Source organism: Anarhichas minor, unplaced genomic scaffold, assembly GCF_050575085.1.
Source record: "Anarhichas minor isolate MPS153535 unplaced genomic scaffold, ASM5057508v1 ptg000136l, whole genome shotgun sequence".
In the NCBI taxonomy this organism is placed as follows: Eukaryota; Metazoa; Chordata; class Actinopteri; order Perciformes; family Anarhichadidae; genus Anarhichas; species Anarhichas minor.
In genome coordinates this window covers 17,609,155-17,681,243 of record NW_027466582.1, presented here as the reverse complement: position 1 = coordinate 17,681,243, position 72,089 = coordinate 17,609,155, and the positions used below count along the sequence as shown (strand labels likewise).

The following is a 72,089-nucleotide window of genomic DNA, read 5'->3' as shown; positions in this document are numbered from 1 at the left end:
TCATTCTATAAGGAACAACTGTGGTTGATTCAGGGACCGTTTTCTTTTATCTATTTATTGTTGGTTTGTTGAGCCAGAAATAACTGCATCTTTTCCATGAAATTGTTTGACATGTTGGTGCATGCTTATTCGCTTTCTTGCCTAGTTAGATAAGAAGATTGATACTCCCGTGTTCCTGTGTGTTAAGTATGATGCTGGAGAGAGGGGGCAATTAGCTTATATTAGCATAAAGTCTGAAAACCGGGGGAAACGGCAAGCCGTGTCAAAAGCTAACAAATAATATATTATAATATAACAATATACAAAATGTAAAGCTCACAAATCAACACGTATCTTGATTTTTTTTAATACATTCCTAAAAGTAAAGTTTTATGGAGAGTTGCCTGCTGCAACTAGTAGCTAACCATTTTTCCTTGCTACCAGTTTCTATGCTATGCTAACCACCTGCTGCTTTCAGCTCCGAACTTGGAGCACAATGGAGGTACATGAGAGTGATGACTTTCAACAGACTGCTACGACCTACAATGTAACGGTTTACATGCTAATCTGCTAGCATGCCTACTGCAAACTGGCCACTGTTCATTGTTAATTGTTCTAAAAGTCCGATACTCGGTGGCGTCTTGACGCTCGTTAATTCTCCAGAAAGGGCGGGTCCCCAATTTCCACCCACTTGCGTTTGCAACTTTGCTCCGTCGTAATACAACTGTAATGCCCAAAGTTTAAGTCCGTCTGTCTGTGGACAGATTTTGTTACTGTGATAGCGTCGCAACCATGCAAGATAAAGTCATGAAAGTGTGCTGGTGTGTAGTTGAGATCTACATCAAAGTTCACTCTAAAGATGGACATGGTCCGAGCAAGGGGGGACAGAAGTTGGGGGTTAGTAAGTGGGGGAGGGGCCATTGAAATCTCAATATGTCATTGAGGTAAAAGTGGTAAAAGAATAATGAAAAGCAGCTTTACTTAGTTTTTCCCTTTGCTGGACCGACTCTTACTAGTTTTGCATAGTTAGGATAGTAGGATAGTTGTGTCATGTGCTTCTTCAATGTTATGGTAAGCGTCACCTTCGACAGTGCAAGTAAACAAGCTAGCTAGGCTAGCTACAGAAACGTGGCCTGCATGACCCTTGCTTTGTGGGTAGCAGCGATCAGTTGAGAGTCTGCCACAGATCTTCTCATCTAACTTCTGGCAAGAAAGTGAATGTGTGTTTTCCAAAAACGTCAAAGTATTCCTTTTAGAATGAACATTTACTTAGTTAAACATTTTGCCTTTTGCACACACCTGGGGTCTCATTTATAAAAATGTTCTTTAGATTCATGTTTAATGTTCATGTATGCACAATTCTGGAATGAAGACGAGCAATACAAAAAAAAAATGGACTCCTCTTATTGAAAATTGTGCTCATCCGTCTCGCACACCTTCACTCCATGAATCATAAATTAGTGCCAATTTAAAAGGTGCTCGATCGAACTTTTCAAAATGTCATCCGGCGGGTGGGAGGGAGGAAGTTGGTAAATAGGGATGATTGTCTGCTGACACGCGGGGAAGCTCTCGAGTGTAGAGAGAGTTCAACAGCAGGGTCATCTGCAATCAATAAAATCTACCACAAGACGACACAGAATTTACTCCTACCTCAAATATGGTATTGGACAATGTCAAAGCTACAATAATGCATGGTAGCAAAGTGCAAATGATACCCTCTATTTAATTAAAATTGTTCTAGTCCAGTTCCAAATGTCTGAGCGTAGTTGATAGTTAATATAGTAGATATTTGTCTGATTCTCACAGTCAGTGCAGGTTATTCTAGGATACTTCCGTTGAACACGTTTGCCAATGAACCCCTCTATTATAATACTAAAGCAACAAGCTTGAGAACCAACACCGACATCTTTTAAAAGACAATGACCACAAAATTTGTCTTATTTTCTTGCAATACGAGACTTTTTCTGGTGAAGCGACGCTCCATTTTGCTATCCTAAACTTGCATGCCTCTGTCTTGCCGAGCCTTTTGTAAACCTCTCACATGGAGCCCCTTTTGTTTCCCTCCATGTGTCAGCACTCACCACCGTGCAGACGCCTAAGAGTGTTTGGACATGTCCTAAACACCTGACTGGCCTCTATTATGCCTGCAAGCAGAGTAAGTCAGACACTTTGTGGATTCTCCAGCAACCCTTTAGTGCCACTTATCCCGCAGGTCTAAATTTATCCAACAGGCGTACACGCCGTCTCTTTAGAAGTGACCGATTGTGTTGTACAATTTGCAAAACCCGCAGTCCACATTGACACATACCCAAATTCAATTGAGCTTTGCATCAGATGGCGGCGCTTTTTTTGAAGCGCGATCGCAAGTTAATCGATATTCCATTTTCACGTAGACAGATTTATAGCAATTATACAAAATATGCAGACCTGCTTTAGTTAGTTCTTATTTTTTGAGTTTATATTGCTTCTCAGCATCAATAATTGTTAAAAGGAATATCATTGTATATTCTGTGGTCACCATGGATCATCGATGTGCTTCGGACTGTTTTTTTTTTTTTTATGAAGGAAATTATCAATCTTAAAAACATATTGTCCAAACATGCCACAACCGTTAGCCATGTTAGGAAAGACGTGTCTTTGCTGACTACTGCTGGACTCACTGTCAATTCATGAATCCAAACTAAGGTTTGCCACACTTGGCACTCCATACTAAGCTAGGGGTCAGTCAGTTCTAGGGTGTTGCACATAGAAAACAAGCCATATTTCATGAGTGAAAAGTTAAATTTGGTGTGCCTACACAGACTGACCAATCATAGTCTAAGACAATATGTTCTGTCGATTCAGGATGAACGTATGTGCGGAAGTACGCCGATCAAAAACAGTTACATTACAAACACTTGCACAATGTGATGCAAACCAACGCAGAATAATTTACACAAATGCATTCAAAAAGTAATATTTATTGTAGGGCTATGCTATTGGATTACATTACATTACATTGTACAGGTGTTCATGTTATTTTGGCCAATGGAAATTTCTGTTAAATCAAGCATGTCTCCGGGTAGATCCAGTCCTTAGTCCCCACGTTCTTTGCACATAATCTAATAATATTTCTTGTGTCTTTGGAACCCCTCGTGACTTGCTGCTTGCATCTAAATGCTTTATCAATAATTGGTGATGTGCTAATTTATTGAATATATATATTTTTAAGTATGTTGTTTTCTTTCTTGTGTCTTATTTTGGCGGGTCAAATGTTGTCACGTGATTTGTCTGCAGGGTTGATGTGGGCGTAGAAGCAAAAAGGAAACTGACAGTTAGTTTCCCAGTCAGCGCACTGGACCTTGAATCAGGACTGATACAATACTGACACTAATCTTTATGCATATAGAAAGCACTGTAGCACAGGCTAGGGTGTGTTTGCTCTCAGTTCATACGTCATACATAAAAAAACAAAAACAAACATTAATAATCATAATCATCAAATTTAAGCCTTAAAATTTCACAGCATACATATTTGTAATCCTGAACCGAGGGCGACGTGGCCTGGCCTGTTGTTAGATGATGAAGAAGACGACAATGATGCCCTTGTTTGGCATGAAACGGAATCTCAGGTATTGGTCAGTAGTTTTGGTTTGTTAGTCTGTTGGTAGATGAGTAACGTTTGTGCCAAACAAATGTGCTGCACATAAATACTGTTTTCAGAGTTTATAATGTCAACTACTGTTGTCTTCCCATCTTTACTTAAATACTGTATTAGGCTACATTGTTTCGCCTTTGTACATCACTTCTGTTTGCTTTTTGTCAATCTCTTCACGTAACAATAATCGATGAACGCACTGACATATTAAATAGAATAAACTGTTTCACTTTATTCAAATGTGCCGCTGGATTTGCTGGTTTATATATTATAATGATGTCATTTATTCTCCTCTAGGTTGTTTGTACTTCGATGTTATCTGAGGGTGGTTGAGGTCACTTAAAACTCATACTGGTTATCACCTGAGAATCCCAAAATACTGTTCATTCATATGAATGACCCCTTGGTATATTGTTCGTTTCCGTATACATTCTTCATTAAGAAAAAAAAATAGTCTTTTGTGTTTCTCATGAAAAGACCAAAACCGACAACGACAGTAACAGCATATCAAAGCCTGGTATTTCTTATTCTTCTGTGCCATAGAGCTCTATTGCTGTCCAACAACTAATCATCAGGGAGCCACACTGTAGCTGTGGGTGACATGTTCCTTCATTGCCACGAGTAGTTTATTTTTGAGTCAGTCCTGCTGCCTAAAATACTCACTTGAGCACCAAGCGTATATTCAACCACAGCTGAAAATATTCACTAAAATGTAAAAACTACAGTGCCCAGCTGTTTCAGGAAAATACATTCAAAAATATGTAACTATGTTTTGCGACCTGTTATTAAAGGTGTATGTCATCAGTCGGAACAAATAGCCTGAGGCCTTAGGCAACAGGCAGGGTAGGGAAGTTGGGAAGAATTGAAAGACTTGTTGGCTTTGGTCTCTTTATGGAATGTGTTGACACCAAGAAAAAATAGAATAACGGCAGAAATTTCTAGTGAAAAAGTTAGCTCTTTAGTGTTTGTAGGAAGACAGTCTACTGGGGCAAAGTTTGTTTTATTCACGACAGAAGTTATGGATGAACGCAGACAACCAAAGTGATAAAGTCAAGACAATAAACAATAACAAGCTAATGTTCAAAAGTAGATGGAAAACATCCAGACATGTTTGCCACTTGCACCTCATACTTGGTCCATCTGTAAATATTATGTTGTCTTACTTTTACATTGGAAATATTTCTATGCCGATAGGATTTTTTCGTTTTGTTAGTCTCGCGTATATATTTCAGTGTTATTCCTTTCGGAAATGCATTGACCCTAATCTGTGGACAGTTTAAACTTGTACCACAGTCAGGTGGAAAATCCTTGAACTCTATCATGAATGATCCCCCAATTCATGCAGTATTGGCCAACAAAAGTTTGTGAAAATGTACAGATAATGTGCAAAATCCATGGATCAAGTCCATTGTAATATATGGAATACGACAATAGGAGAACTGTAAACTAGATCATGACTTACAAATAATTCACTGTCGTGCTTGTGATCCTGGGCTCAAGCCAAATAAAATAGATGATTTAAATCCTGGATCTTAAAAGGAATAACAACATTCTACTCCCTTACAGAAAAGGGACAATTAATGATTTATTATTTTTTTTTTTTCTATAGATATCTCCAGGTATGCAATCATTTTGAACATACAATTTGAAATACAACTTTGATAATCCAATATTGAGAATATTTTTCGGTGCCTGCCAAAATTATTCAAATAAGGGTGATATCTCTAGATTAGATAAAGGCCGAATGAGAAACAGAAGACAATCCCAAACATGAGAGAAAAAGCTCTCTCTCTCTATCAAATGAGGACTTGACTGGATGTATGCAAATTTCAGTGGCAATGAGCCAGTTCTCACATGTGGCAGAAGTTTGATGAAGTGTTTCATTCCTTTCTTCATGACACCAAAGTAGAAAGCACATTTTGCTGGAGGGGGAGACAATTGTTGGAGAGAGTGCCGGTTTCAGAAAGCAAATCACTGGCATATATTTTGTGAGTGATACGACCTCTCTGGGCAGAGTTTCACGAAGCAATAAAAAGCATACTTACCCCGGATCTGCAAATATCCGCATATTTGTTTTCTCTCTGGTTTTTATTTTTTTGGCACCAGTTACTTCCTGAATCCATCACGATACAGTCTTCAGAAAACTGTGTTCATTCAATTCTGAGTGGGTCAAATATGTTAGGCCCTTACGGACAGAGTTGTGGAGATATCATTGACTTTCATCCTCTGTTCTCTGAAGATCCCCCTGATGTATTTGTCATTGCGTCATTGCTCTCCTTACCTCTTCCAAAGTGTACAAAGTTCCAGAGAAAATAAAACTACTTTTGTCCAGAAGTATGTTTTATAATTTATATCCAAAACAAACAAAAAGAAAGAAATTGTAACACATAATTGGTAAATATGGTGAAACAACAACAGTAAACCTTTGAGCCAGAAACACAATTTTAAAAGAAATAAACTGAAGATTTTGCAACAATTGACGTAAGCTACTGGTGTCTCTTTGAGGTCTTTCATTAAATTACTCGGCATATTTCACATCTGCTCCCATGAGTGAAGACCCTGTGAATCAATTCTCTCCACTTCATCACTGAAAGAGCGATGATTTAAATTATTCTGGTTTAAGAGCTTAACAACTGACCTACTTTTCATTGTGAAATTATCAGCATGAGTCTTTAGTGTTATCATCTACAGTATCTAGATGTATCTACACGTGCACCTTTCACCAACTGTATGTAAATATGCAACTACTTATGAATTAATAACGTTGATGATAACAATAAAGTGTATTAAATGCAACCAGTCTGTCGGCTATTTTGTTCTATTCTTTCCTGGCAGCTTGGAGTATCCATGAAATGAACCAAAGAAGGACTCGATGTGTTCAAGATGAGAAAAGACCTCAGGTGTTAAGCTTGTTCGTTGTAAGTTAAATGTGGATTTAAAAACCAATGTTTGAAAGACAGCTACTGTTTGTTTCTGGTTAATGTGGTATCATGGGAACTAAATAGCAATACGTTATATGTGGACACCTCCGCCCACGTGTGTTTACTCTTGAGTGCTTTCTGGGGCTATTTTTCATGGTTTGGAGCTCGGCCCCTTGAGGGAAGTCTTAAGTATACAGCACATTATTTTAGTCAACAGAGAACCTTTGTGACAACAGCTGGTCGACGCAGAAAAGGCTTTCCAAATATGGTGATGGAGAACTTGACTGAGCCATTGGACCTCGTTAATGCTCGTGGGGTCAATCTGAGCAGCCAAGGGCCACTTTCACAAGGTCTGTAGAGTTTAAGACCTTATTTTGCTCTCAGAATATTCTAATGCAAGTTGAACAGATTCACAAAAAGACTTCAGTTAAGCCTTAAAAGTTAGCCACCCTACATGCAGGCTAATTCTGAACTAAAAGATATGTTTCCATGGTAACAGTAAGTGACCCCTGACAGCCGCACCAAATACTGCTTGAGTAATTAGTCAGGCAACACCTGGTTAATAGACCTCGAGGCTACTTGAGACTTTATGTTTGAATAACATGAATAGGACTGAATGGCAGGCTGTTTAAATATAATTACCCTCAGCCCCTCATGACACCAATATGTAATGCTGTTTTGAAAATTCCAATTCTGTAAAAGGAAATAGGTCAAGCTTTTAAATGTCCCGCTGTAATCTGATCTGAGGGATGCAGGGAGCATTAAAGGCATGAAATGGCTTCTCTTAAACCAAGAAAACCGAGCAGGACAAGCGAGTTCCTGATTTCCCTTGGGACATGACAGTCTTGGCCCTGAGGCCAATCCGCAGCACGGATCAAAACATCTGGCAATTCTCTAAATATGAGGATTATTTTTATTTTAATTACCAGATTTATAAGGATTACAATCGTTTGATTTGGTAGAATAAACATGACAACACTGAAGCAAAAAATATATATATATATGAGCATGTTTTCTTTCATGAATGTCAAACAAAAGTCAAGGTATAGTACGTCGGGAAAAAAAGTAATAGTATAGAATGTCAAAAATTATTAATAGTATAGTATTTGGAAAATAAGTCATAGTATAGTGTGTCCAAAAGAACCCCCCCAAAATATCATAGTATAGTATGTTGAAAAAAATATTAATATAGTATGTCAAAAAAAGTGTAGATTGTTGAAGAAAACCCATTAAAAGTCAAAGTATAGTATGTGGAAAAAAAATCATAACATAGAATGTTGATTAAAAAGTCATAGTACACTCTACGTCGAAAAAAATTCATAGCATAGTATATAAAAAAAACAAGAAAGCCATAGTTTTGTTTGTTAAAAAAAACATAGAATGGAATGTCGAAAAAAGTAAAAGTAAAGCATGTAAAAAAAAAACTGAAAAAGTCGTAGTATGGCGTGTGGAAAAAAAGCCATAGTAAAATGTCGTAAAAATCATACTAGAGTATGTTGAAAAAATCCTAAAGAAATCATAGTATAGAATGTCGAAAAGAGTCATAGTATAGTGTGTCAAAAAAGTCATTATAGTACATTGAGAAAAGTTCTAGTATAGTACGTTGAAAACCGCCCAAAAAGTCATTGAAAAGTATATTGAAAAAAGAGTGATTATAGTATGTGGTTATAGTATGTGGAAAACATTAAAAAACATTAAAAAGTCAATATATAATAAAAAAGTATAGTATAATAAGTATATTAAGTATAGTAAGTTGGAAAAAAATACATAGTAAACTATATCAAAAAAGGTACAAAAATTCAATGTAGAGTTTGTCTAAATTGTCATAGTATAGTATGTGGAAAAAAGTTATGAAAAAGCCATAGCAACTATGTCGAAAATAATTATTTTATAGAATGTCGTAAAAATAGACAAGTCATAGTATAGTATGTAAAAAAAAGTATAGTATAGTATGTCGAAAAACGTCATAAAAATAATTTCAAAGTATACTCTGTCATAAAAACGTAAAAACTAGTCATAGTATAGTATGTCGAAAAATAGCATAAAAAGTCATAGTATAGAATGTTAAAACGTTTTTAACGTACACAGTATTGTACGGTAAATAAAAGTCATTGTCAAAAAGTTATAGTATGGTATTTCAGAAAAAGATAAAAAAGTAATTGTTTTGTATGTTGAAATAAGAAACACAAAAGTAAGTGTTTTGTCTGTGAGTATGTCTGTGAGTATAGTATGTCAAAATATCACAAAAAAGTCATAGTATAGTAGGTTGAAAAAATGTCATAAAATAGTCAAAAAGATAGTATAGTGTTGAAAAATTCTTAAATAAGTATTATAGTAATATAGTATATCATGTCAGAAAAAGTCATGGGATAGTATCTTGTAACAATCATAAATAATTGTGCAGTGTAGTATATGTTGAATCTCATGTTGGCCTCAAGGAGGTTCTGGCAAACGATCCGACGGCTCAGGAAGGGCAGGCAGGGCTTACCTGAGGCTGTTCTCAGCGGGTGGGGGGGGGGGACTGCTGACCCGGACGGGGGACATCGTCGGGCGGTGGAAAGAGCACTTTGAGGAACTCCTAAACCCGACCAACATGTCCTCTGCAGAGGAGGCAGCGCCTGAAGACCCAGGGGGAGCTCACCCATATCCCTGGCAGAGGCCGCCAGAGATATGGTAGTTAAAGGTAGTTAAAAAGCTCCTTGGTGGCAAGGTGCCGGGGGTGGATGAGATCCGCCCTGAGATGCTGAAGGCGCTGGACACGGTTGGGCTGTCTTGGCTGACACGCCTCTTCAATGTCGCATGGGAGGCGGGATCAGTGCCCATGGACTGGCAGACCGGGGTGGTGGTTCCCATCTTCAAAAAGGGGGACTGGAGAGTGTGCTCGAAATACCGGGGTATCACACTACTCAGCCTCCCGGGGAAGGCTTATGCCATGGTGCTGGAAAGGAGGCTCCGACCGTTTGTCGAACCTCAGCTTCAAGAGGAGCAGTGCGGATTCCGTCCCGGCCGTGGACCAGCTCTTTACCCTCGCAAGACTACTGGAGGGGTTCTGGGAGTTTGCCCAACCAGTCTACATGTGCTTTGTGGACTTGGAGAAGGCTTTCGACCGGGTCCCTCGGGGGTTCTTGTGGGGGGTGCTGCGGGAGTATGGGGTGCCGGACCCGTTACAACGGGCGATCCGGTCTCTGTACGACTGCAGTAGGAGCTGTGTCCGCATTCTCGGCAATAAGTCAGACACGTTCCCGGTGGGTGTTGGCCTCCGCCATGGCTGCCCTTTGTCACCGGTCCTGTTCGTGACTTTCAAGGACAGGATACGTCAAGTTTGGGGGTCTCGGGATCGCCTGTCTGCTGTTTGCAGATGATGTGGTCCTGTTAGCCTCCTCGGATCATGACCTCCAGAAATTCACTGGGGCGGTTTGCAGCCGAGTGTGAAGCGGCGGGGATGAGAGTTAGCACCTCCAAATCTGAGGCCATGGTGCTCTGCCGGAAACCGGTGGATTGCTCCCTCCAGGTGGGGACGGAGTGCCTACCTCAAGCGAAGGAGTTCAAGTATCTCGGGGTCTTGTTCACGAGTGAGGGTAAGATGGAGCAGGAGATCGACAGACGGATCGGTGCGGCTGCAGCAGTAAAGCAGGCGCTGCACCGGACCGTCTTGGTGAAGAGGGAGCTGAGCCGGAAGGCAAAGCTCTCAATTTACTGGTCAGTCTACGTTCCTACACTCACCTATGGTCACGAACTCTGGGTCGTGACCGAAAGGACAAGGTCGCTTCTACAAGCGGCCGAAATGAGCTTCCTCCGTAGGGTGGCCGGGCTTATCCTTAGAGATAGGGTAAGGAGCTCGGTCATCAGGAGGGAGCTTGGAGTCGAGCCGCTACTCCTTCGCGTCGAAAGGAGTCAGCTGAGGTGGTTCGGGCATCTAATTAGGATGCCTCCTGGACGCCTCCCATTGGAGGTTTTCCAGGCACGTCCAACTGGGAAGAGACCCCGGGGAAGACCCAGAACACGCTGGAGGGATTATATCTCCCAGCTGGCCTGGGAACGCCTCGGGATCCCCCAGAATGAGCTGGAACATGTTGCCGGGGAGAGGGAAGTCTGGGTCAGCCTGCTTGGCCTGCTGCCACCGCGACCCGACCTCGGATAAGCGGAGGAAAATGGATGGATGGATTATATGTTGAAATATGTCCTTAAAAAGTCATAGTATGTAGTAGGTCATAGTTAGTAGGCATGGTATGTTGGAATCGTCATAAAAAAGTCATAGTATAGTGTGCCAAAAAAGACACAAAAAGTCACAGTATTATATGTTGAAAAAAGTATAAATAGCAACAGACTACATAAAATTCAGGGAATGAATCAAAAAAATACAAATCTACATCTGAGCGTCACATACAGTAATTAGGTTCAATATTCAAGAGCAAAAAGAGCAAAAAAGACAAAGTAAAATAAATAAATAAATATATATATATATATATATGAATAATAAGAAGGCAGAATCTACATTAAAAAAACAACCCGAGTCCAAATCAGATATACAAGTCTCATATGCAAAAAAATACTTACAAAAATCCAGTAGCAAACAAAAATAATAAAATGTGTTTTACTACTGCAAGAACACAAAAGGAGCCTTCACAGAAAATAATTAAACAAGTCATCAGTTAGGTTTGGACCCTCAAAGACGCAAAGCTTTATACCAACAGAGTCAACTCCACCCCACATCACTGAGTGACTTCTTCATGAGTGGGCTGCGGTGACTGCCAATATGTATACGTACACTGGCCTCTAGTGGCCATCTGCATCAATAACAAAAAACAGCTTTCATAAATGCAGAGGAGTGGACTGACTTGACTTGACTCTTCTATTTCTCTGAAACCAGTTGAGAGTTTCCTTGGCTGTGTGTTTGGGTTCATTGTCTTGCTGAAATGTCCACCCTCGTTTCATCTTCATCATCCTGGTAGATGGCAGCAGATTTTTATCAAGAACATTTTTCCATTCATCCTTCCTTCAATTATATGAAGTTTGCCAGTGCCGTATGCTGACAAACCACACCATGATGTTCCCACCTCCAAACTTCACTGTTGGTATGATGTTTTTGGGGTGATGTGCAGTGCCATTTGACCCAAACATGGTGTGTATTATGGCATCCGAAGAGTTCAATTTTGGTCTCATCTGACCAGACTATATTCTCCCAGTATTTCACAGGCTTGTCTAAATGTTGTGCAGCAAACTTTAAACGAGCTTCACCATGCTTTTTCTTCAGCAGTGGAGTCTTGCGTGGTGAGCGTGCATACAGGCCACGGCGGTTGAGTGCATTACTTATTGTTTTCTTTGAAACTATTGTACCTGCTCATTCCAGGTCTTTCTGAAGCTCTCCACAAGTGGTCCTTGGCTGTTGGACGACTCTTCTGATAATTATTTTCACTCCTCTGTCAGAAATCTTGTGAGGAGAACTTGGTCGTGGCCGGTTTATGGTTAAATGATGTTCTTTCCACTCCCGGATTATGGCCCCAACACTGCTCAACTGGTTTCAGAGAAATAAAATAAAGCTGCTCGAATGGCCCAGATGATCACCTGACTTGAATCCAATAGAAAATCTATGAAAAGAACCAAAGATCAGAGTTCATAGAAGAGGCCCACGAAACCTTGAAGATTTGAAGACTGTTTGTGTGGAAGAATGGGCCAAAATCACACCTGAGCAATGCATGCGACTAGTTTCTCCATACAGGAAGCATCATTACCAACAAAGGCTTTTGTACGAAGTATTAAATACATTTCAGTAAGCGTGTTCAATACTTTTTCCCTGTGTCATTCCATTTTATTACACATAACTTAATTTCTGAACATATTTGTTAGGATTTCTTTGTATGTATGAATTACTTGGGTTGGTACCGACATCTGGTGAAAATTTCATGTCAATAGCACCTTTAGAAATATATTTACTGAGAAAAATGGTGACGTGTTCAATACTTATTTTACCCGCTATATATATATATATATATATATATATTGTTTTATGTTATTTCTATTTATTTATTTTTTATTATTTTTATCTTTTATTATTTTATTTCATAGTTTATTTTTAACTTATCCAACTGTCTCACTCAGCTTTCTGTTATTATTGCCTTGTATTTGCTGCTTTGACTGTCAAAGCACTTTGTGAACTCTGTCTTTAAAGGCACTATATAAATAAAGTTATTATTATTATTTGTATTAGTATATTTTTAGAATTACTTGCATATAATAATCATTAAAATATTAATAATACTGCCATCTGTGACACTTTCTTTCTTTAGGGACTCACAGGCTGTGACGTCGTGTACAGTTTGAGTACCTAATAGAAGTAGAAACAGCAGAGTGCACACTATCCTCCAGGGGGAGCAATGGCTCTTTCTCTGAATTTCCAAAGCTGCTCAGGCTCATAAAATGCAGCTTCAGCACCACGAGCATGAATGATAGCAGAGCTCTGCATTTCATTTTCATGCTTTGAAAAGGGAATCAGTACTTTTTTTCTTCCTTTCCATTAATATCTTTCCATATTCGCTTTCTGTCTGGAAAAGAAAATCCCGGGCCACTGGGACTTCAGAAGATTAGAAGATATAACAGCCATATAATGCTTTTCTTCCCATTGTACCATGCTGTACTGTATCTCCCCAACTCCATTCATCTATTCCTTCCTCTTCAGTTATTATTTCCTTATCTCCTCCCCTCTTTCCTTTTCTGTGATATCTGCACCAAAATAGACACCTTCTCTCCCTCATCTTACATGTTGTTCTTCTTCTTGTCTCCCTGTGTGGGCGGGAGGAAGAAAAGGAGGGTGACTGGAACTGGATCTCTACAAAGAAGCAGTGTGAACTCGTCAGGCAGCAGTGGTGCCCTCGCTGCTGTAGTAGTAGTGAGCAGGGCAGGAAGCTGGCAGGATGATAAGCAGCAGATAAAATCCAAGGCTCCCATGCATATTTCATTTCTGGAGAGTTGCAAGCAGGCAGGAGTGGGTGGGAAGCAGCTTGTAAAAAAATAAAAAATGTGGCAGATTAAGAAGAATCAGCTGCTTTCTCTGTCTTCTCTCTTTCTCAATACACTTTACTGCTTTTGTACCCCTTCCTCCCGTCATGCCAGATTGACTTGTTATCATTACCTGATTGGCTTTTTGTAATTAATATCAATGAGCTTCTCTGTATCTAGAATTAGATGTGGGAATATCATTCCTTTCTCTGCCTGGCCAAAATGCACATGCACAAGGACACTTGGATTAAAATAATCCTGTAAAATGAAGATTATCATTTATTGTGGATATTTTGTAAATTATCTTTCCAGACTACATGCCAGCAAACTTACAGCTTTGTAGCCACAACATCCATACTAAGCCAGCTTGTTTTTAAAATGCTCTTTACATGTGAAAACTACATCTGTTCACGCTGGTGATTTCCGTCATTTGTAAAACCACAAAGTCTGGTTTTAGAAATAATGAGAAATAATTTAGAAAATGAGGGGTCATGGCAGAAAAACAAATTACAATTAAAGCTGCGAGCAGCGATGAACGGGCCCTCTCATCCTCCAGCATGTCGCAGGTGCCGGCGGGACTACGGCCTGCGCGTCCGAGAACGTCCGCAACCGTCGGACAGCGCGTCTGCGAGCGAGACGTTTTTAATCCCGCGTGGACCGCCTGATGCTGGAAATGATGCTTTACATATAGTCCGGTGCTTCCTGTATCCGCTGCCTAGCGCTACAGAACACGTGCATTATGTAGCTCTATATCAAGTGTAAACCACATTGTGTAAAAGTCATGTAAATCGGATGGTGTTTGTCAAAAAATGCAGATTTCCTTTGGCCAGCAGGTGGTGCTGTGAGTATTAGGGAAAATTAGGTTGTAGACATCCTCAGGCATGAGTGTTATCAAGCATGTGAAGTTTGGGACCGTTTGGAACAAGTCCAGCTAAGTTACATCAGACATTTCCTTTAGCCAGTAGACGGCGCTATGAGTTATTGAATTTTTTTGAATTGAAGTATGTTCAGGCTTGAAGTAGCATCATGCATAAGAAGTTTTGTGCAGATAGAATAATGTACCTTGGAGTTATAACAACTTCCTTTTTCATGCTGAATGACGCAAAATGGCCGCCACGCCACATCAAGGATCTTTGACAAAAACTCTCGATTTTGATAGCTTTTAATCACAAAGGTCTTAAGAGCATCCTGACCAAATTTCAAAAAGATCGCATAAATTCTGTAGGAAGAGTTCGTTAAAGTACGAAGGCTGAAAAATGCAAAAAGTGACAAAAAACACAACTTCGTGGGTTTACTGTAGCGCCCCCTAGTGGTCGAATGCAAAACAATTCTCAGGGTTTGTTTCGGGATGTGATGTGCACATATGCTGAAAATCATGGGAATTTAGGACAAATGGTTGAGAAGTTATGTGTATTGATATTATGCCACGCCCCTAAGAAGTTCATTGGTCCGTATCTTGTAAACGATATCTATAAAAGCTTTTGATAACTTTAGATGGTATAGGTCCATTAATGATCCACAGCAAATTATATATAAATCGGACCCAGCGTGTAGTTTGCAAAAATGTGTTTTTCACTAAATTCAACATTGCGGAAAATCTAAGTAGGCGGAGCTTAGGGGCCTGAGAGGCTTTTTTTTTTAGATCTAGCAGATTTGGACATGTGTGTTGAATTTCAAGTAAATCGGACATACTGGCCGAGGGGCGTCGACGGTCCGACTTGTAGGGGGCGCTAGAGAGCCATTTTTTTACACAGAAAGATGCATTTTTTTTCAGATGGCTATTTTCACCAGGCCTGACAAGTCCCCAAAATTTGGTGAGGTTTCATGCATGGCAAGTCCTCCAAACATGCGTACGTTTACCTAAACGAGTACAATTTCAATTGGGCCTTCGCTGGCCCGACGTTATCGGTGGCTCGGGCCCTAATTAGATGAATTCTTGATTGTTTTGTGAAGTCAAAGTGGCTTTTCACTTCACATTGAAGTGATACATCACATTGATGAGAATGGAGCGGACGAACATTATGAAAACAAGATGACAACATGAAGCCTCTGGTGTCGGCTGTCGAGGACTAGAACGGCACAGTGGTTATTGCCCATTTATATTCAGTCTCTGATATGAAGTCAGAGTTATGTAGCTTTGATGAGAGCTCATGATTTGTCACAGATTGGAGTTTTAGTGACACAAATGACACAATGCAAGTTAAAAACACACAATTAATAAGGATAAAAATCAATCCACCAATCCTCAATGAAACAATCAACAACAGCCTCAAATAAAAGACCCAATAAACATTTAGTCAAAAACTAACATTACCATCAGCCATCCAAAAGTGATGAAACACACGTAGATGTTACTTTCAGTTTTTGGTGTTCTGAAACGTTTAAGATTGTTGTTTTTAAGACTGAAATGCAGAAAAGAGAGAAGCGATATCTCAATTGAACCTCAAGGATACAACTGGTAATATCGGCGTGCATATATATTGCGGCATCTTCGGGCAGTAGCAGCCACACTGTCAACATGTCTTGTGAAAGTTTTATTTACTTTTTGTCTTCTTTACTTTCAAGTTCATGTTGTAAACCTTTTAATATCTAGAGTCATTTCACTATTTTCTTATCTTTATATTTGTTTTATGAAGAGAGAAAGAGAAATATTTAGTTATCAAATCACTAAACTTACATTTAGTCTGAGACGTCCACCTTAAAACAGAGATATCCACCTTAACGTCCACCTTAAATCAGAGACGTCCACCTTAAAACAGAGATGTCCACCTTAAAACAGAGACGTCCACCTTAAAACAGAGACTTCCACCTTAAAACAGAGATGTCCACCTTAATTAAAACAGAGACGTCCACCTTAAAACAGAGACGTCCACCTTAAATCCAACGTCTCCTCTGAACAGCAGACTTCAACTGATGGAAAGTGAATAAGAACACAGAATCATCTTGTCTTCATTACATCAAATAGAAACTAGTTCATATATTTTGTATGATTTCATATTAATAAATTGTGTAAATTGTGAACATTTCATGTAATTAAACCTTGATTTTAAAGTTTAGAAAAATTATAATCAGTTCATCCTTGAGTCCAAGTGGATGTTTGTGTCAGAGTTGAAGAAGTTCCCTCCAGACGTTCCTGATACATCACATTGATGAGAATGGAGCGGACGAACATTATGAAAACAAGATGACAACATGAAGCCTCTGGTGTCGGCTGTCGAGGACTAGAACGGCTAAACAAAGCACAACATGAGGAACTAAGTGATATATTTATATATAAAAAGGTAGAGAATAGAAACAAACAGCTGATTGTCAAACTAAATAACAACAAAAACAATAATAAAACAATAACTGAAATAATAAAGATATATTTTGAAGAATGAGACATCAGGAGGACAGGTGCAGCTTTAAGGCTTTAAATAAACATCATGAATATATTTATGATCTTTATCTCTAACTGCTCTGTTCCACTGTCACACAGACCTTCATTGGTAATATATTCAGTTTATCAGCAGTCCAAATGTATGGAAACATCCTCTCAGTGAAAGTGTATGTAAAGGTGTGTATGTGTGTGTTAGTATCAGGATCAGAGAACGACAGCTTTCCTCTGTTCCAGTCCAGATTCACTCTGATCCTCTGGAGCTTCTTCTGCACTTTGAGAACAGAGGATGAAGCTGGTGGTGAACATGCTGAGTATTTATCTTTACAGAACAATATTGTCCATAATCCAGACAGAATGAGTCCCTTCCTCTGGACAGACTCTGCTAACACACCCAGTGACCAGATTGTACTGTCTCCAACCTGGACATCCCAGCTGTGAGTCCCTGAGTTAAATCCCTCAGAGCTCAGAACAGACCAGGATTCATCAAACCTCTCTGGATTATCAGGAAGCTGCTGTCTCTTTCCTCGTCTCACACTGGTCAGATCTTCAGACAGGATGAGGTTTGGATAAGCAGTGTTTGGGTCCAGAATCAGAGGAGTGTAGGAGACCATGTTCTTCATCTTGTTCCAGATGTTGTAGGTCAGGTTGCCCAGGTGTTTGGCCTCGTCTATCATAGCTCCTGACAGCAGCTGTGGATCCTCCAGCAGGGGGCGCTGCTGGACTCTTTCCACTGCAGCCTTGTAGTTGTTCAGGAATGAGACGTCTTCAGCTCTCAGCTCGTCCTCTGTGGCTCTGACTGTGTCTGAAAGAGCTGCTATCTCTCTGCTCAGAGCCTCCATCTTCTCCTTCATCATCTGACTCTTCTGCTCCTCTTCCTCCCTCAGTGCAGCCATCCTGGCCTCCTCTTCCTCCTCTAGAAACTGGTGAAGCTTCTTAAACTGCTCCTTAATCTGCCTCTCTGTGCGTCGGGCCTGGACCTTCATGTGTTCTGCTGTTTGATCAGACTTCACTTTAACTTCTTTAGAAACCTTTAACGTCTTCTTTAAGGTCTCCAGAGTTTCCTGAAGGTTCTTCCTGTGTGGTCGAGCAGCTTCATCGATGGGTCTGAATCTGTGGTCGGTGTGTTTTTCTGAATCTCTGCAGACGACACACACTGGCTGCTGATGGTCCAGACAGAAGAGTTTGAGTTTCTCAGAGTGAAGACTGCAGATAGGCTCTGAAGCTCTCTGATCTCTTTCCAGTAGGAAACTCTCACACAGGTTCTTTAACACCAGGTTAAAAGGTGGATGTTTCCTTGAAGATATTGTTTTACAAATTGGACACTCCTGAGTTTGTTTCTCTCTCCACCAGCTCTTCACACAGTCATTACAGAAGCTGTGGCTACATGACAGAATAACAGGATCTCTGAAGACTTCATGACAGACAGGACAGCAGAGATCCTCCTCTATTCTGGAAGCCATTTTGTCTCCAAGTGAAGCTGAAAACACAGAAAGTACATCAGTCATGGCTCCGCTCCCTCCTCTTTTAACTTCACTGTTTTTAGTCAAACTCACATTCAGTGTGTGGAGCGTCAGCAGGTTGAAGCAGCAGTGTTGTAGTTTTCCTCTTTTCTCTCCTGTAGCTGAACTCACTCAGATGAAGTTGTGAGTTTGTTCCGAAGGTGAATCTGATCGTCTGTTTTCAGTCTGCGTGTCTCTCTTTAGTGAGGGAGGAAGACAAACTGTTTCCTGGTTTATCTCAGGTGAGTCAGGTGAGGGGTGGAGCTTTGTCACTCCTCCTCTGATGGATGTTGTTGCTTCCCATGTAACACTGAGGCGTGTCTCCCAAAGTACTGATTCATTGCTGGATGTAGACTGATAGAGTGCAGCAGGCTGTTATCTTTAGACAGTTATGTTATCTTTGTGTTCAAAGGTAGTCTGAACATCAGTAGAATGTAGTGGAGGAGTTAAATATAATTTTGTAAACTGCTGAGAGTATTCTTTGAATAAGGAACATCAAGGGAAAGGAGTAATGTGGAGTATTGTTGGAGAAGGGTAGTATGTGCAGTAAAGAATGATGTGTAGCACCCCAACACTCTATAGAGAGTAGACCTATGCTGGAATGATGGGGTGTAGTTACCACGAAGGTTTACCTGATTTTGGTGACTTTATATTACCCTCCGAATAACAAAGAAAGTTTCAAACTTAGCAATAATTAAATAACTGACCACAGACAGCTGATTGGGATGAAAAAATAAATACAAGTTTAGTGACAGCTTTTGAAAATGTTCAAATAATAATTACTCTTTCGGGGGACAAGAAAACAAAACAACAATTAAAGCTGCGACTAGCGATGAACGGGCCCTCGCATCCTCCAGCACGTCAGAGAACGTCCGCGACTGTTGGACAGCGCGTCTGCGAGCGAGACGTTTTTAATCCCGCGTGGACCGCCTGATGCTGGAAATGATGCTTTACAAATAGTCCGGTGCTTCCTGTATCCGCTGCCTAGCGCTACAGAACACGTGCATTATGTAGCTCTATATCAAGTGTAAAACACATTGTGTAAAAGTCATGTAAATCGGATGGTGTTTGTCAAAAAACGCAGATTTCCTTTGGCCAGCAGGTGGCGCTGTGAGTATTAGGGAAAATTAGCTTGTAGACATCCTCAGGCCATGAGATTTATGTGCACGCAAAGAACAAAGAACAAGCTGCACTTAAACTCACGTCCACAATGACAAATGTAACTAAATGGCTTGCAGATTCCTGCCTTCACCTGAATGTTAAAAAGACTGTTTGTATGTTCTTCACAAAGAGAGCTTGCAAAGTGTCACTGGAGCCAGATGTTTATGTTGCTGGTGAGAGGCTACAGGTAGTGTCAGATTTGAAATATTTAGAAATTTTTATTGATTTTAATCTCTCTTTTAAAAAACAGGTAAAACATGTGACAAAGGTCTTAAAATTTAATCTCATGAATTTTAGATATACTGTATAAGACACTGTCTAACCATGCAAGCTGCAAAATTGTATTTTAATGCAATGATTATCCCCCATCTGACCTACTGCTTAACCAGCTGGGCACAAGCCAGCAGCACAACATTAAAATCCATTCATATTCTTCATAAACAAGCCCTAAAAACACTTGATAAAAAAAACAAAAAACACAAAATTTGGTGAGTTTTCATGCATGGCAAGTCCTCCAAAAATGCGTACGTTTACCTAAACGAGTACAATTTCAATAGGGCCTTCGCTGGCCCGACGTCGGTTGCTCGGGCAGAATACTGAAAATACTATGATATCCCATATGCTCCACTTAAAGGACCAGTGTGTAGGATCTAGAGGAGAGGTTGCAGATTACAACCAAATGAACTTCATGTATCATCATTTATTTTCATCATGTCTAATCTTTCATTTATTCTTTTTCCGGCAGAAACGGCCTTCCATGCTAAGGATGAATAACTGGAGTTATGGAGGTCTTTACTTGGCAACATTGTTAATAATTATTGTTGGAAGATTTCCTGGCCAAAGTCCCTCTTTTAAAATCGCACATGTACAATGTAATATTAAAGGAAAAGGCATTTCTAGTGTTTAGTACTCAGTTGTGACCCATATTAGAACCATCTTCTCCTTACCCTGCCGGATACTGTGAATACCTTTGACATTGATTCATCCAGGGAAGCTTTGCTGAGTACACACGAGACATTTTAGCATCCTCCAACTTCCCACTTTAATCATTCGACACTCTCATACATGCAAGCTACGAAGTAAAACCTCCATTTTCTTCCATTCGTCAAAGAGCGGCGCCACCAGAGCGGCGAGTTAATTAGCTAAAGAACACTCTGATGGATGTACAGTAATTGGTTGAATGAGGAAGTCATGAGGATGTCAAACTTGATTTCCTGTGATCTTGTCATTAATTAGGTAATGTAAATTGGCTGTGGATCTCTTGTTGACTGCAGTAAAATGTGCTGCGCTGGTCAGTCAGATTGCGTGAGTTGCTGTAAGTCTGAACTCTTACTGCACTGTCAGGTTTACTAGACTTGTTTCTCCCAAAGGCAGCAATCTGGTGATTGCCATGCAGTGGTGTTGAAAATAGGAAATATCGCTGCACACAAAGCCTTCTCAACTGACGCCAGATAGAAGCCTCAAAAGCACCAGAGTGAGAATGACATCATCAAAACTGTCATGCTGACTCGTCGTACAAAAACCCATATTTAATTGGAAACGTAAAGCTGGTGTTGACCATCTAGCCATGTTCAGACCCATATCTATATCTATAACTAAACTAAACAAAAAGGTCGAATCTCAACGTTTGCCGTTCCATAACGTGACATCATCGACCAAGAAGTAGAGCTTGTCAATCATGTTGAAGGTACAGCACCCATGTGCGTTTTTGTTTATTGGAATCAATAAAAAAAAACGTCAGAAACAAGAAAACAACTTTGGTTTTTCGTTTCGTCTTCGCTTGACGAAAGCGGGCGACGGCTCTGGGAGGCAGACTTTCAGTTAGCAGTTAGCTTCGAATTCAGCAAGTAGTGCAAACTCCAGCACCAGGGGGGTCTGATGCCGAGGGACTGCCACCAAAGTGTCTCTCTGCATCTTTACTGCAGAAAGTGCGTCGCACTTAAAGCTTGAGTTGGCTAGAAGTGACAGGACAGAGCTTAGACATACATCTGAAAATAAGAGTGGCTGAGTAAGTGCATTTGACTGTCTACACCTCTTATTTCTATAATGTATTCCCCCCCCCAAAAAAATGTTGCCCACGGTGGCTTTAAGTGGATTGTTAAAAACAATATACTCTACATTTTCTGTAATGAAATAAATACGTTCTGATCAAAAGAGAGGCTGACATCTCAAGACACAGAAATAACTAAATTGTGATCTCAAGGTAACAACCAACTTTCAGCTTCTGAAAAAGACGACTCCACTCTCACTATCTGTCCACAATAACTATTCAACTCGCTTGACATTTAATAGTGAAATTGAAACGAAATTGACAACAACAAAAAAAGTCACTCACGGGTAGACAAAAGCTCTTTTAATGAAAATCATGTATTTTCCTGTCAAGTAAAAAAGATTGATCATATGCATACTATTTATAGCTTTAACATAGCAGGCAGTATAAAAAGAGTTTACATTTAAAATATTCAGAGCATTCAAAAGCATACGTCTTCTAATCGGTTGACACCGAGACATTCCCGTACATCGTCGACTCCCTATGGTTCTGCTTTTGGCTGGTCTGATCGGTGATTGTTCAGCTCCTCGCTACCAGAGAAATGCACACAATGTGCAAGCCTGGCCTCAAATTCACATGTCCAGAGCGCTGGGAATGATGCTGTAATGTGCTGGGCGTGCTCAATCAATCGACGCACGTTAGAAAAAGGATTGGGGATAACAAGTAGACCCAGGTGATTTCAGTCTGACACATCTGTGATGGCTAATCTGGGATGTCCAAGAAGTCTTTTCCGTTGACCATTTTCCACCTAGATGTCTGCATCTATGGAAGACTGCTTGATCATTTTGCTGCTGATTTGCTATTGCCGTTGTTTCACGTTGGCTGTTGTTGATGAAAAGTCCATGAGTGTGCAACTGCAACTGGACAGGTAACACAAAAATACACACAAGCTTACATAATGTATATGCGTCCATCTAACCCTCAGCGGACTTCTGTTACAGGGCATGTCAGCGTATCGACATGTTGGTGTAGCAGGTTTATCATGCACACAGTATGCAATGTGACACTAAGGAGCCGGAGATGATTCTATGTCACAGTAAATATCACTCGATTTGAAACACAAAGGATAAGAAATGTGTATCAGAAGTTCACTTTTCTATTTCAATTAGTTGACAGAAGATTCTTTGTGCTATTCATTTATTGTGAAGATTTGGAAGTTATCTTTCCAGACTACATGCCAGCAAACTTATAGCTTTGTTGCCACAACATCCATACTAAGCCAGCTTGTTTTTAAAATGCTCTTTACATGTGAAAACTACATCAGTTCACACTGGTGATTTCCATCCTTTGTAAAAGCACTAAGTCTGGTTTTAGAAATAAAGAGAAAATTAAGGGTGATGTGGAAGAAAAGAAATATGACAATCTGTATGTAGAGATTGTCAGCAGAATACTATGATATCCCATATGCTCTGCTTAAAGGACCAGTGTGTAGGATTTAGTGGCATCTAGAGGAGAGGTGTAAAAGCACAGAAGGCCCTCTCTGGGGCCTAGACTGAACATAAGAAGATAACAGAATCACTTTCATGTCAACCATTTGTTTTTTTTGCATCCAGAAGTGACACAAATGGTTGGATCTCAGCACAACCTGACACTGAATAACATTTTTAGGTGACCGAAGTGGTTACAATTTACTTTCATGACCTAAGAACACACTGTGAAAGGGTTAAATATCTAAGAAGAAAAAAACAGACAACTCCCATACACCGTGGGAGCGACCTGCCAATCACAAGGTAGCCCCGCCCTAAGGCACACCCTGCGTTATGGTCTATTTGACTCTAAATGGAGCATCATTTACTAAATGAACATCATGCTGTATTGAAGAAGACTTGAAACTAGAGATTGAGACCATAAACTCATGTTTATAATGTTTACTGAGGTAATAAATCAAGAGAGAAGTAGAGTCATTTTCTCATAGACTTCTATACAATCAGACTTCTTTTTGCAATCAGAGGAGTCGCCCCCTGCTGGCCATTAGATAGAATGCAAGTTCAAGACACTGTCGCATTGGCTTCACTTTTTAGATAGAAGTTTGCTGCCTCCTCTAGAGCCAGTGTTTGGTTTGTCCATTCTGGGCTACTGTAGAAATAGGGCGGAGCAACATGGCAGACTCCGTGGAAGAGGACCCGCTCCCTATATAGAAATGAAGAGCTCATTCTCAATGAACAAAAACAAAACAATTCTTATTTTCAGATAACTACACAATAGTGAAAACATAGTTATGAATACTGTATTCTATTGTTGCCAATAAATCCCCCTAAATCCTACACACTGGTCCTTTAATAGACTGAAAACAATCGTGTCAGCGTGTAAGCCACTGTACAATTTCTCTATGATTGATTTTTGGATTTTCCTGCCATGAAAGCTTGATTGGGTACAGTCAGAGAGGACTACGCTATATGTTTTAGTCTTTCACACTTCTAAGTTGTAGAAGGTCCTTTTTACAAATAGATATTTTGTATGAAGGGTTTGTTTTGTACATGAAGAACAAAACGCTACAATATAAAGGTTCAACAGACTGACAACTGAAAAGAGCATAAGATCCCTATGAGCAACAGTTGAATAAGAATAGATGAACTCACCAGTCAATGGTGAAAAGTTGTGTTGCTTTAGCATAGCTTTTAGCATAGCTTTTCTTACAACCTCACAATAGAAATAGTAGGTTAGGGTTAGCACTTTTGAAATGTCAGCTAAACACAGTTTAAACCTTTTCAATCTAACCACTGACTGGACCGCAGAGGGTTCAAAGAAAAAACGGCTTCCCAACATCTGTGGAGCCCAAATGCACCGCTGTGGTTCAATAATGACTGAGAGTCACTTACACTCTTCTGGACTGGAAAACAAATTCAAAATCAAACAGTATTCTCTCCTGTCATGCAACACTTTGGGGACATTGACTAAATGGAAGTTTAAATCATTACGTTTTTCTTCGTTTGGGGCCAAACTATTTCAAATGCAAGAAATAGATTTTGCGTCTGAATTTTACAGTAAAAAAATGTATCTCTGTAGAAAATAGCCACGATTGAAAGAAAAATAGAAAAATCAATAGTACAGGTGATTCCAAACTTTTCAACGGCAGTGAATACCTTAATACACTCCCCCGGCATGAGTGCATGCATCAATAGGACTTGCACTCTTTTCAATGTAAAGAGAGATAAAGTCCACAGGAAGGAGGACGGGGTGGAACACAGAAGACCAGTATGTGTTTCCTGTGTGAGACCAAAAGTCAATGTATTGGCACTCTCCCATTTTGTTGGCTTTGTGCGGACGTACGACATTCAAAGTGGGTTGGATGCATGCTGTGGTGAGCGAGCTGCGATATTTGTCCATACTCTTTAAGAACTCTGATATAGAATTAGAGTTACCTTTAAAAACCGACTGAGTCTGAACATTACTTCTGAAGAATTCTATTCTTATTCCCATCATTCCTTTGCAACATCGCACAGTGCTCGTCACAAACTGTAAATAACATAACTAATAAAGATCTCACAGCCAGCTCTCCCTCACTGTTCCCCTCCCATTCGGCAAAAGCTGATGGACTTTCAGTCCCTTATGAAATATATATATTCATATACTTTTCAACTCTCTTCATTGCCAAAAGTTGTCAGCATCTCTTTCAGGTGGAGAGAGAGAAAGAGCAAAGGAGAGAATTCTTGGGAAGTAATTATCACGGCGACCCTCGGCAGGGAATTCAGACTACTTCAGTAGGTTGTGAAGGGAAAAGCCATTTAAATGAAGGATGTGGAGTGGAGGGATACATTAAAAGGTAGGTAGTGGTGCTAACGAGATCATTGATTTATTAACATATTTATTTATATATTTGGAGGGTATGGGGAGAACTGCAGATGTATTATACAACCTATTCAATTAATACATGATATATAACTGATTGGTGCGCATTATGATGACATATATATATATATATATACATATACATATATATATATATATATACATATATATATATATATACATATATATATATACATATACATATATATATACATATATATATATATATATATACACATATATATATATATATATATATATATATACACATATATATATATATATACACACACACACACATATATATATATATATATATATATACAAAGCTACTGCTCGTGGTGGTGGTGTTAAAGAAATGCGCGCAGGAAGGGAGGATGGGGAAGGTGAGAGTAGGTGGGGTGAGAGGGGTGAGATAAGAGAGGAGAGAGGAAGCATGAATAATCCATTGGAGAATCACGACAGGATTAAGACAAGGTGGAAGCCAAAAATATTCCCGGTCGAGGCAGCTTGGTGCAATAACGCTGCAACGGAGCACCACACGACAGCAAGCCACTCCTGCTGCCAGTCTCGCCGGCTCAGGAAGCAAAACGTTAGGGGAATTATAAAAAAGCCACTATGATGTCGCCTTGTACAGTAAAACGTCCAGCGTGACGCAGCATAGAGCCTAGACTCTTCTATCCCGACTGCCTGTGAGACACAGAACTTTTGGTAAATATAACATAAAATGTGTCAAACACCGGCCTAGCACTTTCCTCAATTAAACAGATGGTTTTCTGAATCCAAACTTCAACACAAAGCCTCCTGCTGAGGTCCGACAGCAAAACAGAAACAATTTCAAGAAGTCACTTCCTGATCGTTAAAGGGGCACTCCAGCAATGTTCCTCTTCAGTTCAGTGTACTTGTCATGGAGAGTACTACTCACCATGTGAACACAGCTGTGTAATGTATTTTGTGGCTCTGGTAGAACGATAAAAAAACAACAACAGCAAAGTCTTAATGATGTCATCTGGGTTATCTTGTTTGGATATTTTAAAGCCCGCATCATAAACTGGAGGTGTGCAGTGTAAAGCATGTGGATCAGGGGTGCACAATACGTCGATAGGTAGTGCGAGTAGATCGCATGCCATTCAAAAAAAATTAGATGTCCGCATGGCATTTGCCACTTGATTTTCCAACACACGGGTCAACCGCGCGAGCTACTGCAAAACTCCGGCGAGCTAATTAGTTAGCCTTCCAATTTATTTCTACTAAAGAAGCTAAAGCTGCAGCGCCATGATTTGGGAAAACTTCCAAAACCTCGCGTCAGAACTGGAGACTCAACGGAAGGCGTGTGCGTAACTTGACAGTGCGCGCTCCACAGAGCAGATTGACAAGTGTCTGTCAGAGTTTGACAAACGCTTTCGAGACGTTGCTTTACTCGAGCCAGTTGCTACACTTATGTGCTGCACATTTCGGGAAGATATTGAGGTTGATTCACTCGCATCAAAAATTGCAACGCTGTTTCACCTGAACTCGTCTGGAGTGGAGGATGAGATTTTGACACTGCAAGCTGACATTCAGCTGAAGTCCAGGGCTCATGGACAGTTTTCTCACAGAGGAAAAGTACCCAAACATGAGGACATGTGATCCCTTCTTGACTGCATTATTGGGCTCTACTTATTTATGTGAGTCAGCCTTTTCCCACATGAAGAACATTAAGTCCAAACACCGTTCCACCATGACTGATGATCATTTGAAGTCTGCTTGAGGCGGGCTACCAGCAGCTACTGTCCGGACTATGCAACTCTGGCCAATCCCATTCAGTGCAAGTCATCAGAGTAAGGTAATGACCAAAAATGTACAGAATTGTATTGTGCCATAAGGGTTCATGCAGTTATGCAAGGTACGCCAACATATATTGTAAATATAAAGTATACTCAGTATATATATATATATATATATATATATATATATAAATAAATAGATATTCAGCATTTTTAATGTAGGTAGATCATTTTGACTTGGTCATTTTAAAAGTAGCTCGCAAGCCGAAAAAGTGTGGGCACCCCTGATGTGGACATTATCCTGCGTTTTCGGAGCTGGGGAAAGCCGACCACTGCCCGGGGCCCAGGTTGTCCGTGTGGCAGTTACTTTTTGATTAATTGCTTCTCTGGTTGCTAATATGCACCATTGAAACACACGTTAAAGTTGGGTAGAAAACGTTTTTAGTTTATATTAAGAAATAGTTTTTTCACTCACAGAGTCAGCTAATCTGCTTCATAAAGACTGTGTGTGGGGGTGCGGTTTGATCAGACTTGAGTCACAGTGGTCTGGCAATAGAAGTTAACATCCTGACTCAGACGTACAGTAAATACTAAGTGACGTACAGCAAACCTTCAGCAGGGTGATATTCCAGCATAGAAATAGCGCTTAGTGTCTCGGGGGAAAGTGTGTCAGGGGGCTCAACAGGGGCCCACAACTACCTCACAAACAGCCTAGTGGGTGAAGTCGCCCTGCATAGCAGGGTAGTACAATACTAACATGCTGGAGTACCCCTATTCCTTTAAACATGCTATAAAATCTGATGATTCTGAGGTAATTCCATTTTCTTCAACTGAACTTGATCATTGTCTTGACAGTGGTGGAGAAATCTGCCCTTTTTTTTCAAGATTTCCACTGAAACAAGAAAATCTGCGTCGGTATGACGGACGGCGACGTTTCTTCCGGTAAGACTCAAGCAAAGGACTCAACATGTGCATTTCACACCATCACCCTCCATTCCTACGCCATCTCCCTTCACCAGAACACTTTCAATCATCCCTACCGCTGGAGTCTTCTCAAATTCAACTGAGGGCTTACCTCCTGTTTTGCCGGCATCCCTTTTTTGTCTTTATCTCTTCCTCCCTCTAACACCTCTCTTGCCTCACCCTTTCTCTCCCCCCTGTGTTTGTCTGCGTGTGTCACTTCAAGGTTAAATCTTCCCGCTGCTTGGTAAAAGAAGCGCAGACTAGCAAAACAGAGATCAAACTCTTCCAAACACCCAATAAGGTGACCAGAAAAACAAGCAACACTGAGACCGAACTGGTCATTTCCTGTTCGTCTGTGAAGAGTATACCTCGGCAACATGTGTGCACAATACAAAGCTGTGCAGAGCTGTACATTGCTCTTGAGTGACATTAGAATATCCACGGCATTGGGAATCTTAATAGTGACTAGATGTGGTGAGATGGGGGATTAAAATTCATTCTTTAGGAATATCTCGACATGTGAAACACAATTTCTGGGCACAAACATGCATGTTTTGCATGCTTTTGCATGTACGAATGCAGGGACAACATACGTACGAATTCATATGACTGTGAGTGATTTTTGTAAGATGAACAGTTATGAGAAAGGCATTAAGAATTAACAGCATTTAGAAGCCTAAATCCCACAGCATCGTTACAATATCAAATGACAAGTTACCATCCAATTTAATACACTTCCACTCACCTATTCAAACAGCACGCAGACAACCATCGACATTTCGCATCACTGTCATCTCATCACAGTGTTTTTTTTTGTTTTTTTTACTGCGCCTGGCTATAAAGACATTCTCCACATTAACGTCTCAGTCCCAATGTAACCAAAATATTCCACCTTAAAGATGTCAACATCTGCATCGAACATGTTGGAAAACACATGTAAGGGAATGAAGAGCACAGACTTATGAAGGTACCAGGCGCTTACAACCCTTAAAAGAGGAATACCACCTGCTTTAAGAAACCATCCTAGTCAGGTACAGAGAGTCAGATCATTATGATCACGAATCCCTCAAAACCAGAAGTGAAGCGGAAGTTAAAGTAGAACCAGAGACTGACTGTGTTGGCCCATCTGAACTACATTTTAAGATGCAATGTTGATTAACCAGCAGAAATACCATTTACACTTAACTTGGTTAATACACTTGGAGGGGTTCTGCCGTTACAACCTTTTTTTGCTCTGGCCACAAGCTAAATGAGTATAAAGTAAGAGTATAAAGCTGTATAACTGCCGTTAATGTTTAGGTAAAGAAAAAAAAACTTCTCTTACTTGTTAAATTTCATGAGGAAAAAAAGATGCAATTACACATTTCAGTATGCTTTAGTTTAGCTACCACAACGTCCCTTACTCTAGCATGGCAAGTAGCTTCTGGTGGTTCATGCTAGCTAATTAGAGCTAATCACACTGCACTTTGACCCAGGCTAAGTGAGCCGTTAGCCTGGGGCTAACACATCTTTCACCGTGGGCTAACCAAGCTAGGGCTTGCTGGCCATGCTCCAGAGCAGGGTTAGTCTCTAGTTTGTGGGGTTATCCCCTGAAAAACGAATAAACACAAAACTAAGTTTTGTTAGTGTGATGGGCTAAAGCAAACACTGGTGTTGTTGAAAAATGTAACCAATTTAGCCTTAACAGTAGCCATGTGTTACAACTGACATTCAACCCAGGGCTCGTAGAATGGCAGTGTTAATCGTACAGCACTAAGCATATGTTAACAATGTGTGACTGTGTGAAAAGGGGCTAAGTTATCCCAAGGTCAATGCAATATGCAGTGCGAAAAGCTCAATTTTAGCAAACTCAAAATGACTAAATAACAGATATTAGAGTCAGTTTGTCAAATGTATGATCCTTCTGACTTGTCACACAACATGTAGCATTTAAAATGATTCCATAATCATCACTTGAGGACAGCCACTGTTCAGCTAAAGAGAAGCAACCACATCTTGGACCACTCAGTTATGTTTCAGAGAGGTTAAGACAACCTCAAAACCTGTTCAAAGAACATTTTAGTAACCAACACTTTCCCGGATACAATCTTTCTTGCTCTGGCATGACCAGAGGCTTTTGGTGGCCAAATTATAGTTAATTAATGGAAGCAAATTTTCTGTTTAACATGTTTTATCATAACTGAAATTACTGAATCAATTCAATGACTTTTTCCCATTACTGTAATATGTAGACATGGTGGCCGATGTTTAGCAAAAAGTCAAATTAACAATAGCTTTAAAGAGTATTCTAAAAACCACATGTATTATAACATTCAGTTGCTGGTTTCTATGAATAACCTAAGACTGTTAAGTTATAAACAAGTCTTCATTATGCCCATAGGTTGTTGTAATATGATGTAGTTGTGCTACATTACTAATTCTAAGCCTATCAAAAGTTATCGGCCTACCTGTATACAACGGACATCCAGTATCACCTGACTCTTCAGGGATCTGTATTGAAACAGTACTTGGTGGTTTGAGCGATAGCTGACCATGAGGACTGGACTTCCCATACATAGCATATGTAACTCGTTAAAATGAGTGGTATACCCTTTTAAGACACAGTATTTAAGGCTCAGACTTTGGCAAAGTTGAACTGACCAGACTCCTCCAAATACATTGAATAATAAGAGCAAACAACCGTGTGTACTCTTACCAGAGTTATATGGACACATCGTACTCATGTATTGTATCATTATTTCATGTGTTTGGGTCATACAACTCAAGTAGTAATACAAAACCATCGGTTAGACAATGTTGTATGGAACAGAAACATAACAATAGGTTCTTAACAACCACACAACTATAAGTATTGCTACTAAGATAGATAGATAGATAGATAGGTAGATAGATCTTCTGCACAATGTTGAAACTTGATGAAAAATGTTGAATTACTGTAGATGCCATTAAATAACAAGTTTGATGAATGGGGGCCACTGGAGACTATTTATTTTACCTAGTTAGTTGGCATACAAGATAGATGAGTTGCAATAAAACAGCAGTTTGTCCTCTGAGGCTGTGGTTGCAATGTAGATTATTCAACAAGCAAAGCAGTGATTGCATATTTGTATTGCCCTGTATTGTGCAATCTCTTACTGTACATACTGAATATGTGCTGGTGCATGTTCAAAGGACAGTACACCCCATCTACCTGCCCAAACATTTACTTTCAATACACCACAGAAGATTTGAGCGTATTTATTCCTACTTTAATTGTGTTTCTGCTTTTTGATGATAATGCATTTTAGTGAAAAATAGATTCTGAGGATCCCTCGTCTAACACCCCATTTGATGCCATATCAATATTTCAGCTGTAATATCAGAGTATCACATACATTTTAGTTATTATATCCCCATAGAAGACGAGAAGGGGCTACAGCACACCATATAGCAGGAGCTTACAGAGTGGATCCAATGAAACCGATTTGTAACATTAGAAAATGTGCAATATTTGTACGGTCACCATTATCTGTTTCGTTTTCTGAATTAAAGATTTTCGTGGATGAACGTAAGTTTTATACATGGTTATAAAGCAAGTGAATAAAAGTGACTCAAACAACCAAATTTTACTATGAATGTGTAGGATTCAAACTATATTTGTACACAGAAACATAAACTCTGATAAAAATATGAAAAACATACTATCAACAAATCCAATGAAATGACCAAAACCACCAATGTATTGATCCTGTGTGTATCAAAGCCTTATATCTTATTCCTCTGTGCCACATAGCTCTATTATATAATTAATATGCTGCTGAAAATAGTCCTACAAATGCACCCATGTTTGAGTAACCTCTCTTGACTACTACTGTGCAACCAATGGGAACCAAGCCTATCGTCAGTGGATTTGAGACCTACCGATACAGTAGGGTGAGTCAATTAGAACATTTTAAGAGATGGACAGACAAAGTGATGGTTTTGGTCATGAATCATTTTGAATGATGCCAAGCTCATAGTTTAAAGGGACAGTGTGTAGGATTTGGTGGCATCTAGCGGGGTGTGGTTGCAAATTGCAATACCCATCCGCACACACACCCTTTCCACACTGAGATAACGTATGCCCCCGAGTGCAAAACCATGGTAATGCAGGCCATCCTTACCACAATAACACTTTTGTGGGAGCAAGTTAGACAGTGGCTGGCGGTGCCAAGGTTTCACAAGCGTGTCGGAAAATGACGATGGCCTTCAGGTAATGACAAACGTGAAAGACCTTCTTTAGAGCCGGTGTTTGGTTTGTCCATTCTGGCGTACTGTTGAAACATGGCGGTGCAAACTCTGTTAATATATGAAGGGCTCAACCCAAGCTAACGAAAACATAGTTATGAATATTATATTCCATTTCTGCTAATAGATCCCTTGAAATGCTTCACACTGGCCCTTTTAAGCTGTTTTTTTTTTTTTTTTCAAAAGAAAAATACCGAAGACTATAAATACGTGTTTATATATTGGATATCACATGCTGTTTATACAACCGATTGGTAAGACTCAGTGTGTTGCCTTAGAGGAATTTCCTATTAATTTATAATAATGCCATTTAAATACACAGGTGCCTAATCAGACAGCATTCAGCATTGGGAGTGATGCTAATTGTAAGAAAGCCGAAAAGTTGTAAAAGTAGCTAGGTAACAGCAATAGCTTTCGAGGCAGGAATGACTGGTTGCCCAAGTAGACAGGAAGTATATTTAGGAATGATGCACCAGAGTAGTTACCGGTAATGCTAAATACTGAAATCTCTGCAGTGAAGCTTGACCTGCTGTACAGCAAACTGTAATAGTTGTTTTTCAGACAGATTCTGTAAATTTCTAACTTAAGTTTTTGTGAAAAGTGATTTCTACAAACCCTGATAATCTGTTCTGTTGTTTCAAAAAGGGCTGTCGAGTAGTGGGTGACTTCCTTAAACGTTAGGACCAAGTACACAATGTAAAGGAGTCGAGACACACAAACAAACAATAGAATGGTGTCCACAGTTTCCCATATAAAAACGTGAATCATCAACAAACATTGACACTGCAGTGTGTGCAAGGAATACGATCTAGTATACTGGTAACATTCCACTGTTTATTACTGGCCTAATGTGTTCAACTTTTTTCCCTTTTTATAAGAAAATTCTGTCATTAAAAATCTTTCAATAGTATATTTTTTTTTCTTAGAAAATATAGAAAAGAGAAATTTACAGTTATTTTACACATGAAATATCCTCTGGCTTTTGTTTTGGAACAGATGTGACTCATTTTGTCCTTTTGCAGCACATGGTGTTACAGAATATGCATCGAAACAACAAATGTAAGTCACTACAGCGTAGCAAAGAAAACCCCAGAAAAAAACAAAAAAAAACGCAGACTTCATACAGAAAAATTAAATACATGCATACATACAATACAGTGCCATGCAAACACAGTTCATTTTGGGAAGTCAATTGTTTTAAGATTTGCATTTCTTTCCCGTGTTTCAAACATTTCATGCCTTCTTGCTATACATACATGACATGGCTTTTACATAATGTGACGTTCACGGCAGCTGCTGCAAGAAGTAGCTTGCCAAAAACTCCTCCCTTCTAAGTCGGCCGATGTTTGGTCGATGAAAGTTATAAGGTTCCTATTATTGACATTACTTTCTAACTCCAGAGAAGCAGGAAATGTGTTTGTGGTAAAGTATGGCAGGTAAACAATGATTCCTTTCTACCTTCGTGTCTCATTTGCTCACTGATATTCATTTAGTTATTGATTTTGCACTTGAATCTTACTCTCTGGTCCAGTCCCATGTCAAACACATATTTCTCACTCACATTTGGTCCAATATTACCATTCGAATCTCCCCCTACATGCCTGTTTAGCTGTCCTCTGTCAGAGCCGTTCACTTTCTCAGTGGCACCACAAAGAAACAAAGACAGCAGTGTCCCCTCAATGACAGCCCTCGTAAGAACCAGCCAATCACTTAAGAAGATATTGACTGGTCTGCAATCAGCCACATCTGCTCACGTATGGGGCCTCTCTATCACACGCCACCAGCTAAAAATCTGCCTACAAAGAGGTCAGTGTGAGATTGGTATCTGTCAGAGCTGCTGACCTTGAGTGTGTTTGTTTTGGTACTGCAACCAAGATTCTTATCGGGCCTTGGCTCATATAATACACACGCATATATATATATATATATATATATATATATATGTGTATATATGTATATACACATATACATATATATATATATATATATATATACATATATATATACATATATATATATATATATATATATATATATATATATATATATATATATACATATATACACATATATATATAAATAAAACCCTCTAGGTAGCTGGCAGACGTTAGCTCAGTAGAATATCTCATTGAGGGTGTCTTTAATTGGCCTCTCGGAAAAAGTGACATGCTCTGCTGTCTTTTACTACTCCAAGATCAATGGGTGTCTTTTATAGTATTTGCTATTAGCATTCAAACCCTTGATGATTGTAAAACAAAAGTTATACGATTGGTTTGTTAACATAAAAAAAAAAGCTGTTAAAAAATCTGGTTTTCTAGCATGGCCTTGCCCATATTATACATCACTGTAACAATTCTCTTCCTTGGCTGGTGCCAATGCTAGTGCTAGTGCTAGTGCTATGTCATATCTAGTCTTTCAGTTGGTATTAACCCAGAATGGTCTTAGGCTTGGGGAAATGGTGTTCATTAAAGCAGCATTTTTTTGGTCACGTGGGGGCCTTGGAACATGCTGAAAAACACATCTTGACGAATGATCACCTCAAAAAGTAGGCCTGTATTAGAAAGCAATTGATTATTTACACATCTAGCAGATACGGAGCAACATTAGCAACAATTTGGCATTGTGTTTCTGATCGCCTGATCAATGTTCACTCTTCTTCAAGCTCTGTTTTGGTCTCCACCGACTCCTGATGGACATGTGTGGCTCTTTAGCCGGTAAATGCTATGTCCACTCATTTTCTCTGTTTGCTATTTGTTGCTGGGAAGGTAGCAAAGAGAAGGTATATCAAAGCTGTTTCACAGGACAAGCTGCCTACTGCTGGAAACGAGGTTGAGAGTCGTGAGAGTGAGCCATACAGTTAGGCTGCTGGCCACAAAACAATGGGCTGAAAGACGCTACAATGCTCTGCAGGGCTGAGGTGAACAACAGAGGTGGGTAATAATCATCTGTGATCTTGTCACAATGATCAACCCCTTTGTATAAACTTTAAATGGAGTGAACAAAATACAAAGATAATGTTGTAGGGCTGGATTAGTAGTAATTTGTTTTATTACAAATGTCAATGATTTTGAATAACTTCTGGAACACAAACCTGGACGTTCTAGTTTCACTACGGCTCTTTATCAGTTTTTTCACACTATTCAGAGACATTCTATTCAACGAAAGGTGCTTCACTGCTTAATAGCCTGCTTCACAAACCTGAACATCAAATAGCAATCATTCAAATTAGCTTGAATAATTCGTGGTTGGTTTCTGTGAAAGTTCAAACTTACTGAGACTTTTTTTGTTGTTATAGAACTCTGTCAAAACAAAAAATTATGTACACTATTTAGCACCACTGCTAGTTTTGAATCACATTCAGAACTTCCAATTACCAGTGCCATGCCATAAGCTTTTGTACGTGGATCACAGAGACATTCATACTCTCTCGGGAACTTTCCATTGTTATCGACCTGCAAGAAAGTTCCATATTTCCAGCCATGGAAACACCCTTCACTTTTGGTTTTACTGGTCTGGTGTAAAAGCAGTTTCGGATAAGTCATACTCAGGCTTACTGCCTTTTAAAAATACTGCTGCACGACAGTTACTTATCACTTCCTCTTCATAAGCTGCAGCCCACTGCAGTTCCTGTTGCCATTGCCTACGACCTTATTTGCCCTCTGGAATAAAGCAGGAATATTTGACTCCTGCTAACATGATCCTCGACGGTTCAATTTGCACGATGCAATGTGCAAGATAATTCTTCATAGTGGACACAGTGTATGCCATCTGCCCAGTTCAGCTGTTCAGCTATTTTTTAATGTCACAGAAAAGCATGTTGTGTGCTCTACACAGTTTCTCTCCTTCCATGGAATTTGGTTTCGTTTGTTTTTGCCGTTACCACGGTGTGAGGAGTAAGGTGCGCGTGCAGTCATCTCCTGCACAGTTTCGTTTATACACTTTTGTATGATCCCACCAACCACTTTCACCAACTAGTCCTTGGCTTAACAGACTGCTATGTTCCTCACTCACTTCTTTTGAGATAAGGGCAGCAGGAGATGAACATAGAATTGCTAATATTTAAATGGACTCACATACCGATTGTTTGGAATTTACTTACAGACTTAGCAAGCAAGAGTTCTGGGAACTAACTTGTCTAATATACCAAATAGTTGGGAAAGAGCTTTAGAACCGTGGGCATGCTGCAGTTTGTGCAAATGAGATACACTGTCCAGACTGAAGGACTGAATGACTGACCAGTGGGGCTGCGCTCTACTCTGGCCAGCTTAGCTGCTATTGGTTGGGAGTGATCAGTTCCCACTCCTCAGGGGACTTCTCGGACGCCCCTTTACCTCGAGAGGCGGCTCACCATTGGAGGATACCTCTAATCCACCAATAACTGACGGATAACCACTGATACTCATTGCTAAAATTACAAACTACTCAGACGTTTGTCACATGATCAGGATTCTCCCTGACTTCAATGCACTCTATCTCCTCCCTTTCTCTTTCCCTCTCCCGCTCCCTCTCCCGCTCTTTGCGCTTGGCCCGTTTCTTTTTCTTGTGTCTCTTTTTAGACGGCGGGAAGAAGGTCAGGAAGACGGGCAGGATGACAAAGCAGTGCAGCACGGTGCAGCCCGCCGTGAGGAGGGAGCACTTAAACAGTGTGTAGGTCAGATTGGAAGGCACAAACACCAGGGACATGATCCCGATCACGAAGCAGGATGCGTTCTGCAGGATGGCCGCCCCGTGCTCCTCCAGTGCCAACTTGATGCACTGCGTCCTAGTGTGCTCGTTGGCCAGCACAAAAGTGTACAGGTGTGGTACACAGTGATCCATGGCGAAGTTGAGGGTATAAATAAGGCACAGGATTGAGATGCTGTCCATGCCGACGTTCCAGAGGGTCATCAAACCCAAGACGCCCAGCTCCACGGACGTCACCGTGAGAATGAGCCAGAAGTTCCCCAATGGGTTGATGACCAGGAAGAAAGTGAGGATGAGGATTGTGAGTACGCTAAAGCCTGAGGTCAGGATGGGCGAGATGACAGAGGAGCTGTAGCGGTCCATAAACACAAACGTGGGATTGAAGGCAATGAATTTGATGCTGTTGATCAGCATCAACGGACGAAGCTTTTCCAGAAGCTCCACCACCTCCTCTCGCTTCTTCTCTGTCGTCCGTGCCACCAGGTACATCCGAGAGGCGATAATGTCGTACTCGTCAGTATCGCGGTTCATGGAGAAAATGATGTCCTCAGTGAAGTGCTGGTACTCCGGGCTGCGAAGGAAGGAGCCCTTAAGGATTGCGATGAAGTCGCTCTTGGTTGACGCGCTCACATTCACCACGCGCAGGTAGTGGAAAAAGGTGTCCATCCAAGAGATCTTGTTGAAGCCATGACTCAGGGTCTTCAGGTGCTCCTGCACCGTGGAGTTCCAGTACTCGATGGGCTCATAAATGTAGAAGCCAATCACAGGACTGTAGTTACTGAAGTATTTCTGCTGGGTCAGAGCGTAGGAAACACTCGGAGAGTTACTAGCCAGCAGGTTCACTATATTTGATCCATCACTGATCTGTAAACATCCCATGAATGAAAAAGAGGCGTAGATGAGATATAGAATGACCACAAAGGGTTTGACATAGGTGTTGGTAATCCATTCTGTGTAGTGCTCACGCAGGAAGTGCTGGATGAAGTGATTCTGGTAGGGGACGCTGTCGTGGTGTGTGGACAAGTCATGGCCATCACTCATCATGGTTTTGAACCATGTGGGCTGGCGGTCCAGGTACTCCACTGAGGGGATTTTACAACAGAAAACACTGTGGTAGCGGTTCTGCTCCAGCTGTCCGGCAAACACCAGGCAGGAGCCGTAGAAGGAGAAAACGTAGAAGTAGTTGACCAGGATGGCAACGCACATGCTCTGGCAGAAGATTTTCACCGACTCGATGTTGGTGAAAGGGCTAGCTCCCATGCCAAAGGTGATGATGTAGAGGGAGCTGGTCATGGTGTAGCACACCATCACATCGGCAAAAGCGTCCGCCACGCGCTCCTTGAAGGGGAGGTTTTCCCTCGTTCTCCTCCAGCCTGCCAGCAGCTCGAACACCCCTTTGGTTCCATGGCCTAGAATGAAAGAGAGAGAGAACTTGGTAAGAATTCGGTTTGCATTGATGTACTAGCACTGTGTACATCAAACATGACATGGTTTAGAAAATTGTTCTCTTTGCATGATATACTCATTCCTAGTAAGTGAAATGGTCCTTGTCTCAGAGGGATTTTGGTGCCACTGAGTAATAGCATTATCAGAATGCTCCGGATTCCTAAAACTACTTTTTTTTTTTGTGACTGAACTGAACTGCTACACGTGATGTTATTAAGCAGCATCAACAGATATAAAAATTTTTTATCATGGTACAAATGAGCACAACATTTTGAAGAATTTCTTTCAATTTGGATCTTATCTTTGAACTTCTGTGCCACCGTAACAACTACTTTATGACGACATCTTCAGATGCCATGTTTTGTCCAAAAACTAATTAAATTATTCAAATAAAGCAGAGAAGAACTCAGAACACAATCTGAAGCTTAATTTCTGAAATCTTCAGATTTTTATTGATTTTACATGTTTTGTACCCCAAGAATGAATCGATTTGAGGTCCCTACCACTCTGACAGTGCCAGAGGCTAATGGAAAAACACAGGTCCAAAGAAAACAAAGTTGAAGTAATTTTGAACTAGTGGTCATAACATAAACCTGTAGTATTGTTATAGCATCCTGTGTTTCTTTGTTGAGGAACATTGAGAATATTTTTACAACTCTGTGAGATTTATTAAAACCTTGTTGGCATGTACAGTACTCAAGTACTCTGATATAGAATTAATGTCAAATCAGCCAGTATGTTCACACAAATCTCTTGGTAGATACCCTGATTTTTGACATGAAGTTCTGAGGGCTCCATGATCAACTAGCTGGCATCACAGTTTACTGGAGCGTTTTCATAAAAGCAGTAAATATGTCAGGGTATCTGCCAATCTTCGCTGTCCAACGTGGCCCCTAGAGGCCGCCATGTCCAGTACACACTTCAATACACAAGTGCTAAAGAAAGAAGACAATGCACAGATGTTTTGGGGTACATTCACCATGTACCAGCAAAGCTGCTGAACGGTTTTAGTGTGACACGACAGATTAAAAATAAAATTAAAATTGGAACATCCTTGGTTAAACTCCTCGAATAGAGACACGGGCTTTCCTTTTCTGCTCATATCTGAGATATAGTTGCACACAGTCCTCTCTACCATGCACCAGTAAGCAGCATCCAAATCTGTCTGCAGCAGGCCCATTCATGTGAGTCAAATCTGTGGGATTTTCACCAGTCGAAAAATATAGACATGAATACACAACGTTCAAAGGCATGTGCTCCACAGTGCAAAATCTCCCACACAGGAACACCCGCCCGCCCACGCACACTGTTTATTTATTTGTAAAATGCCTGAGCTGCATTTCTGATGAGGGGGAAACTGCTGCGAGGGAATGTGCTATGAATTTCTGAACGCTACAATCAATTTCCTCCATCAAGTAAATATTTCAGTACAAGTGAACACTGGATTGGGCCCATGCATATGCCACTCGGCCAACATTTAAAGCCGTAAAATATTCTTTTCAAACCTAGCAGGTGAGAGGGATTGCAACACTTGACAGCATTGTAAATGTCCCCTCGTCTGATACAGAGAGAACAAAAAGTTAATTAACTATAAAGGATTAGGCCTTTGTAATGAGCTGGCTAGATGGTGTTTCTGTGCTGCAAGTCAATTTGTTAGTGCCAGTTGGTTTAGAGGGTGTGGAGACAAGGGAAATTCATGCCCATGTTTTTTCCAACATTACACCAGGGGCGTCGGCATGCATTTCCCTTCACCAGTTACCAAATAGGATGTTAAGTAGCGTGTCATTTGCTAGTCATGATTGGAAAAGCCCTGGGATTTATTATAGTGATTGATTGTTGGCAGGAGGAGGTGGATACTAACAATGAGCCCATCTGGTGAAGTATCCCTGGTTACTATTGTTTTTTTGTTTTTTTTACCGATGCAATATCTAGAACTTGTGTTATAAAGTCTTTATCTTTGGATACACTCATTCACTTACATCACAACATATTTTGTATCTGTATGTTGAAGGGAATAACAGTTCCTTTAATACTGTATATTTTCAGATACAGTAAAACATTTAAAAAAGGCCCAAAACAGTGATGCATACTGATTGTGCTGCAGCTGTTTATTTTCAATAATATTTAGTATGTTGATTATTTTTGGTAGGGCTATTGTTTTGAGGCTTCGATGTATGGATTTTGGCCGCAACCATATTTGGATGCGATGGTGGAGGGAGGGATATGCATTGACATGAATTATACCCGGCTTTATTATGTATTTTACTGTAAATGGGACCATAATGTACTAAATGAATATCATTCTGTATTGAAGAATATATTTTACTGCGGTAATATATTAAAAAGTTCCAGAAACCAAATTCTACAGAATTTGCAATCACACCCAGTAGAATAAAGCAGTTAATCCCCACATCAAAGAGGCTGGAACAAACACATCTGGTTGATTTATGAAAGAGCTTGTGGATTGATTTTCTGCAAATCAAGTAATTGATTGTGGCTCAGCTCTACATGCGCTCACATTCATTATTTTTGAGACTGAATAGTTTCATTTTTACACACATATATAACCCTTTTACCACTAATGACTATGCCATTATCAATGAATCTGGAGACATATATTCCTCGTATGGTCTACAAAACAAGTCTGCTTTCTAGTAAGAGCAGAAATCATTTCATCAATGACAGCGGGAGATTTCACACCTGGCTTGCCTTCTCTGTGAGAGTAGGTTAGTCTTTGAAAGCTTCATGCTTAAAAGTGAGAAGAATCCCAATTAGAGGGGTTGAGTGAGAGCTGAAAGAGCGCAAGCAAAGATCAAAATCAGCAACAAGCTCGCTGGGGTAATATGTATTCACAACCGTGTCAAACAAAGACAGATGCTCTAGTGGGCAACTCAGCAACGAAAAACGGCAAGGATAGCGCAACACATCTCATATTTAGCCAATTAAAAAATGTGTTGCTCAAAATATGTTGCTTTCGCACATATTTCACTACATCTATCAGGGAATTTGACGTGGTTTTACGCAAGAAAAGGAGTATATTCATTTTTTGTGAGAGAACTAATATTAGGTTGCTGATATATTTCCCATTTAGACGATGAGTAAAATAGCTAATAATAGCAGAAAAGGGACATAGCTGGTCTGAGACAAATGTTGTTAAACAAAAACAAACCCTGGTCAATGTGGACAGTCCAAAGAACTGAATCAATGACAAAGTGAAAGAAGCAGGAGGGAGAGGAGCACATGGCTGGAAGCATGACTGCCGCTCAATGTTAATCACGTTTGGTGCAAACCGACAATTCTCTCAATGTCTGAATGCTGATAGATGCAAAACTGAATGTCCAAATTTGTCATTCGGGCCTCTGTGAAATACGAATAGATGACGTAAGAAGCGGGGGGGGGGGGGGGGGTGAGGCAACACGGCAGCAGAGACTGAGATAGAGATTGCGTTCCCGATTATTGCAGTGATAAAAACTCCATCAGTGCCACCTGGATGTCCCCTAAACAATGGCACACACACACACACACACACACACACACACACACACACACACACACACACACACACACACACACACAGTATGACTACCTTGCTAGAACTTTATAGCCACGACTATGAGTCTGCCGGGGAGACCACACTCTCATTTGCTGTTGCTCTCGCCATCGTCACCCACACTCAGACCCTCTGGAGCAAACACCCACATACAGACAGCAAATGAACTAGTCTGCCTCCTTTCACCTCCCTTTTTCCTCTGTATACGAGACTGCAGGTGGTGTAACACACTCTCTGGCAGCTGCAGTGAAGGCTCACAGCTGAGTGCACTGACTGGGGATTGAGATAGATAATAACAGTCTGTTATCAGCAATGTCAACCTGCAAAAACAATCAAAATCTGCTTTCCAGGCGGCATTGATTTTGCCTGTTTCCCCAAGTGTAGCTACCATTGAGGACAATGAGATCATGTCCCCAGTATTTTGTCTGGAAATGGAAGGGTTTAACATCTTTTGAGGGGGTTTACGTTCCAGAACTAGAAATTATAATCAACACTCTCAATTTAAATCAAGCTCCGGGCAGTCTTTAACAAAGTGGACAATGTTGTTTCAATCAACCCTCTCAAAAGCTGTGTCGGCATCAGCTATGTGGCTCTAGATCGGATTGTTTCATGCCACACCTCTGTTTTGGTTGGTGATGACCCCTCAAATATTTATCTCTCTTGTAAGGTCCCTCAGGGGTCAATCCTGGGTTCCCTGTAATTCTCTATCTACATGGTGCCACTCTTCAGACTGTCACTAGCCTTGCGTGGCACTATAGGCTACACACGGCTGCAACCCCTCAGTAAACAGAGTAGAAGAAGTAGAGGTTGCAAACCAGAAAAAAAAGAAGTTGCCTTGGCATTTTAACACATGTACATGTACAATAGAAAAATGGAGAGAGGTCTTCAGGAATTTCTTTTATTGTACTTTCATGTCTCATGCTGTTCGGCCAAGGGTCATGTGTATTTCCCAATGAAGCCAAGTGCTATGGATGCGTCTCTTACATTGCTGATATTGAGTGCTGAATAAATCAAATCCATATAGTCCCCCCTGGTCCAAGTGCCTGCATCGTTACAGTCTAGTGTGGGTGCGCTATCTAAATGAGAAGCTTGTGATCTTGGTGTCACTTTTTGACTCCGAGCTGTAATGTGATGCTCAAGTCACCAAAGTACTGCAGTGTTGTTTCATTCAAGGCATATAACCAAAATCCGTCATGCATGCTTTTATCTCCCGCTGGCTAAAAGTCTGGCTACGACCGTGGCTGTTTTTTTTGTCAGTATGGGCATTTCATTCTGGTAATTATCTGACCATTGTTACTGATTAGCCGGTGATAGCCTTTGCACCGAGAGAGCAGCTGCAAAGCATCCGTACACCCCTCTGCAACCTTTTACTGAGTCACCTATTCCCCTTCCCTCTAATGGGGGACAGGCTGTGTGTCTGCCAGCCGCTACAGCAGCGTGTCTGGAAGCAGAGATGGGGAAGCTGTAGCTCAGAATGGAAGGATGAAGAGGCAAGAGGGGCAGGTACATCCCTGAATGGATGGTAAGAGGGCAGTTTGTCACCAGCTGTCTTGCAGACTATTTTCTACTGTGAGGAGAGGGGGGGGGGGAATAAATAAAAGCCTGACTACGTTGCTCCCATAATGGAGGCTCGGCCTGCATTCGCTGCCCACCTCTCCTCCCCTGGCCCGCAAAAAGCCACCGAGTCATTAAACTACATTACTGCTCTAAAACCTCTGCGGCACGCGGCCCCTCGCAGCACATCCATCACGTGGCGAGAGAGCGTGGCGGCGCTCCCGCCCACCACGGGGTTCTTCCAATCAGGGCGACCGTTAACCACGCCGGCTTGTCACACAGGTGGAGATGACGGAGGAGCCAATATCGCACAGAGGAGGTCCCGCCGCAGAAGAGTGATGCAAATTCAATAAAAAAAAAAACACATGAGGGGAGTGAAAGTGAGGACGAGCACAGGGGAGCCCAAAAAGCAATCTTCACATACAAATCAATATGTGGACGATAACACTGCTTATAAACTCCAATCTTTTGGGGGCTTTTCTCGCAACCAAGAAGGAAATTTTATCCAATTTAACTCCGCGGTGCTGCATACAGTTGTCCTGGATAATTTCAGCTAATACACTATTTTAGCTGGAGGTGAGTTTGACTCTGCTGAAACAATAAAAAACTTACCTGCGGTGCTATTTCTCTATCTAGATTAGTTTTTTTGTGACTCGGCTGGTTTTGGGGATACAGCACGTAGAGATGTCTGCCTTCTCTCAAATATAGACTCATATAGCAAAACAATCTAGATTGATAAATAGTACTGCAGGAAAAAGGAAAATATATATATGTTGGGGTAAACTCCCTTTAAATTTGATTCTAGAATATTTAGTCAGAAGTATTTTGTGTTATAGAGAAATACATCTGTAAGCCAGTTTGCAGAGGCTTTAAATTGGACTTCCCTTGGCAAACATTTCGATTGCACCTGATACTAGCTCACTACGGTTAATAATACTAGCTTCACCGTAGACAACATTGAAAGTACGTGTCAAAAATTCAACACTTGCGTGGCCATAAACGCAAGAGTCACTTCACTGCAGACAGAATGATTGAAAACCATATCAAATGCAATTTTGCACCAAAAAAACCCACACATTTTGCACCGCTCTGCTTTTAATAACTGCACGATTGCCTTTCCTGTATCTTTATGATATGGGACTCACTCACCCACACTCACTCACACTCACACTCCGTAGGTCGGCAGCAACGCTATCCTGGATTTTGAGTAGGAGTCTGGCTGGGTTTGCCCCCGGGGTGTGAAACAGCACACTTGATCATTTGCATGTTTAAGCTCTCCCACTTCTGAGAGAAAAAGTGTGTTGCTTCTGCTTTTCTGCAGCAAAACATGGAATCTATGTGCTGTCTTATTTGTGTCTTTCCAGAGGCAGGTTTTGCAGTAAAAATGAAATGAAGCCCACAAGGTGTAAGTGTAGTTTATTGAAGTATAGCTTCTCTGTACGTTGGATCCATTGCAGTGTTGACACCGAGCTGAGTGATTCTTTTTTTATCTTTAGTTGAGTGAGTTGCCTGGATACGTGTACGCATGTCTCCATTTATTTATAGGCTTTTGTTTGTATCCATCTGCTGATGCCACTTCCATAGGTTGCCATTTTCAAACTCACAGACAATAAAGCTGTGTCAAAAAGTGCCTCCAGCTTTGATGAGATCTCTGTCATGTGTTTCCCCCTGACTCTGGCAGAAAGGTCTCCTCTTCCATCAGATCCTGGGAAGTAATTAATTCCCTGGAGATGCTGATCTTTAATGATACATCGCAGTGAGTGTCAGATTTTGCTGCAGGGTTATCCGTAAAAACAATCGCAAAAGGTGATTTATGAGTTTTTTTTTCCAAAGTTAATTTTGAATCCGTTTCCCTCTCCCTACAAAAACACTACACGAATAGCCAATACGTCGTAGGCTCCGACGTAGCCTTGTCCGTAATAACTGCTGTGGCTGTAATATGGTGAATAAACTGATTGGAGGGTCACAACCAGGCGGCAACCTCCAGTTCTGCTGAGTGAAGCCAACGCAGAAGTGTCATAAACCTGCATTCTCTCTACTGACCAGCAGGGGGCGACTCCTCTGGTTGTATAGAAGTCTATGCGAAAATGACTCTACTTCTCTCTTGATTTATTACCTCAGTAAACATTGTAAACATGAGTTTATGGTCTCAATCTCTAGTTTCAAGTCTTCTTCAACACAGCATGATGTGATCGACTAGTTGATGACTACGTCCGCTTCTTAGATACAGTCTATGGTCACAGTATCATTGTCATTATTATAATATATAGTGATGACTATCAACATGAATCAATATTGAAAAAAAACATATTGTGATAAAATTGTCGGCAATACTGTCCAGCCCTATGTTGCTGTGTAGATTTTTGCTCAGCTGTTTCGGCTTTTGACTGAATTCAGAAAAAAATAATACTGAGAGTAAAAGGTCTCCAGGATGCTGAAATGGAAGAGTCATTTATTCGCTGCATTTTTTTCCCCTTTAGAGTGCCACTCTTCACAAGACAACATGGAGCACTTACAGATACACCCAGCCATCCAACCAATCACACGCCTTCTTGTGTTTCTACATTTTTTTCCCCAACTGAGTGATATTCAATACAACTGTCAAGTGTAACCCAAATGTATGAACACGAGTCTGAAATAACCGGAGAGAAAAACATTGCTGTCACTCTCTCGCCTTTGATGTGAAATGAGTTCACAAGCAATCAGTGGCATGCTGTGAACATAAATACCACGCACCAAAATACACAGACGCAGGAAGTATGATGCACAGTTGAGCCATTAAATATGCAAGAGCTCACCACTCTTTGATGCTATATTTAGCGATGTCAAAGAGGGGTCCTTCCGAGACCCCACTTCCTGCTGAACGTTAAAAATGGATGAGCCCCCAACACGCCTGCTCATTGACTATGATCTGTAAAAGTGGCTCTCATCCCCTTTCAATATTCACACATTCACGAATGGCAAATCAGTTTGCCAGATTGGGACAAATTGGGCTACTTTTTCTTTGATTTTTATCGTTAGGGCAGTAAAGTTAGGCTACACGATGATTAACTGTGATTGAGATTAAAAGGGTACTAGTAAGCTCAACGCTCAATCACTGAACTGATGGCCAACAAAACCAAAGTACATCTAAAGTCATCACAACTAGGTCGTTTACATTTTCTTTTCAGATTATTATTTGGTCACAGCTCTCTGCTGAAGACTTTTTTTTTCAGCCGTATCATTTAGAAAATAGTATTTCTCTTTTAAATACTATAGGACGAAGCGATGGAAGGAGATGACTATTTCAGCACCACGGACAGCGCCATGCAGGTATCCGTACGCAGCACAGGGAGGCTACTGATATTTCAGAGCCGTCGTCGGGGGGGGAACATGGATTCAAACTTGCACAAACCTCAATGAGATAAAGGATCAACGAGTCAGGCAGACCAGACTAACATGTTCAACTCAGCTTTGAGGTGTATTCACTGCGGCCTGTGATTTGATTTAGCTGGCAAGATGAAGATACAATCCACAATATCATTCCAACAACAGCCTCTAGCTTCATTTTGCAGCTGGGCCAACTCTATTTTGCAGAAGATTGAGGCTAGCAAAAATGACATAATGTACAATACCTTAAAGCTTATTAAGACTCCATGTAAGTTACACTCAACATTGTGGCTTTCGCTATTTGAATATTGCACTCTTTTCACCGGTAATTTCAATCTGAGAATGAATAACTGTTCGGCCACTCTCTAGTGTCGATAATAATTCTACCATGTTACTCCATACTTGTAAACCAATAGATAATACAGTTAATAGTTAGTATTATGCTAGCATTAGCAGCATTAGCTTGAAGATGCAATGACTTTAAAAGGAAGAGCATGGGATTATGGGAGGACGCGCTGCATCCAAGTGTGTACCCACTGCATTTCCTGCTACTCGTGTGTGTGTGTGTGTGTGTGTGTGTGTGTGAGAGGCATACTGAAATTTTCCTCATCCCGGCTCCAACCTGCCTGTTTGTCATGACCAGTCACATTCATGGAGTAGAGAATGCTGCATGTATGTGTGTGTATGTCAGTTATCTCCTGAGCAGGGAACTCTGACAGTGACGTGGAGATCGATAGTTTCTGATGTATGGAGGAGGAGCCGCTGTGGAGCTGGGGAACATCTCTCCACACGACACGTGTATACATCTACACATGCACATGCAGGCTGTTTGGCCATGCACCGTTCACAGCTATATATCTGTGAAAAGAGATGCACTGCAATTTGTATCCATCCCATGAAATCAATTCATATCTATCCCACGTTAATCTAGAATAGGAAAGAAAAAAAAGAGCAACAAATGAAGAGTAGTGAGGAGACCGGAGGGGATGGGCGAGTAACACACCAAGACTTTTCATCAGGGAGACCGCTGTTCACGTCCCATGTGTAACCAGAAGACACAATGTTGATTTATTTGTCATGTTGCTTCCAAAGTTGATCAAACCCAAATGTTGAGTTATCAGTCGCATGACTTCTGTACTTGGGTGACATCACTTCCGTAGTTATTCTAACCCAAACCCCTTTCATTTCCTTAACCCAGCCAAAGCCGTATTGTTGCCGAAACCTAACCAAGTTGTTTCCTGTGAAGGAGTACGTTTATTTTTTTTAAAGAATGCATGTGTGTGACAAGTGGAAATGAACTGGACATTTGTAGGAAAAAGAGAAAATTAGGAATAACGTTTTCAAAGATATCCAAGAAAGTGAGGATTGAGGATGCGTTCGGCACATGATCATACGCTTAGTCCTGTTACGATGCATTCACATGGAATCAGGCAGACGGAAGACGGCAAACCGGATATGGTGTTAGTGGTCGAGAGCAGGACGGTAAAACTATGCCGGGGAATAACGGACTGCATTTTAGAGCGTAATCATTTTATTGTGATTATTATTACAGAAAATAATAGACACTAAATCATTTTATTAAACACATTTAATTCCATCACTACAGCAACATACCATCATGTGTTTATCTCGTTTTGCCGTCCTGCCATTCCGTCATTCCAGAACATTTTGTCCGTCTGTCGTTCCATGTGAATGCAGCGTTACACATGTGCAGGGCCTTTCATTCAATCCAGCCATTCAGTCATTCCCCAAAATTTGACCAACCCACCTAACTGTTACGGCAAAGTCTTCATAATTATGACTGTGTGAAGGTAAACTTAAAAACATGTAAGAAGAGACACACACCACCCTTGGCTGGATCAATTGTGTGAAGGTTGGTGGCAGCTTGGCAGTAACAAATACAAATGCTTTTCCTGTGATGCAAACGGGGCTGACAAATGAGGCTGTAAATCAGACAATCTGGTGTGTTTCTACTTGGTTGTGTAGCTGCTGCCTGAGCAGCAGACATTGCACCGTGTCTGATCCACAGGGAATTTGTGTTCATTTTGAGGCTTTTTTTTGGAAGAGAAACGCTGTACCTGAGTTATGTTTTGATGGTTAAAAAAGTAGACATGGGTGATAAAACTCTCTCCAATCCCAAAATTTGCAAATTTTAACCTTCTACGATAACGATGGCTAATTATTTATTGCTTTCTAAAAATGTATTATTGAATCCGTTTTCCACTCCCAACAAAGACACCAGATGAACAGCCAACAGATCGTAGTCTCAGCTGTAGCCTACATTTACACCGTCGCCACCGTTGTTCCTAGCTACATTGTTTTGAATGTCACATTTTAAGCAAAATGACTTGTTTCACTATCAGCATTTGAACCATTTTCAATAAGGACAATATGCGTAAAACTATAAATTGTGCATTATTATTAATAAATATATCATAATTATCAACAGCATTGTGATATCTTTGTTGGCCTTATCGCCAAAAGTGCGAAAGGTATGCCTCGATCCGACGTTTGTAGTCATTTTCATTTAAAGTCACTATAAATACGATACTGGGCTTTGGGCATCGGCCTATACTATGTACCAATCTGATACTGGTGTTTAATCAATAAATTGCCTTAATTATGCCTCACTGTGTGAAAGTGACTTCGATCATTATTCTATGCTTAAGGCGACATCAGGCTTGACATTGCTTTTCTAATTTTATTGAACAAAATGTAACATATAAATGCGTAGATATAAATGTACTAAATTGTTTTTTATTAAAATAATGATATCAAATTCCAGATCGGCCTATTAGAGTCAGTATCGGAACAATATATATATCAGTATTGGTGCATCTCTAGCCCTAACCTTTAGGGAACAATGACAAAATCTACGAAAGTACAGTACAAATACATATACAAAGCATAACTGAACTTTAAATATCTCGAACACATAAATTCTCTGTTGCAATAATTCTCTTTTATAACCCAGTTGAACATGAACAATTCTCTTTTACTAAAAGTAAACAAAAAAGGAGCTGAAAAAAGAAATGACACCAGTATAATGGTTCATTTAGTTTGTGATACATTGGTTTAGTTCTGCCTGTTTTGTGTTCACTCTGACTTATTACAAACAAACCAAAAGGATTAAACATAATGTGCATAATTATGTTCTCTGTTACACAAGCAACAAAGTTATTATGAGCAGTATCCGTTGAGACTGGAACATTACAGTATTTGTCATAAATAAATGACAGACACAGCGGTATTAGAGGACAGTAGAGTACTTTGAGGTAAACAGAATTACTCCTCTTCACCCACAGGCCGGATCGCCATGGGAATGTGGAGAGGTGGTGCAGTCGCAAACTGTGTTATTCTTGATGTCCGCTTTGATTAAACTGAATTTTCCTTCCTGCCACTGCAACTACTTTAACATGCAAGAACCACGCAGGCTCCTCATACTACAGATACAGAAACAGCCTTCAACTGAAGCTGCTGTGAGGCAAAATACTGAACACTGATTTTATAATTGTAAACTGAGAATGGAAGTAATACTTGGGAAAGATAAATAAAACGAGAACATCGCACTGGGAATGGAGCCAGGAATACATTTAGTTCTCAGAATCTAAAAAGAAACATTGTTCCCGTTGCCCAGGGCAACATCAAATGGTGGTGGAAACATCAAGAGGAGTATATCGTATCGACTCCAAATGGCTTCCAGAAATGGCGTGTTTTTCCATCTGGGACCATATCATCATAGAGCAATATTAATTGATGTATAGACCTGGTTTATGATTCCTCCCTCCAGTCCTTAAATTACGACCCCCAAGCTGTCACACTTCCATCATCCCAGAGCCGCTCACGGCAGTAATGCCCATAGATCGATCATTAGTCATCCGGCCCTACTTATGGAAACAGGCAGGGATTCCCAGCGGGCATTTCACCACCAGCAGAGATGGCCACCGCGTGTGACTGGCTGCGAATGTTGAGTGTCACTATTTATCTTGCCCTCACAAGATAGAAAAATTATTGTGACCAAAGACTTGAACTTGACTTGGACTCTAGCTCAAAGACTTGAGACTTGGACTTGTCCCTCAAAGACTTGCAACCTGACTCGGACTTGCCCTTAAAAAGGCTTGAGACTTGACTTGGACTTTTAAAAAATACTTGCAAGTACAACTACCTCCAAAACTCACAAATTAACATGGTACATCCCGGACTACATCTTGACTGGATGCAGTGACTTTTACACTGGTTGCCTGGCAATCTATTGTAAAGAACTATTCTTCAAACGTTCAAAACTAGAACGATTTTGAAGCATTTTCTACTTGGTTTCTCTGGTGGTGATATCACTTCCCAGTGCACCTCTATGCTTTAAAAACTCAATACTGCTGTGACCGCCAATAGGATTCTTTGGAGTGGAATTAAGGTAAGTGTGTCTGATTGTGGTGGAACTAATTCCTAGTTTGACTCTCAGCCAAAAATAAATTAAATACACCTGCGCACAGTTCAAGGCAGCCATTTGAAACAGTTTATGCTGAGACAAATGTGGCCCGGGTAAAAAAAGATTGGATTACGGCTCGGCACCATGGAGCACCACCATTTCCCTGTGGGATGTACAGTGGCTGCATGTTATTGGTAAGTATTGGTAAGATCAATATACTGAGCTGATTGAGGCCCGTCACTGCCTGTGAGAGAAAGACGGAGCCGTCCCTTCGTCTGTGATGCCGGTGCATGTATGTTTCATGAGTCTCTTCCCTTTTCTCCTCACCCTTCCTGTTTATACACTTCCAACAGCCCTCGCGTATCCAGAGAGAGAAGGAAGTGACAAGCTCAGCTAAGCAGTAATTGGCCAGCTCGCAGATGACACGGCAGATAGACACAGGGGAGACGGATGGGAGGAGAAGCTGCTCCATATTAAACAAAAGGTCCACCCGCACGTGGTGGTACCTGCCCCGTGTAGTTTCTTCCTCTACATGATTCAAAGGCCTGAGATGACATTAGCTTCATTGTTCAGAGAGAATAATGTATTACTTTTACTTTTACGTTAAAGGAGGCTTTAATGAAACAGAAGAAAGGGAAACCGTGATACAGCTTTACATTTAACAAGCCACGTTCAGCTTCAGAGGGCAGAGTCTTTGTATTCCCAGATGCAAACTTTGACACAGCGCGTTATAGTGTCTGTTCTTTGAGTGTTACATTTCTGATCGGTGGTGCCTTTGTGAGCCTCGTAGCGTTGGGTGTGAAGCCTGGAATATTTAAAACGGTCAAGTACAGAGATCGGCATCGAACGTCTGGTGAGATTTTTGGCCTTTTAGTTTGCGTATTTTATTTAATTAGCTTATTTTCTGATCAGATAGTTCCTGACTGAAATCATAGTTTTGCCAGTTTTAAATTGAATGTCATTTAGCCATGATTGGCAGAGTTCAAGTAACAAAATAGCACTCTATTGATCAAGTATCGGAACATTTGGAACAATACTCAGCCCTTGTGTCTTGCCTACTGTTGTGCCAAGACTGTTTGCTACTTGTGCAGGTTTTTTTGTTGTTTTTTTCCCCCCAGGTAGCCCGTCTCTATATTGGATTCATCTAGTACTGGGTCCTAGTAAAAGCTTCCTTGTAACGTGGTGCTGCCAATACCACACCTCGCAGTGATAAGCCCTACTCCAGCACTTGGCACCTATCAGGTCACAGTTTAATTGACCTGATGGGAGAGTTATTTTGCCTCATGCTCTCAGAGTTCTTTAAGTGCCAACGCATATTCACCAGTCGGGCAGTCACACTGACCTTACTCAGGAGTGGCTTTCAGCTGGCCACTCCACCACACAGGCATGATGAAGAAGTGGAGACAAGGATGGATGTTTTTGTGGTTACAACGCCCTCCCCTTTAGGCGATGGAGCCCGTTGTGCCAACTTTCAGTGCTAGTGCCTTTAGACGATATTGTGTTGCAGGTCTATGGTGACTTATTTAGACTGAAAAAGGTATTCCAAGTGATATGAACACATTAAAATCAACCAATCAAATTTACCCCAGGTCAGTTTAAAGGATAACTCAATGAGACATAATGCATCTCAGCTCAAATTTGATACAAATAGTAATACAAATGGTAAATATTGTCATAGCATCCCACAGAGATTTAGAATAAAAAAATAAAATAAATAAAAAGTCCAGTGAGTCAGAGAAATAGAAAGTTATTTTCTGATAGTTTCAAAGCAGGGTCTAAAGCACAAATAAACACACACCTCCACACAAGGCTGCGGGAAGCTGCCGGATTTAGAATGAATGCAGCCGAAGTGCACGCTTCATCGTCACATACCGCCGCTTTGGATCATAGACGCTAAAGGGTGCCTCAGTATCAGACGCCAAGGGGCTTGACAGTGGCGGTATTTGACAAGGTGGGAATGAGATCTAACTTCACACCCTGCTGATGAGCTGGGGGTTACAACCCCACGCGGAGCCCGAAGGCTCTTTACTGACGCCCAAAAACGTCCCGACCACAGCAAAAAAAGAAGAAAGAGAATCCAGGCAGACACCACCGAACACTTCTAGTGGGTCATAAGTGATGATTGAGAGTGATTTTTCTTAATCAGTCTATACCTTTTTTTTTAGGAAAATGCTGCATATTTATAGGCCCTCCTGTAGCATTGAAGTGCCTGTGTGGATCATTTGAAAGTGTCTGTACATTTTAGGACACTGTGGCATTTGCATGTTTTTCTACAAGCACAAGCCTTTGACAGATGATAACATTCTATCAGTAGGGGCTTTAAATATCACTCTATGATCCCAAGTGTCACAGTAGTCCCCACAGAGGAGATGAAGGGATCAAGAACAAGCTAAAATGCCAGGGGGACTACATTCAGATAAGATAATTAGGTCTATTGTGTGCATCACCAGCTCAAATGAATCATGGGACTGTGCAGAATGACTGTGTGTACCTCTGCTTCAGCAAAAAATACGTGTTAGCACTGTGGCCAACAGACATCAGTAGCCGCAGGCTAACACATTAGCACAAGGATAACATAGTGAAGTTAAAATATTCTTCCAAGAAAAGAAATAAGGCCTTAAGTTGTGGTGTGAGAAGAAACGGGGAAAAACTGGACAGATAAGTAACGCTTCATAATGCTGTAGTATCAAAACAATTGGCAATTTCCTTATACTTGCATTAGTAATGATACTTACAGCAGAAACTAATGTGCAGCTGCTTTAGCTAGTTGGATGTCAGATAAGCAGATTGAGAGAACTAGAGCAATGAGAGAGATGTTTGAGATGTGGCATTGAAATCCCATCTCCCCGCCAGCATAAAACGCATCCAGGGACAAAAAAATGCTCCTTTTTTAATTCGGAAATCGAATGACTCAATGTCCTGACATGCTTGAATTGATGAAGCATGCGCAAACACAACAATTAGCTAGCGAGATAGATTAGCCAAGACGTTAAAATGCAAAAAAACGTAACTTGCGAACTTCAGTAACGGCACTTCCGTAGTTATTTTAACCCAAACGATGAGTGGTTTTGTTGCCTAAACCTAATAAGTATTTCATGATATTTTCCTAAACCTACCTGTGACGGCCCCTGCCTATCTTACAAGTGTACAAGTGTGGTTTTGCCAGTTATTTGTCCCTGTGTCCCTGTAGGTGTCACAGGAACGTGGTTGCGTCAGAGTGCCGGATGCAGAGCACCTGGTCCTGGAGCTCCTGGTTAATAAAAGCCCTACTCAAGTGTTGCTCTGGTCTCTTCTGCTCACCTGGACTCATCCCTGCCAGTGTCTGGCCGTTTTTGCCTTGCTTTGGTGTTCTTTTGTTTTTTGCTGACAACACCCCACACTTCATCATGCTCACACATTCACATTACTGATGTTACTGACCGACATACTTCACATTTGTAGCTATTTCTTTACTTCATTATAATAAATAGCTTTAATTTACCATCATCGATTGTGTCAAAATATTTTCCGTAAGATAGAAGACAAACCGTTGTATGAGGATACCTTGAAATAATACAACCCTGACATTTCAAGGAAAATTCTTTTTATTTGGGCTCACATTTTTTTTTTCTGGTCCGGTTGGTGATTGATGAATCTACTTCTCGTACTCGTCCCTACTGAAAACTGCCCAGACTCACTTCCACCTACTAACACAAAGTGCACTGTGGGGACACCAACTTGAAAAATCATGATAGGAAAAAATAAAATGTCATTAAAAAATGATATAATAATGTTTCAACTCATAGTTTCCATTAAACCTGGTGATCTCATCTCAGCAGGGGGCGCCATACTGCCATTACTTGTAAAGTGTCAGGATCCATTTCACTCCTCAACATCTGCCCTGATGTGGCGTTGATATAGTGATAGGGGTGTGTCTCAGTCAGGACCTCCCAAGAGGAGGGTGGACATCTGCTGCTGTTGGGGTCCTGTCACATGAAATTACAGACTTCATGAAATTACAGACTTCATCAAGTCCTCTCCATCCCCTTTGCCCTTCCCCGCCTCCTCCCCCCGTTATGTGACTTTCTTCCCCTCTCCTCTACCTCTTCCCCTCCGTATCTGTCTCTGTCCATTCCCTCTTCCTCTGTGCCCTCCTTTAGTTCGATCCTATACATCACACGAGGTTTTTTTTCTTCCTCACTCTTTTCTCCTCGACTCTCCCTTTTAGCCTCTCTCACCACCCCGCCCCCCTCGTTGCACCTCCCTCTCCTCTCCTCGCCTCTAGGTCACAAGGAGCTGATCCAGCCTCCTGTTCCCGAGTCTTACTAAAACTTCAGTTATGTCAGCCGGCCCGCAGCCGAGCCGCACCAAAGCCCCAGGGAACCGGTGACCTTAAGAGCGCACAGTGAGGAAATGCAAGATATACTGTAGTTTAATAAATGAACAGAGGATGTCTGAAGAAGCAAAGAGAGGGCCGACGGGGAGGAAGAGATAAGGAAAATAATATACAGTATATTAAGAGTATATTCTGTTACATATAATATAAGTAAGATTTAGGGTAGAATGGAGGTATAAAATAATGTACAATGCTATTGTGAAGTGAGTTGACTCCGGACAGCTCGGTTTACTTGTGTACATTGTGATGCAAATAAATTGGCGTGAACTGAAGAAAATCAGTTCTCTTGTGTTCTGTGGGTGTTCGTTACTGAGTTCCTAACAGTGAGATCCTGTGGTGTCTCACCATGAGTCAGATAGATAACAGTTACTGAGCCAGCTGTTAGGTATTGAGTTTTACCATAAGTCATGAAGTCAAAGAAGCTGAGCATCATCAACAGAAAAAAAACATTTGGCGAGCCAGCCAGGAGGAGGACTCCACAGGGACATTGCACGAGCAGGGCGACCTTTGCGCTCTCACAGACTGAACATGCCAGGAGGTCAACATAAAGGCAAAGCAAATGTTCTGCACTGGTGGTGTCGGTCTGTGAGGAGGAAGGGACTGCTGGTGTGGAATGTTCCCCGGGACGTCCTAAGAGCGTAAGATAGGAACTTGTATTCAGTAACAGTGTTTTTGAACCCCACTAACTAATTCACATTTTAATTATAAGTATAGTATAATTCTGAGTGACATAAGTCATCGACTGTACAGTAATAGCTACAGCTGGTAAGTGAGGGGTGTAAGACTAACTAATGTGTATTGGAGTACCATTAGTAGAGGACAGGATGTGGCAACATCTAATGAGAATCAGAAACACAGATCTAAACCCAGATTTCACATTAAATCAGAAAGAAATCACCAAAAGCTGTTCCGTGTCGATGTGTGCGACCCGCCCCTCTCTTGCTGGTTAGCTATGTCACCCATCCTTGAACGATATCAGCCAATTGAATAGGCGTTATCAGCGGTTACCAGCCTCATAGATAAGGGTCTGCTACGCCTATTAGTGGGTTCAGAGGGCCGTTATCATCTATTGACATGGGTGATGACCGATACAAGACGAGAGAACGACGTCGAGATGTAGTGGCCGTGGTCATTGTGGCAGGAACAAAGGAGGAGATCAGTGGTGGATGGAAGGGTCAAACAACACAAACATCGGAGGACTTTCACACGAGCGACCGCTGTTCGTGTCTGGTGTGAAACCAAAAGTCAACGTGGACTCATTTTACCATATTTTTGTTTTCGTAACTCGCGTACCTATCGTGTAACCTAGCGTGTAACGTTACAGCTAGACATTATATGATGCTTATAACTGTTATTTGTCATGTAAATCAAGTCAAATACCATGACATAGAGTCAAAGTTTTGACTTTATTGGGTTTTAAATGGGCGCTACAAACAAGAGCAATTTTTGATCAGTCCAGCACATATGCCGCCGGTAAAAGAGTGACCCTTTTAATCGGTGACTCTCTGATTAAATAAATACTCATCTGTGTTTATTATCTACGCCAACCCTTTACGAAATCTGGCTGAAACTCACCAGTTAAAATCGCCACTCGTTAAACATCTGTTTCTCTGAAAGGGTCATGATCCTGTCAGAATTCTGTAGAACTAGAGTCCGCTGGTGGAATATCGATTCTTACAACCAAACATGCAACAACTAGATATTTTGAAGCTGTTAACAGTTTTGATTAATTGTCTAAAGCCTGCTATCTCATCTGGAAGGCTGGGGTAAACACATATGTTTTATGACATTGACTGTAAAAGGGTCTATGATGTTTATTACTAAGTCCACCACACCAGAATACGTGCCAGAATACGTGCCACCATTGGCAAGCTCATCAATGGCACACTAGCAATAAGTGTGCAAGAAAGTGTTATTAGGAATGTCTCTCTCTTATGGATGTCAAATGACCTTTTTCACAACTCTTGGCAGTTGCGCATGCTGTCATTTACATTATTTATTTGCTGTTTGATTTCCCCCCCCCCCCACTTGCATTTGGCAAAAACCCGCCTTACTCTGCCTCTGATTGGCTAGTACTCGTTGACTCCTTGCAGAATTTGGTAACTTTAATGCTGATAATCAAGATCGGTGGAAGTTTGGAAGAGTTAATGATTTACACCCAGATGTGGATTTGTTTTACAAGGATGGCAGCCTGCTTGTATAGTGCTCTCATATATATACAATGGAGAAAATGTATTCTTTTTTGGTTGCTATGCACATTGCCTATATGGATGGAAAAATGTTTAGATCCGCTGGACATTTCAATTTTGATGAGATAAATAAAGTTAATGTTCACATGGCACATTGATGAACAAGAAAATTTAAAAATGAAAAGGTTGCCGGCCCCTGCACCACACTGAGGAAAACATGACTTCAATGAAAAGATGAAAGACCTTGCACGATAATGAAATGTGCACAGTTGACAGGCCAAAGAATGTGCTGCACATATGTAGCACATATGTAACAGCATCTCCTCCGAGGAAAAGCCCATCACAATTCTGCTGATCCCTTTCCCCCCCAATCAACCCGATGTGAGTGTCAACTCCTGATAAGATCCTTAACCAACCACCACACACCCAAAACACACAGTCGGACTCAGTCACAACCCGGCGCTCACACTCACCCATGGCAAAGAATGGGATCCCCAACAGCGTGGAGTTGAACTTCCCGTCCGATATAAAGAAGATCCCCGCGGCCGTCACGTTGGCAATGCATATGGTCAGCACACCCAGCAGGCCCAGGAACGGCTTCCCCCTCAGGCAGTCCCGCATGGAGCTGGAGATGGTGGCGGCCAGGAGCACCAGCACCAGGCTGACCAGCACCTCCCCCTTGGCCAGCACGCCCGTCTGGTGGAAGTCCCGCCACAGGCTGAAGGAGGTAAGCGACTGGATGTGGAGCTGGTCGGGCGCATGGGGCGCCTCGGCCGTCGACAGCCGGCTGACCAGTGCGCAGAACTCGTTCTCCCAGCGCTCAGCGATGGCATCCTGCACCACGGGTCCGTGGTTGCGGAGGTAGTAGGTGATCTGGACGGCCCGGGCGAACTTGACCTGCTGGTCGCGGCTGTTGGGCGAGAAGGAGACGCCTCCCAGCTGGTGGCCGATGAAGGACACACGGCCATCCTGCAAAGGTGATTTAAAGATATCTGACATGAGCTCTGACGGAAGTGAAAAACACATTTTAAATCACACCATTTGACTGGAAACCAGTATTGTTGGCCTTGACAGCACACGGAGAACACCAGTGATTGGGATGCAGCCAGCTGTACAATATACCGGAGAGTTCCAGCCCACGCGGAGCAGTGCAGCAGCAGTTCTCTGCCTCTTTTGCTTCAGTGTTGATTTACTGTTTCGCTCGAACTCGGCTCACAGCTGTGGACAGAACTGGTTGTTGAGGGTTGATGTACCGCTCCATTGTTAGGACTGAATTCATTTAATCACACAGCGCATTGAAGACACCACGGTGGCGAGAGTTTGGAGATAATGTGATGTGCAATAAGAGTTGTGCAGAGCAGCCGGGGCAATAAAAGTCTGTCCATTAGTCTGCCAGGAAGAAAATACAGAACTGAGGTTATTGCTGGCCGAACCATTCTCATTTATACAGCAATGGTAGCGCTGAATATGTACAATATCTATTTTAGTTTAAGCAGCAGTAGAAAAGAAAGAGAACAGCTGAGGAAGACGGTGACCTAAGAATGTCTCAAGTTAAATCTGACACAAACTGAAACAATTAAACATGTATAACAATTCTGTGTGTGCATTTAGCTCATACAGTGCAGGGGCATGGGGTTGTTTAGTTGAATATGTTAGTCTAGTCTGGCAGAATCATTGATCCTTTATCGGCCTCAGGCAGCAACATCCAGTGAAGCCAATGCGGAAGTTCCTTAAACCTGTGTTCTTTCTAATGACCAGCAGGGGGCGACTCCAGTTGCAAAATGAAGTCTGGTTGTATAGAAGTCTATGAGAAAATGACTCTACTTCTGACTTGATTTATTCCCTCAGTAAACATTGTAAACATGAGTTTATGGTCTCAATCTCTAGTTTCAAGTCTTCTTCAATACAGCATGATGTTCATTTAGTAAACTATGCTCCATTTAGAGTCAAATAGACCATAAAGCAGGGTATGCTTTAGGGCGGGGCTACTTTGTGATAGACAGGTCGCTACCACGGCGTTGGCCGGTCTGGAAGTTGTCCGTGTTTTTGTTTTCCAGTTCATTAAATCTAAGATGCCATATGATTATAATAATTACCTAAATCCGGTCCTGGGTAATCATTTTCCCAAACAGTCAACGGTGTCTCTGTATCTGAATGACGTGAAACGGCTTGAAAGTGACAGCCATCAATGAGACAGCTGTCTGTAGGGGTGGGGATGTGCTGTGAGGTGACTTGAGAAGGCAGAGTGTGTCTGGTAGACATCGCAGTGTCTCCAGTTCTGAGTAAATGTCTAAATAGCTTTCATAAAGGGAACATATATCCAAAGTGCTTTTAACCAGGAAGTAAGGAAGCTACTGTTTATCATGGCTAAGCTGATAATAGCCCTAAAGGGATCCTGATACAGTTCAGCTTGGGGATTCAGTGTCACAGCCAACTAAGACAGGAACAGTATTATTCATTTTTTATCTTAATGCACTTGCACCCTGGCTTTAACGTTCACGGATTATGGTAGCCACCTGTATGACCCATTTAAGAATGCAGTGCATTTCCTGAATTTCATCATGACCAATGCAATCATGCACATACATCAAAGTTCGATGCTTTATTGAGACACTTTCTCTCTTTCCTGAGTAAACGGACCGGCCGCACAACATCGTGAACTCCCACGAGGCACGCTGCTTCATTGTTGCAACCGGAGCAACATCAACGTTAATTTGCATCTTATTGTAGATATAAATTCATTTTGTTACGAGCACAATAATCCAGCACAATCAAACAGCCGCAGGATGCTGTTTCGCATCGGGGGGGGGGGGGGAGCTTGATATAAATCTCTCGCTTCTAGATAATAATAAATCCCAGTGATTGTTTGCTTCAGTTTCTGTGAACAATTTAGCAGCAGAGAGACAAAAAAACTAAATGGATGAGTTATCGTGCCGTGGCATTACGTGGGCAGCAGGATACATTAGTGGTGGTGGACACTGCACCTTAAAAGTCACATCATTGATAACATTCATAAGTCAATGCCCTCCTGTTAGGGCCGGGCATTATGTAACTGACTACCTCTAATATATCAATTTATCAGGCAAGATCTCTGCATTATTTCCGCGCTGCATTATTACTCTCAAAAACCCTCCCACTCTGTGCTTCAAAGCTGTCATTTCATGACAGTGTACGAGTGTGTTTGTGTAATGTAATCACTCAGTAATCGCTCAGGGAACTCGGAAAGCTTTAGCTCTAATTTCACTTGTGTAATTGCACAAAGGTCAAATCAATCTACCGCACTGACTTTTGCAACTTCACTAAAGCTTTATTAAAATGAATCTCAACAGTTCCACCGCACTTATCTAGAAACTCCTGCAGCCCAAACTGAGCCAATGCTGTGCAGAGACCGTGTGCAGGGCGGAAACACGTGCATCATCGCGGCAGAGCTTTCTGAAGAAAACGCTCAAGCTTTGTTTTCTGTTCTTGTTTTTTCGCCACCCTTTAGCAAAGAGAAAATATAGATCTCAGTGTACGTGTGTGTTGGAGACAAAGAGATAAAGAACGAGAGCAGGTGGTGGATAGGGCACCGCACGAAAGCAAGTGTGCGTGTGTGTGTGTGTGTGTGTATAGAGAAATCCCTGTAAGGAGTTGAGTGATATGTGAAAAGGCAGGAAGTGACAACTGACGGGCGGGAGAGGTGGAGAGACACACTTCCAGGTTTCATGAACACATTTAAACAGAGAAAGCATTCAATAGAGTGGTGCAGGAAGGAGTCCTTAAACCAGGAGATGAGTTAGCATTTATTTTTCAATGGGTTTTTGGTTACATGCCTGGGGAACACAACCTGATGTTTCGGTTCTTTGACTTGAAGTAAGTCAGTAAATACCTGTAGTCTCATGATTTTGCTTTTACGTCTGACACGTGAATTTGAGACTACATCGTGCTGAGCAGTCTCACTTAGCTCATGAGTTTTAGTTTATAGCCTAACGTTGGCTTTTTACATCTGCCGATTACATTCACACTGTTTGTGAAGATTATCTTGCAGAACAAAACGTGTAAGTATCATATACATTTATTTTGTCAAGGGAACCAGTGTGATGCTAACTTCTGGGTTTGGCCTACAAAAATGCATCATCCCTGATCTAACAAATGTAGTGTTAATATACTTTTACTGTTTTCTAAGGAAACAGAATATCACTGTTTCTTGAATATGAAGAGCCTTTGGGGGAGCTCCACTACTTAAATTAGATTAAAGCTTAATCTTGAAGCCTAAAACTAGTTTATAAAAAGTAGTATATATGTGACACTCAAATGTATAGTCTGATCACAGATCAGATATCAGAACAGCGTGAAATGCACCTTCAACATCAGAAACATCTCAAGGTGCAACATTTAAATTCTTGGGGACATCACCGAATCAAATCCTTGTTGATTTCTGTTTTTCATCGAGAAAAGAATCATGAAGGTGTTCAACCCACAAAGTAACGCATTATTTATTTTGTGTCACAAATGCACCGTTTGGAGTAGTTTACTTTCTGGCTTCCTTTCATTCATTGTCATCTACAATGCAACCAATCTATCCATTTAAACATAAAAATACATAAACTATTGTGGCATGGTTGGGCAACAATTCAGTGAAATCAAATGATTTCAGTGGTATTGTGCCTTTTAGTTTTCATTTTACAAAAGAAATGATATTATTCAAATTCATAACCCCAGGCAAATTTCAAATTAAGAAAATATATTGTATGCTGAAAATTCTAAATGAAGGGTTCTAGTGCAGTTTCAGGAGAACGATCTGAGGATTCTATTGACTGTTTTTTATTATCAAGTACCCAAACGCACCCTGCGGCGAGCCAATTATTGACACACACACATATAGCTAGTTCTCCCATCCTCCAATCACATCCCCCCTCCTGCAGCATTTAAACTGTCACGGACCTCCCTCTCTGCATATCGGCTGATATCCTGCTGCCTCGGCGCTGCCGCTCTCACCTCCAATTTTATGATTTATTAAAGTGAATGGGGGGGTTAAAATAGCCGTTGACCTTAGCTTGACATTGCCACGCAGCATACTAACCCAAACTACCAATAACTTAATTCAATCTGGCACTCAATTTCCCTGTCCCCTCATGAATGCAACAAGAAGCTTTATCTTGTCAAACACAATATTATTAGTGTTAGAATGTGTGTGCACTCCAGATATAGCAGACCTCTGCCTTTTTAAATCTATTTTGACCATCAGAGCTTTATCTACGGAGGCCCAGAGCAGTCAAATTACTCTTTGCTAAGGTCTCGTATTATCACAATATGACAACTTGTTGTAAACATTTGACAATAGAATAGACACACTCTATACCCAGGAAGACTAGCACATCCACGGCCTTGCTGTCTCAAGTTGATGCGCTGTTTCATTTGCGATCACTTTCGATGTGTCAAAATAAAAACATAATAAAATTTGTATTGCAGGATAACGGATGAAAGAAAAAGAAAATTGTCATTACTTTCCAAAACAATTGATTCAATTGCTTTCCGATCTAGCAGCCCTTTGGGCTCGATGGCATAAGTTTGCCAGTGCCTCGCAAAACTATTACGAATGACTATTACACAAAGAATTTGTAGTGTTTTCTGATCAGCCACCTTTAAGATTGCTGTCTGGGCAACTAAATTGCTTGATTATGGTTATAAAACGTATGGCAATAGCATTAAAGACTCAACATGCTAATAGTGGACTGGACCTCCTCCCTAAGAGGTTTTGCATTGCTACAATACTATAACGTCACTGTCACCTTTGTTTCTCAGACAGAGGTCATTACTATTAGCACACCAGAAATACATTGGTGTCGGCATACATGTAGACTGATAGGTAAGAAGAAATTGTAGTGCAGGGTTATAAGGTCAATCAATTAGTTGATTGACAGAAAATTAAGCTGCAACAAAACTGATTATCAATTGTGACTAGAGCAAACATGCTGATGCTAAGAAAGTACAATCTTACTATGTTCCTCTCAGTTCAGCTTGCTTGCATGCTAACATTAGCTAATTAGCACTAAAAACAGCGTGACTAGTTTGTGCAGGAAAAGTCAGGGGAATACCACAGTGATTAAAACTCATTCTGAGGACATACATTGCGTGAACTATTGATAAGACATTTTAATAAAAAACAAAACATATCAACCTGCTGGTGGCGCTAGAGGAAAAGTCAGGGGATCACCAAAGTCACTTGGATGTCTTTCATGGCAAACCATCATATAGATATTTCATTTTGAAACAAAGTGGTTCTCTGACCGACCTACCAACCAACCGTTTATTTGTATGACCTGAGACAAACTGACTGTCGGTATAGGAAAACTCAAACTGAGAGCCCAATTGGCTATCAGCAGATGATCAGATACCAGCGTTGCTATACGTCCAATCTGTTGCTGCAACAGCTTTGGCTCTTCAACTAGCAATCAGCAAGCTCTATTTGACCACCTGATAATAGGCTGCTAGTGGTATGGATGCAGGATGAAACCACAGTGCATTGACAATGACTGGCTGGCAGCTAACATCCTACAATTCGGTAGCCATTAAACAGAGGTTTTGATCTTTGGTGGAGAACATCATAAACTACAGATACAGTCCTCCATTGCGTCACTTACTGACAGTGTTAAGTCTATGGCAACCATGGGGTAACCTTTGCCACTCATCCGCTAAGCAGCAATATCAATATCAATTAAGAAACATCTGTAAGATAAGACACATGCTCAATTTGAATGACACAGGAAAAAAAGCATACATGCTTTTATATCATCACGTACTATAAATCTGTCTTTACCTGTTTAAACTCTCACAATTGCAATTCATCCAGAACTCTGCAGCCAGATTATGAACTAAATCTATGAGGTCTTGTCATATCTCTTTGCTTTTAGCACCACTGCACTGGTTGCCTATTACCTTTAGAATTCATTTCACGATTCTATCAATTACCTAAGAGGCCATCCATGATCTGGTACCATATTATATCAGAGACCTTTTAGCCCCTTAGAGCCCAGCCAGGCCCCTAAGATCCGCTGACCAAAGCCTTTTAGTCCTTCCACCGACCAGACTGAAAGCCAGGGTTGATTGTGCATTTTCGGTTGTGGCCGCTCGGCTTTGTACCAGCCTCCACGGCAGCTTTGAAGTGCCTCCTTAAAACTCACTTTTACAAGACGATCTACACTTGAAAAAGTTTTACTTTTCCATTATCGCACCAGTTCATATCTCCTCTTTATGTAGAGTTTTATTTGTACCTTTATTGTTGCACTTCCAGATATTTTCCACTTTTATCTGTTTTGAATTCTTTTATTGGAATTCTGTCTGTTTATTATGCGATCACTTCTGATACATGCATCATATTTGTTTGAATATACGTGGTTATTTCCCCTTTCCACATCTTACTTAATTATATGAAGATATTTAAAAAAATGTTATTTTTGCAGTTGCACCTCCATCTGTTTATGTATGGGCTCAGTGCTCCTTGATGTGATGTCATTTTCATTTGTAACACTGAATTTGTTAAATATAATAAAAAGTTTTATTCTGTAAATCTTTTAATCTGGAAAGCACTTTGTGCTTCAGCATATAAAATGATGTATACATAATATCTTTATTGTTATTAAGAGCTTTTTCACATTTGAATGCTGCATAATTGTACTTTCATATCGATATTTCTTTATTAGATATAGTTCTCCTAATTTATTCATGATGCCCCATTTGTTGATTCTTTTTTTTAATCATACTGTTTAATGTCATATTTTTGTAACTCCTGACAGTTTCAAAAGATTACACGGCTGAAAGTGCAGCAGAGGGGGCACAACAAAGAACACATATTTGAAGCATTTTCTCCTGGGAACAGAGCTAAAGTTCAGCTCAGCAAAAAAGTAGGATTTTGTCTGTATAACAAGCAACAGAAATAAACCCCAAGTTTATGACATCAAAGCGGAGTATGAGGCATGAGAAGTCCAGAAAATAAATTAGCCCAGACGGCTCGTCAAACGGGCAGACGGTGAGAGAAGGAGAACTCAGGAACACGGGAGAGAGACTGAGGGGAGCCGGAGAGGAAGGAGGTCACCAACATTCAAGAACAGAAAAACTGGAATTTGTGTCAGGAAGCAATGATAAAGCGAGTGTGCCATGCCTGATTACTGTAGAGTGACTTTGGATAATTGATTATCGTTTTTTCAAACAAAAAAGCGAAACGTCGTTGCCATGGTTGGCCAAACGAGGTATGGCCAACCATGGCAGCGGTAGAACAGCAACTCCTGTGTTAAATCACTGTTTTTTTCTCAAAGGAGTCTGGGTTTAGCTTTTAAATTGTTTCTGCTGGCTTAAATTTTTTCATATTTTTATATATTTTTTGTACTATTTAATGACCTTTTATGGACCAAGCGATTAATCAATGAGACAAAAACAAACGTCAGCAGATGAATTGTGATTCAAACGTATAAATCTCTTCCAGATGTCTTGTTTACTTACTTTAGATACCAGAACGTTGGAAGTGGCAGTAAAACATGTTCTTTTACGCACAAATTCACTCCCCTCTCGATTTATTGATAAGGCATGTTAGGAATTGGTTCGCGGTGGTTCCTCATTTTGAATAAGTCGGTTCTCAAAGAAAAAGTTTAGGAAAACACTGTTGTGACTTTTGTGTTTTAAAACAAACGAACTAATCATGGCAGCGGTAGACCAGCAACTCCTAGGTTAAATTGCTGGGTTTTTCATATTTATATATTATTATATATTCATTCGTTTTAGCTTTTCAATTCTTTCTGCTTTTCTGTGTTTTATATCGTTGTGAACAAAATATAATTGGGTTTTGGTATGTCTTTAACTTTTTACTATTTTATGACCTTTTATGGACCAAACAATTAATCAATTAGTCAAAAAAATAACAATAATTGATAATATAAATACTTGTTAGCTGCAGCCTTCATCATTATTTCCATTAGTCGATAAGCTGAATGAAATAATTTGAGCAGAAAGAAACTTCTTCTTTCCCCTAAGCCCAAAGGTGATGTCTTCAAATATGTACAGTTCTGCCATTCAACTGGAAGGAAGATTGCTTGCGTGGGTCAAAACGTCGCTGCAGTGCAATCTGAATCTGATAAACGGCAACTCTCCAACAACAATGTCCTGTTACGCCGGATTAACCAGACCTCACTATGAACCCTCATAATTGGAACCTGAAAGACTCAGCAACAGGAACAAAAGTCCATTCTCCGTCCTCCATTGGGGCAGCAGCAGTGGCCTGGTGCCACTGAAGGTACTGTATTTGTATCCTGAGGTGAACTAATCCTTTAACAATCTCACCGCCGAGTGACAACGTGAGAAATACAGAGGCAAAAGAATAAAAATAAACTTTAAATAGAGATATTGCTGCATGCATGTCTATTTAATAGTGAATATAAGCTATATGACTCTGCTGAGTGGCTGTTTGTTCTCCAACAGAGCCAAGACTGAAGAGTCTCATTCTAATCGTGCGGCTCTCCAGCACAAAAATTATTTTTGTTATACAGCCTGTATGAGGATAAATTATGTGGCTCACTGCGTATCACGACACAGTGCGGTAATATACCTTTGTTTTCCCACGGCAAAAATAAAAAGAACAGCACAGGTGTATTTAATGGCAATAATGATGGCCGCGTTCCACTTAGCGGGAGTTCCTGGTATTGTGTGTGTGTGCTGACTCGCCGGAACGCTTCATTGAACTGAGCCTGGGTCGTTATTGTTATTAATTACACCTGTGCCTCTCCTCTCGTCGTAATGTTCGCTGTGAAAAAGGTTCGGTCCTCATCGACGCCTTCTTTGGACTACGGCATCTCCAAAATGCCGACTTTTAAATAAATCCGCCCAGTATTTCAGATCAGTGACACATTTTCCAGATCATTTGCATGGTGTATTTTTCTTAAAGGGGACAGTTCGGATTGGGGTTGCATGAGGTGCTTATCCTCACAGTGCTCATTCACATAGTGCTGCTGTAGACGGATCGATATCCGTTTAAGTGACTCCGGAGTAACCCTTTAGAACAGTCAATCCCAAAGACTGGTTGGGGACCCACGGGTGGGACGCAGGAAAACATTTTTGGGGTCTGCAAATGAATTTGCAGAATTTCTTCCACAGTCTTTTATTGAACAATTATATCTGCAGAACACGTGTGGGCTACATGAGGGAGCCTGAATGTCCGTATTATTGTGTTAAGTCTACTTATAACATTGCTTCTAATAGGAAAGGCTAGCGTACATCTGTTTGTTTAACTGAGGAGAGGAAATGAGAAGAATGAGATAGCCTGTTACTCAACTAAGCCAACTAAATGCATTTACTTGGTCTCATTTGTGAAGAAACATGCATAAAAGGAAAGTGTGATTTCCCAAATGTACATTTCTTCCAAACGGCTGGTTTACCTAGTTGGCAGTAAAAATGCTCAGGAACGTTCTTTTACGCACACATTCTCTCCTCTCACGATTTTTTACATGAGGCCTGTTTACGAGTTGGTTCGCAGCGGTTTGTCATTTTGAATAAGTGGCTCCTCGTAGAAAAAGTTTGGGAAATCACTGTTGTGTGACTTTGGTGTTTTAAAACAAACTAACCAACGATGGCAGCGGTAGAGCAGCAGCTCCTGTGTTCAATTACTTTTTTCAAAGGAGTCTGGTGGCTTTAAAGAAAGCATAGCCCACGGCTTCAGCTCCCTGATGGAAATGGCTGTCTGACAACAAAAGGGCGGAAAATATTCTAAATATGGCGTACACTTGAAACATCTTTTTGACGCCTTAAAAAAGAAAAGAATATCAGATTGCTGCTGGCCCCGTCCACAGCAGTGCATTGCTTTGCTCCCGTGCTGGTACTCCTGTCTTTTTCTCTAAACTCCACTGTAGGTAAAACACTGACTACTGAGGAGTACATCATGCTATACCACACTCGGACACTGGAGGTGTCCCTTTAAGAGGTTGGACTTTCTCAACCCAGACATTGATCAACATTTATTGCTTCATTCTAAATCCCCAAAATATGAAGATGCATGCTTTTTCCCCCAGTGAACAGCAATGTTATGTAGAGGCAATGCTGTATATATGTGTATATATATATATACACTGTATAGTGCTGAATGAGTGTGTTATAGTGTGTGCTTGCGTCCATTGGGCCTCACGCTGCAACCTTCTCTTAAATATCTGTTGCAACCAAAACCAAAAGAAATGTAGAAAAGGGGATGAAGAACTACAGCAGAAGGGAAATTGTGGATAAAATTTCAACAAAGTAAATGCGGTTTTCCAGAGCGGTCAGCTGTGCACTTTACAGGGAAAATCCAAAAGCGTCTAAGAGCAAGCATGTACGCCAAGGGTTTGGATCAATGGACTAATAGCACTTCTTTAATAATCCAAACATCCAACTGAAAATAATCAAAATTTGTTTATGGGATATTCATGCCTTCTCTTTAAAATCCCCCAAATGCAACACGTATGTTTCCTTGCAGAATTTGTGGCCTGTGAAAACAAGATGTTTTCTGGGTAAGAGTGCCCCTGACCACCAAAATAAAATGTCTTCCACGGTTAACACTTGAAATGATGAAGGTAGTACGACATGTAAACCGTACTTTGGTGTTTCATTGTTGCCTCTTTACTCAATTATATTATTTTTCTTTTTTTACCAAATCAGCTAAATACTGGCAGTGAGGAAGAGTTTGGGTCGATAAGAATGATAATAAATATGAAACAGAATGTATATCATGCCCTCTAAACCCTAAAAGACAATCTGGTTTGAGTTGAAATCAAACACTATAACAAACCCTAGTACTTCGAAAAGCGCAAAACAAATGCATGAGGCCCACTGTCTATCAAATCTGTACAGTACCCTGAACGCAGCACAATAGAGATCTAAAACTCGCAACAAACCCTGAACCTAGCACTGCACATGTCTTGGGGTGTGACACGGATGTACATCTGTTCATTCTTTGTACAACACATACACACAAGAAAAGCCAAGGCAGACAGTATATGTACTCTTGCTTGTGTGCAACAGATTTTCAGTGTAAAAGCCTCACGCGCACGCCCGATCAGACAAATAGCAACCGGGCTCCATCTGCAGAGCACACCCGCACTTGTGCGATGCATATGTGGGCCTGTGCACTGAACGTGCAGCCACAAGCATCATCTTGTTGCTTTGCTGCTGCTGCTGCTGCTAAAAGCATCGACTCAGCTGCATGTGCGCGGTCAGATCTCACTGGGGGAGACCGAGAGGAAAGAATTCCAGGCAGGAGAGGATGCCATGGGAGTCTATCAGCTATTACGTGGAGCCATGTCATGCTGCATGCACGCATGTGCTGCCCCAGAGAAGGCAGGAGGGGAGACACTGCATCAACAAAAAAAAAAAGGCAGGGTATCCCTGTGTGTGTGTGTGTGTGTGTGTGTGTGTATTAGTGTGTGAGAGCAGAGAGCAGTGAGGGGCTACATGCAGCCAATCAATTCACCTGCACCAACATGGGAGGAGGTTGGAAAAAAATGTCGGCTGTGATATATAGAGAGAGAGGGTTCCCTCCTCCGGCTGACATATGTGGCAATCCCCCCCCCCCCCCACACACACACACACACACACACACACATACACACAACACAGCCCGGCTTCCTTCCTTCATTCACAAATAATGGCAAGCTCCGAGCTCCTGCTATTCACATGCTGACTGCTGCTGCACCGTCACCACAGCTCTGATGGAGAGATTCTTTTTTATTTTTGGAGGGGGGCTATATGCACAGGCCCGGCCTGACGTGTGTGTGTGTGTGTGTGTGTGTGTGTGTGTGTGTGTGTGTGTGTGTGCGGGCGCGCAAAATATAAAGAAACCTCACCTTCAGCGTCGTGTTCGGATAGCTCACGGGCACCTTATGGAAGGTGCTGTTGGAGAGCACCGCCTGCCCGATGTCCTCGAAGATGGTGACGATGTCGTCCAGGAGGCAGCGCTTGTCCCGGTGCCTCAGCACGCAGAGGTGCGCGAACGTGTAATTGAACCCTTTGTAATTGACGCGCAGGTCCAGCACCTGCTTGTGGACCCGCAGGACCTGGTCGGCGAGCTCCAGGATGTTCCCCCCGGACCCGGCGAGCAGGATGAGCCTGCCGTATCTGCCCGGCGTGTGCAGATCAGAGTACAGCTTGTGCTTCGACTGGTCGATGGGGAACAGGCTGTTGGCGAGACTGCGCTCGATCTTGGCGAGGCTGTGGGTCGGCGCGACCAGCACCTCCAAGTCCGTCTCCGGCGTGAATCGGCTGAGCACAGTGGAGCCGAAGATGATGGTGAGGACCGCGGGGACGGTGAGGAAGAACACGGGGTGCCTGCTAACGAATAAGCCCAGCCAGTAGAACGAAGCCTTGAGCCCTCTGTGGATCACTTGCCGCAGCATCCTCCACAAAATCCCGCTCGCAGATGCCCCGTCTCCTCCGATGAAGCACATGTGACATCAAATTCCGTCCCCCCCCCCCCCCCCCCCCCCACCCCCCCCCCCCCCCCCCGGCTTAGTCCAATTCGTTAAGAGATTTACACCAGGCTACACCGCCGCTTACGCACGCACACACGCGCGCGCACTCACTCGCACACACACATATCGCAACACCTGGAAAAAAGAAAAAAAAACAGCACTGCAGCAATTCGCGGCAAGACGGACGGACGCACACACACGCGCACGCATGCATGCATACACACACACACACACACGCACACACACACACACACACACACACACACACACACACAGACAGGCAGACAGTCAGAGAGCCATCGCACATCAGCCGATCGAGATCGAGTCCGCGTTGTCTGATTCTCAAGCCTCCTCCCGCGTGTGATGTGGGGGGGGGGGGGGGGAGGTTGGAGGGGAGGGGGGAGAGAGGGGAGAAGAAGAGACGCTCCGCGAGTCCTCTCCTTCGCCGCACGCACCGGCTGCAGTGGCAGCGACGAGCCGCGGCGGCGTGAAGTGCATTCGTGTGCCTCCCGTCTACAGCCCCTCTCACACACACAGGCAGTGGCGCCTGATTCATGTACTTAGCTGTAACCATGTGGTAGGGTTGAAAGGGGGTGGGTGGGGGGGGGGGGGGGGGGGGTGGAGCTGGAGG

General features: G+C 41.4%; 2 protein-coding genes across 2 annotated transcripts; both read right to left on the bottom strand.

The window, feature by feature from the left end:
• Positions 1 to 16,983: 16,983 nt before the first annotated feature.
• On the bottom strand, positions 16,984 to 18,372 carry LOC142941935 (nuclear factor 7, ovary-like). Its single transcript, XM_076084062.1, has one exon. The coding sequence runs from the start codon at positions 18,370 to 18,372 to the stop codon at positions 16,984 to 16,986; it is 1,389 nt and encodes a 462-aa protein (XP_075940177.1).
• An 18,456-nt stretch (positions 18,373 to 36,828) lies between these two features.
• On the bottom strand, positions 36,829 to 71,434 carry ptchd4 (patched domain containing 4). Its single transcript, XM_076083536.1, has 3 exons — positions 71,009 to 71,434; positions 58,472 to 58,967; positions 36,829 to 38,498 (listed from the first exon to the last, which is right to left on the bottom strand). Exons 1-3 carry the CDS (start codon positions 71,432 to 71,434, stop codon positions 36,829 to 36,831), a joined length of 2,592 nt encoding a protein of 863 aa, XP_075939651.1.
• Positions 71,435 to 72,089: the final 655 nt, after the last annotated feature.

What these genes read in the sequence shown, in the direction of transcription:
- LOC142941935 (XM_076084062.1), bottom strand. Translation starts at nt 18,372, where the DNA reads ATGGCTTCCAGAATAGAGGAGGATCTCTGCTGTCCTGTCTGTCATGAA.
- ptchd4 (XM_076083536.1), bottom strand. Translation starts at nt 71,434, where the DNA reads ATGTGCTTCATCGGAGGAGACGGGGCATCTGCGAGCGGGATTTTGTGG. An exon ending in AGCAGGTGCTGGACCTGCGC is followed by an intron (nt 58,968 to 71,008) that starts GTCAATTACAAA and finishes TCACCTTTGCAG; the next exon opens with GATGGCCGTGTGTCCTTCAT. An exon ending in GATCCCATTCTTTGCCATGG is followed by an intron (nt 38,499 to 58,471) that starts GTGAGTGTGAGC and finishes CTTTCATTCTAG; the next exon opens with GCCATGGAACCAAAGGGGTG.